This window comes from Amphiprion ocellaris, chromosome 15 (assembly GCF_022539595.1).
Source record: "Amphiprion ocellaris isolate individual 3 ecotype Okinawa chromosome 15, ASM2253959v1, whole genome shotgun sequence".
Taxonomy (NCBI): Eukaryota; Metazoa; Chordata; class Actinopteri; family Pomacentridae; genus Amphiprion; species Amphiprion ocellaris.
This window is the reverse complement of record NC_072780.1, coordinates 16,050,907-16,121,308: the sequence shown is the minus strand read 5'-3', so window position 1 is coordinate 16,121,308 and position 70,402 is coordinate 16,050,907. Positions and strand designations below refer to the sequence as shown.

At 40.7% G+C, this 70,402-nt stretch overlaps 6 protein-coding genes across 7 annotated transcripts; 2 read left to right on the top strand and 4 right to left on the bottom strand.

Moving 5' to 3' along the window:
- Positions 1-9,794: 9,794 nt before the first annotated feature.
- Positions 9,795-11,763, bottom strand: LOC111562448 (uncharacterized). The gene is made up of 5 exons (XM_023260967.3): positions 11,665-11,763; positions 11,506-11,525; positions 11,307-11,421; positions 11,052-11,225; positions 9,795-10,635 (listed from the first exon to the last, which is right to left on the bottom strand). Exons 1-5 carry the CDS (start codon positions 11,746-11,748, stop codon positions 10,018-10,020), a joined length of 1,011 nt encoding a protein of 336 aa, XP_023116735.3. The 5' UTR covers positions 11,749-11,763; the 3' UTR covers positions 9,795-10,017.
- Positions 11,764-12,361: 598 nt separating this feature from the next.
- Positions 12,362-16,918, bottom strand: LOC111562446 (uncharacterized). 2 transcript variants are annotated; one of them, XM_055017563.1, is made up of 6 exons: positions 16,808-16,918; positions 15,260-15,298; positions 14,956-15,008; positions 14,474-14,853; positions 14,258-14,386; positions 12,362-12,779 (listed from the first exon to the last, which is right to left on the bottom strand). In XM_055017563.1, the coding sequence occupies exons 2-5, from the start codon at positions 15,280-15,282 to the stop codon at positions 14,258-14,260; spliced, it is 585 nt and encodes a 194-aa protein (XP_054873538.1). In that variant the 5' UTR covers positions 15,283-15,298; positions 16,808-16,918; the 3' UTR covers positions 12,362-12,779. The 2 variants fall into 2 exon arrangements, with proteins under 2 accessions (XP_054873538.1, XP_054873537.1); XM_055017562.1 differs by lacking the exon at positions 16,808-16,918 and adding an exon at positions 15,958-16,025.
- Positions 16,919-17,452: 534 nt separating this feature from the next.
- LOC111562449 (uncharacterized) lies at positions 17,453-23,093 on the bottom strand. Its single transcript, XM_023260968.3, has 5 exons — positions 22,902-23,093; positions 20,189-20,208; positions 19,985-20,099; positions 19,706-19,906; positions 17,453-19,580 (listed from the first exon to the last, which is right to left on the bottom strand). Exons 1-5 carry the CDS (start codon positions 22,953-22,955, stop codon positions 18,951-18,953), a joined length of 1,020 nt encoding a protein of 339 aa, XP_023116736.2. The 5' UTR covers positions 22,956-23,093; the 3' UTR covers positions 17,453-18,950.
- Positions 23,094-24,168: 1,075 nt separating this feature from the next.
- LOC111562441 (uncharacterized) lies at positions 24,169-36,400 on the bottom strand. Its single transcript, XM_023260954.3, has 6 exons — positions 36,252-36,400; positions 34,727-34,767; positions 25,977-26,032; positions 25,507-25,880; positions 25,276-25,406; positions 24,169-24,902 (listed from the first exon to the last, which is right to left on the bottom strand). The coding sequence occupies exons 2-6, from the start codon at positions 34,753-34,755 to the stop codon at positions 24,818-24,820; spliced, it is 675 nt and encodes a 224-aa protein (XP_023116722.1). The 5' UTR covers positions 34,756-34,767; positions 36,252-36,400; the 3' UTR covers positions 24,169-24,817.
- Positions 36,401-37,813: 1,413 nt separating this feature from the next.
- On the top strand, positions 37,814-42,090 carry rpl14 (ribosomal protein L14). The gene is made up of 6 exons (XM_023260956.3): positions 37,814-37,862; positions 39,042-39,143; positions 39,228-39,322; positions 40,436-40,535; positions 41,339-41,392; positions 41,995-42,090. The coding sequence occupies exons 1-6, from the start codon at positions 37,860-37,862 to the stop codon at positions 42,052-42,054; spliced, it is 414 nt and encodes a 137-aa protein (XP_023116724.1). The 5' UTR covers positions 37,814-37,859; the 3' UTR covers positions 42,055-42,090.
- A 5,185-nt stretch (positions 42,091-47,275) lies between these two features.
- Positions 47,276-69,165, top strand: LOC111562451 (SNF-related serine/threonine-protein kinase-like). The gene is made up of 8 exons (XM_023260970.3): positions 47,276-47,488; positions 51,719-52,014; positions 53,172-53,390; positions 55,409-55,655; positions 62,667-62,808; positions 64,710-64,922; positions 65,265-65,399; positions 66,391-69,165. Exons 2-8 carry the CDS (start codon positions 51,892-51,894, stop codon positions 67,691-67,693), a joined length of 2,382 nt encoding a protein of 793 aa, XP_023116738.1. The 5' UTR covers positions 47,276-47,488; positions 51,719-51,891; the 3' UTR covers positions 67,694-69,165.
- Positions 69,166-70,402: the final 1,237 nt, after the last annotated feature.

Genomic DNA, 70,402 nt, shown 5'->3' with positions numbered 1-70,402 from the left:
CCATGGCATATTTCCTGTCTTGGGGGTCAAAGAAACAGGTCCTGTGGAGATGAAGCTGAAGAAGGTGTGTGAAGAGGAGTAGCAAGTCCACAATATTAAAACTCCAAGTCAAAAGCCCAGTCAAATCCAGGGTATGGTGATAAAATGTAATTTTCTGTTACTGACTAGAAATATGAACAAAACAGTTTGAAAGTTACTGAAATATGATTTGGATCTGGCAGAAGGTTTTAACTAATGTGGTTGTACTGCCATCTTGTGGTGCATCTGTGCTACTGGAAAACCGACCGGAGAAGAGACTCAACTCACCGCAAAACTCCCAAATGCAGATACTATGTAGCATTATATAGTTCATATCTATTTCAATTGTAGAAAACATAAGATAAGACAAGATAACATAAAGCTATTTTATTAATCCCCAGAGGGAAAATTCAGGTGTCCAGCAGCCCACAGTATGCAATATACCTTCAGACTCATTCGTAAACAATAAACAAGATAAATAGTAAAAAAAAGATAAATAACAGGTTAAAAGCTACTATCAATAGTAACAAAGTGCACATTAGCAAGATGAAGCAACCAATATGTAAAGTGTTTTCTGTCTGTCTTAAACCTGCAAAAACACTGTACAATTTTAGTACATTTTTTCCAACTAATGTAAATATGCAGGTTTTATTTATTTCAAATTAATTCTCAATTTTAAGTAAAATTTTCTGACCAGGATGTCTCGTGGTGAGATACTCCAGGCTGATGCGGCTGGGAGGAGACCACAGGCCAGAAGTAGATTACGTTGGATGGATGATATGTCTCCTCTGGCCTGGGAACTAATTAGGATCCTCCAGGAAGAGCAGAAGTACACGTCTAGGGACCAGAGTACTGAAGTTGAGGTCAAAAAGTTGAAATGTCTTCTGTTAAGCACTTTTGTTTTGTTTCGAAAATGGAAGATGTCATGGCTACAAGGAAAGATGTGATCGATAATTCATTAAGACAAAGGACAAGCCAACCACGGTCCACCTGCACTGGGGTTACATAATCATGAGATAACAGATGTTACTGATGTGGCCCTGCTGCCTCGAGGAGCTGTGGGATGTTATTATCTCCTCTGTGTCTTGTAAAGGATGGACCAGTGTGTCCTATGCTAAAGGAGATAAGAAAGAAAGCACTGAAGCATCTTTTATTAGCATTTAGGGAATTTGAGCAGCTTTTATCATGGCTGCCACTTCGATACTTCTAGACAACTTCATTCAGTTAGGATCATGCCTAAGCAAAAAGACTATTTGACTGCAACCAAAGTTTACAGAGATCAGCATGCACCGTTAGGGAGCTAAAACTCTCCAGGGTCCCTCTTGTCTGTGTGAACATACTTTTAGGGTGTTTCTTTTTGTATTATTTATAATTCAACCAAATTGGTTGGCTGAATGTTTGACTTTCTCAGCCTTCAGGTGCCTCCATAAATGTTGGATGGGGTTCAGATCAGGTGACTGTGGAGGAAAATTCATGACAGTCAGCATTCCTTGGTCTTCTTTGGTCTTCAGGTAGTTCTTGCAAAGCTCTGATGTGAGTTTGGGCTCATTATTCTGCTGCAATATGAATCCTTCTCCACAAAGATGCAGACCAGAGGGTATGGCATATCTCTGAAGAATGGAAAGATGCTTCTCTCTGGTCAAACCGTAGTCAATTCGATGCAAGTGTCCAACTCCAGAGTAGGCAAAAGAGTCCCAGAGTTGAATATTCCCCGCAGCATGTTTCACTGCGGGTTTGATACACTGTTGTATCATCCATGTATGTTTCCTCATAGACACTCCTCTGTTCCTGCCACAAATCTCAAACTTGGATTTGTCAGTAAATAGGACTTATTTCCAGTCCTCTACTGTGAAATGCTGGTATCTCTTAGCCCAATTCAAGCGTTTGGCTTTGTTTTCCCTGCTGAGAAGTGGCTTAGAGACAGAGCCTCGTCCTCTCAGACGATTACCACCCAGCCTTCTTTTTACGGTGCTTCTGCTGATTGGAATCTTGCGTTCTTTATTTAACAAGGTCTGTATCTGCGATGATGTAGTTTTTTTATTTCTCTAAGAGCAAAGCTTGATGTATTTATCTTCTGACGGTGTGGTTACTTTTGGTCTGCCTGATCTTGCTCTGGTTACAACCCATCCAGTTTCAGCAAAGCAGTTTCTTGCTTACCACACCAATAAAATATGTCTTATTCTACTAACATGTATCTAATGATTTAAATAAATATGAAATATGTACATATTAAGTGAATTAATAAGTAGGCTTCTTATTAAATATTTTTGAAATCTTTGTTTGAACCTACAAGAAAGAAGAAGGGCAGAAAAATGCAAAACACTTCAATGGTTCACATTTAGGTTGTGTTGTTGTATTTTCATTGTATGGTTATTAAAAGACATTAAGATATTGATGTTAACGTTTCTTCTATAATTTCTCTGATTTAAATAAAACAAAACTATTTTTTTAGGTGTCCCATGTTGCCAGTAGCTTATGTAAACAAGTGTTTTCAGGATATTTTGTGTTTAAGTCACGCGTTCTTTGAATATTTATGAATTTTTTGTCTGTATAATCGTGGTAAGGGTGTTTAGTGATTCCAGAGATGAATCAAGATGAGAGTCGAGGTTGGAATGATTTCCTAAATTGTGACACATTTTCAGACAGTGTCAGATGATAACATTACTCACCTTAGAGGACAGAAAAGTGCTCAGACCGGCCCTGAACGCAACAACCTCCATCTACTCACACAGCATCACTGCACTTCAAGAAGCGGGAAAATTGAATATATTAAACACTGCATGAATAAACAGCATTTGGAAGACGGCATTAATGTACATAATTAAGACAACCACCGATAATAATGAGTATTAAACGTACTGACAGCGTATCTCTGATAACTCCTACAGAGCGGACGGTGAACTAGCTAACCTGCTGAGAAGCTAACAGCTAAACCTCGCACAGCTTTTCAGCCTTTATTGGGCGACAGTTTCTCGAATGAACGTGTCTCTGGTTAATTCAGCTGGAAGACTTCACCTGTTCTAGCCTGTCCGTCTCCTCCCGGTAGTCTTTACGGACTCAACCAGCCCCCGGTCCTGCCGCTCCCTGCTGTGCTGCATTCAAGTGCTCTTCAAACGCCGCCATTCACCCCATTGGAGGCGTCGTTTCTTTTTTTTTCCCCTCTGCTCAACGAGGGAAAAGAATAACAACAAGATCTCACTGACAGCTGTATTGTCAGAGGCTCATCTTGCAAACATATCTGAAAAACGATGAGTTTTTTGCCATGTTGGGAAAATAAAGAAAACCAAACAATCAGGCGACTTTTTGATTCAGTGAACGCAACTGAACAGAGGCGTCGTTTATGGAAGCAAATCAGACTCATCAGATTCTGAATTTTAAAAGCTGCTGAATTTCTTACTTTGAATTTTTTTGCATCAAAATTACGTATGTGAATTTTTTATGCCTGAATTTAGCTCATCAAAATTCTAAAAACCAGTTAAAAATTCAAAGTCTTCCAAATTCGCCATCAAAAAAATTCAATGTCTTCAAAATTCACCATCAAAAAATTCAATGTTCAAAATTCGCCATCAAAAAATTCGCCATCAAAAAATTCAATGTTCAAAATTCGCTGTCAAAAAATTTGCTGTCCACATCCGGGGGACTCAGGCGTAAACAATCGATCCTGGCCAAAATCGAACCAACGCCCAGCCAATCACGTGGCGCTCCTCCGGTCATGTGACGCGGTCAGTTTACCTCACAAGACCGGGGTCAACCACGGCTACCACCATGAATGATGGCGCTTCAGTGAGTGTATTAATCCTTTTTGTCCTGTTGTGGTTTGTTTTTGTGAGTCAGTAAGCTGTAATGCATGCCGTTAGCTGCGCTAGCACAGCGCTAGCCGCGCGAATACAACGCTAGCCGCGCTAATACAGCGCTAGCCGCGCTAGCACAGTAGTAAGGTCACGCAGACAGCACGTTCTGCAGCTGGGTAGTTGAGTAACAATTTTATAAACGCACAAATGGGCGGAAGTGTGATTTATGCGCCCGAAAATGCAGTTAAGTCACAGAGCAGTGTAAAGAAAATGGTCACCTAGCAAACTGAGTTACTCTAGGTAATCCTTTGTTTATTATGTGTGTTTTCTTCTCAAGTTAATGTCCTGGTTTGATTCATTTTAAATTACTCCTGATCTTGAAAGGTTTTAAACTGTGCAGTCAAAGTAGTTACAACTGTGAGCGAATAGCTTGAAATGAACTGCCCTAGACTGCTCTGTTCATAGCCCACCATTCTTTCACAGAATACTATATCAAGAGTTGTGCAATGATAGTGATAAATGCAGCCCATTTTTTCAACTGTTTCCTGTTTAGTATGCGTACCCTAGATTGTTTTTGACAATATGTTGTAGCCAGTTATTTATTCAATTTTAATCCACTCCATAGCAACACCGTCTGAACTGACCAGTCTGGTGAAATTCTGGACTGGATGGGAGACTCTACCAAGAACTCTCTCCACAGAAGTAGTGAATGGCAGATACCTGACAGCCTCCACCTGCTATGAGACCATACACATCCCAGGACATAACAAGGACTACACATCATTTAAGACTGACATCCTGGCCTGTATTTGCACTTGCCAGTCAAGATATGTTAGGTGTTGTTCTCTAGTTAGTTTTACTTGACTGACAAAACTAAGTGCACTTTTGGATTCCCTCCCCTACCTGTTCTCCCAACTCACCTGACAGGTTATCTGGCTCAAGTATGCGTTCTTCTGCCATACATTTAAAGTATCTGAAGTTAAGAATATTTCTGGTGAACAATACATGGAATCACAGCATTAAAGCAGGAGTTAAAAATTAACTGGACTGTACTGACTTTATTTTCCCACTGGTGAATGGGATGAAAATTCATTGCAATATTACAAAACAGCAGCCTACAAATATATATATATATATACACACACACACACACACACACTTTATACTGTATGCCAAATACTGTCAGAGCAAAAAATATTTTTAAATTGCCCATCACTATCAACCTACTTCAACAGGCATCTTTTTTGCACATTGAAATTTGAGGTTGTTTGAATGACACTATCTCAGAACAATGATGAAGAATCTATAATACTGAACAAGTAGATCAAATAATCTCAGATTATGGGTGAGTTGAAATATGAAAAAAATGAAGTGGTCTATGAAAAGTCCAGTCTTTGAAACCTGACATGTTGTTTTGTGTAATTTCTTTGTAAATTAGCCCTGCATCCAGTCATTACCATGACATCGGCATAATGAAACCATGACCACATATATCGTTCTGGAGATAGTGGCATTTTTCCAATGGCAAATTTTCATGCTTTTACAGATACAGTGGTGGAAAAAAGTTTTCAGGCACCCTTAAAATTTTCCACAATCTCAAATATTATCGTGAAATATTTGTTAGAAAGTCTTTTGTGTTTCAGAAGGTGTGACTGCATTAGACAGACACAAATGATGCTTTTTTTTGTTTACTGTTTACATGAATAACAAAACTAAATTCTACCAAAATGACCCAATACTCAAAATTTCTTATTTTTAAGGAACCAATCGATTTAAAGTTTTTATTGGCTTTTTAAGGATTTGTTTCGTATTATGGCTGTGACTGAACTAATAGAAATTGCATTTGAAGACCTCAGAGGGATTCTTAATGCAATATTTCACAAATGTATGAGATGTCCAAAAACTTTTTTCCACCGCTGTATTTAATAGCAATCTGATATGCTTATGTTAGCAAAACAAATAAATGAAGACTTCAGGCTTTTATCTTGAATTTTTCTTGAGATATTATATATATATTATATATAGCCTCAAATTTTAATGTGAGAAAAAAATACTGAAACTAGGTCTACGGTCCACTTAAAAAAATCTAAAAGTACTCGACATACTCAGGTAATAATTCACAGATACCATTATCTGTACATGGGACAGACATATTAAGTTCCAGTAAGTTGTACAGGTGCTCTGGGGATGTGACCATTCTTTGCCGCCCAGCTGCTTCTCTCTGAGTGCACAGTTGCAATGTACTGATTCCTGTTTTCTTTTTCTGAGCTGATAAGATGGTGTAGCAGTGTCAGTGCATTGAAAATAGCTGGGGAAACTTCTACTTGGTTGGAAAAATCATTTAAAAACACAAGTTCTTGTGTGCAAGTGAACTCCAAGAAGTCCAGATCCAGAGGCATGTGTCTGAGAATATGCTCCAAACGAGAACAAAGTCTCACATAAAGATGATTTAACAATAGTTCCTAGAACAGAGAAAAACAAAGTTATATAATGCAAACCACCAATGGGACAAATGACTTAACCTGACTGAAAGACTAGACTGTCCCATTAGACACTTCTTTTAGAACAAATTAAGAGGAGGGTACACATACTAAACAGGAAACAGTTGAAAAAATGGGCTGCATTTATCTATCATTGCACAATAACTCTTGATATAGCTGTGAAAGAATGGTGGGCTATGAACAGAGGAGTCTAGTGCAGTTCATTTCAAGCTATTCGCCGATGTGTAGTCCTTGTTATGTCCTGGGATGTGTATGGTCTCATAGCAGGTGGAGGCTGTCAGGTATCTGCCATTCACTACTTCTGTGGAGAGAGTTCTTGGTAGAGTCTCCCATCCAGTCCAGAATTTCACCAGACTGGTCAGTTCAGACGGTGTTGCTATGGAGTGGATTAAAATTGAATAAATAACTGGCTACAACATATTGTCAAAAACAATCTAGGGTACGCATACTAAACAGGAAACAGTTGAAAAAATGGGCTGCATTTATCACTATCATTGCACAATTCTTGATATAGTATTCTGTGAAAGAATGGTGGGCTATGAACAGAGCAGTCTAGGGCAGTTCATTTCAAGCTATTCGCTCACAGTTGTAACTACTTTGACTGCACAGTTTAAAACCTTTCAAGATCAGGAGTAATTTAAAATGAATCAAACCAGGACATTAACTTGAGAAGAAAACACACATAATAAACAAAGTGTTACCTAGACTAATTCAGTTTGCTAGGTGACCATTTTCTTTACACTGTTCTGTGACTTAACTACATTTTTGGGCGCATAAATCACACTTCCGCCCATTTGTGCGTTTATAAAATTGTTACTCAACTACCCAGCTGCAGAACGTACTGTCTGCGTGACCTTATTACTGTGCTAGCGCGGCTAGCGTTGTATTAGCGCGGCTAACGCTGTATTAGCGTGGCTAGCGCTGTATTAGCGCGGGTAGCGCTGTGCTAGCGTGGCTAACGCTGTATTAGCGCGGCTAGCGCAGCTAACGGCATGCATTACAGCTTACTGACTCACAAAAACAAACCACAACAGGACAAAAAGGATTAACACACTCACTGAAGCGCCATCATTCATGGTGGTAGCCGTGGCTGACCCCGGTCTTGTGAGGTGAACCGTCTGCGTCACATGACCGGAGGAGCGCCACGTGATTGGCTGGGCGTTGGTTCGATTTTGGCCAGGATCGATTGTTTACGCCTGAGTCCCCCCCCCCATGTGAACAGCGAATTTTTTGACAGCGAATTTTGAACATTGAATTTTTTGATGGCGAATTTTGAACATTGAATTTTTTTGATGGCGAATTTGGAAGACATTGAATTTTTAACTGGTTTTTAGAATTTTGATGAGCTAAATTCAGGCATAAAAAATTCACATACGTAATTTTGATGCAAAAAAAATTCAAAGTAACAAATTCAGCAGCTTTTAAAATTCAGAATCTGATGAGTCTGATTTGCTTCCATAGTCGTTGGGATTGTGACACATTTAAAGCCCGAAACCGAAATCTCTAGATTTAGCTTGATAGTTTCATTATTTTCACAATATTTCATTGTAAAGTTATTATAAAATGTGAGACACTTTGTTTCTGTGCTTAACCCAAGTGACGCATTAAAGGTCCCATATATTAAAAATACATTTCTATTGTGTTTTGTAGTTGCTATAAACTTACCATAAAATCAGTGCTGTTAAAAATTCAATACTTCTGCCATTCCTCAAAACCTCCTGGACAACTAGTTAGCCTCCCAGCTTTATAAGTCAGTATAAAATTGACCCAGATGGTGTGATATCTGGGTTCATCTGTCAATCACAGATGGTGTGTTCTTCCTGAAGGAGGCGGGAACAGCAGCAGCTTCAAGGTTTTGTTCAGAATAACCATAAAACCAGAAGTTATACAGTCATAGTGAAATGAACCATATTTGCAGTATTGTCAGCTGAAAAACTGAAGGACACATTGTGGGGACATGTGAGATTAATTTGCTGAAAATGGGAAAAGTGCTGGACCTTTAAAATCAGAATAATGCAGGCTACCAGACCAGTGATTCTCAAACTGTGGTTAGGAATTAATCCCATTTATGATGAGCTACAACATAGTCATAAGTAAAGTTGTGTCTTGTGACAAAAATGTGTGGTGATTTCCATATAAAATCAAACAAAGCTGAAGAAACTTTCCTACTTCCCCCAGTCAGATATCTTTAACCAAGCTGCCGTCTGCCGAACAGATTGTGGAAATCATCCTGTCATGTGTTCATACTGCATAGACCGTCTGATCGGGGCCCACAGTTCATCTCCCAGTTCTGGAAACATTCTGCTCACTGTTGGGGCCCTCAATGAGCCTGTCCTCTGGATATCATGGATATCACCAGGAGTGAGGGAGCGGCCTTCTCAGTGATTCCACCCCATGGAGGAAACAATTCATCTGGGTTGATGTGCCCACAACATGCTGCCTTGCTCCTTCACCAGCCTCCTCCTTCCAGTGCACCTTTGGTTACCAATCATTCCACTGTTCTGCCCTGATTGATAAAGCAGGTTGAGGTTCCATCTGCCTTGGTCATCTGAGAAGCCCAGGCCATCAGGTGCTGACCCTAGGAGGGAGGGTACTTGATGTACAGCTCCAGCTCTTAGGTCTTGTTTTGCTTACTTCCTATTTTAGTTTGACATTCCCTGCTGTGTGCTGTACTCACCCATGTCTCATTGCAGGTGTGCTTACATGCCCTGGTCTGAACACTTGCACCGCTATAATGTGTTCTACCTGGGTGAGATTGTCTTCCCTGCCCCAGTGTTTATATACTCACCCCTTTGCACATGTTCCTCACCGGGGTTGTCTTCTACCTTTGTGCCACCTTCCCAGCCTTTTCCCAGCGATTCTCCCAGTGTCGTCTGTCTGTGCATTTTGCAGAACCTGCACTTTGGGGCCTGAATTTTTTTTAAATTAATACTCTACAGCTTAAAAAAAAACAACCCACAATCATTGTATTCCGATGCAATTGTCAATCATTTAACATTCAGTGGTATTACACAGAGATGTGTTCAGATTGGTTGTGTACTGGAAGGATGTATCAAACACTAAACAATAGCTTCTTTAGATGAAGATACAATCAAAACGACAAATGGATCTGAGATTGCACCACATGAATTTTTGTTTAGAAGTGTTTCCCATGAATGCATTTACATCTCTGTTCTCAGTACGCACACAGATGTATCTCAAGTACTTGAAGCATCAGAAGTTTGTACTTATAAAACCTCATGTACTGAAAGTTCTGATTTTATGAAGTCCACAAAAAGCTTTGCTGCCTGATAATAGTAATGGAGATGTTCTTGCAGATCTTTACTGATAAATAACTATGCTACAACGCGAGAACCAGATGAATGATACCCATAAGATTACAATATCCAATAATTCAATTTTTTGTAGGGTTTAGAAATTACTGTCCTATTCAAATCTGATCATGTGTGACACAGGCACTAAGGCCTCAAAATAAAGCACTGACTTTGATTCAGGTGACACTTTGGTTTTATTGTTAACATGTTTTACACATATTTTACATGTTCTGCATTCAAAATTTTGACAAGCTAGTGATGATTGAGATTAATATATTCTTGACTGTTAGTATGAGGAGATGATAAATCATGCTGTGTTAATTCTATGATTACATGGTGTAACAGTGGACTTTCATGGATGATAACAGATGACATTATCTGCCCTCTTCAAGACTATTCTGCTTGAGGGACATAGAAATGACCATCCCATGTATTGAAGGAGATATTGTGTAAGATATCCTTAAGTTTCTTAAGAACATTTTCTCTGGCTCTCTTTATGTTCTGAGGTGTCCATGTGTCAGATTTTGGTTGTGATTGCTCTTTAACTTCTATTTCATTTTTCAGTAAGTTGCTCAAACTCTCAACTTCAGCACAGTTGCCATAGGGCCACTCCCTTGCCACATCTGTGTTCAAGCCAAACATGTTACCACATGATCTGCAAGGCTTCATTTTTCCTCCATCTTTGAGGCTAAAAGCCTCACACCTGACATCGTCAGGTATTTTGATGGTGAAATCAAAGTATTTCTTATTAGGGTTCTTTACATAGTAGGTCATCACTGCACCAGCTACATACTCATCCCAGGCACTAAGGCATGAGGCACCAATCACTATGCTCCTTGCATCTCGACCAGAAGTGGACATGGACACTCCGTAGTGCCTGACTGAATTGTTGGATTTCTGGGAGACGCAGATGGTGGAGGAGACCAGAAAGTCTGGTTTCAGGGCGGTGATGAAATCTCTCAGACTCTGCATTATTTGGTTTTCATTCTCAGGTTGTTTCTGCATGACAATCTGGAAACAGTTAAACATATCATCAATATGTTACACATATAAACTACATGATCATTACCCTGCTGAATTCGTAGAAAAAAATCCACATGATACATTTGGGGCTTATACAACATATTTAGGTTGTAGATGTAGATTCTCCTGTTATTTGTATATTTATCCAAATTCTAAACAGAAATGTTGTTTGTAAATTCCCTCTAGTGGTAAAAAAAAAACTGAACATCACAATTGCAAGGTGAGACATTAAACCACTGGAGGTCAGCAAAGACAAGTTACTCTTTGAGCTGTTTTTTCATGGTTAGGTTGATTTAAAAATGTATTTCTGAACACATTTTACTGTACATTTGTCATCCCTGTATGAAAACTGCTGTACAAATGAGAAATTCTGATGATTCCACAGTCAGTGTATACAATCTTACCATGTCCATCACACAGGAGAATGGACTCCGCCTGGGAAGCTGTGTCAGATAGAATTCAAAAGGTCTGGGATATTTCTCCCTCAAGCCGCTCAACATCTGCTCATCAGGGATAATTTCTTCTGGGGAAAAGGGCACTTGATTGATTTTTCCCAGAAAGAAGATGCTGTGAAGAATCTGTTGAGTAAAAACATTACTTATAATTTTAGAAATTCTAAATAATATCAGTGGACGTTGTTCAATCTCAGTTTAACCTACCTCATCCACCAAATGCTTGCTTCTTGGTGTAATGTTACACCAGTCCAGCATGGTGTGGATGATCTTGAAGGCATTCTCTTTGAAATCTTGTTGACGTTTCAGAAATTCTTCTCTTCTATAAAGACAATGATCGAGTAGTTAGTCAGCTAAAACCACATTATAGCACTGAAAGCTTTGTCATCTGAATCTGCAGACTCACCTTCTTATCTCTGCTGGATCCTATTTCAATCATTAGAGGGATAAAAAGCACAAGAATTAACACTCTTAACTGACTGAACTGAAAATTAGAGGTGCATCAGGATCTAATGTTGGTTAAATTCTGGCTGAGACGATGAGAGTAAAAAGCAGCTGTACTCACCATTGCTGCACTCTCAGAATGAAACTGAAAGCACCAAGTGGCGTCTGCTTTATGGACAGTCAACGCCTTGTGAGAGTTTGTCATGTGGTTTACAGTAAATCCACATCCACCCTTGAATAGACCGGACTCTGAACTGTTTATTTATTAAGTGAACAAAGTCAACTCATGAAATGACTGATATGTTTGCAGAATGTGCACCACCACTGCACTAGATTAGGATTTACTCTGCTTTACAAAATGTACTGCACCTTTTTGTCTATTGTCATGTACAGCATAAATTCAGTTCTTTATCTGATAAATCCTTGGAGTAAATCACCATGAGACACAACTATGGTAAGATGATGTAGTTAATGAAGTAAACTGTAAACTCTGAGAGGCACAGAGGTAGTTTGGCTTTAAGCTACTTTAACGTTATGCATTACTGCATTATTAATCACTATATGATAGAATCGACCCATTTGATGATGGTGCAGTAATACAAATGTAACCTGGATATGTTTATTCTGCTACAAAATCATCATAAGCTCACTACTATGTACTGTGGGAAGTCTTTGGTGCACTTTTATAACTAATGTCATGAGCATCTATGGTAGTGAGGGAGCAAAAGTCAGACTCTAAACTGCAGAAACAAATTAAAGGTTGTATACACCAGCAAAACATAGGCAGCTTGAAAAAGTAAAAAGCACAACAACACAAGTAAGTCACAACTGTGAACACTTTAATTATGCCAGTGGAAATGAGTGCTATTACACATGAGCAAGAAAGCCAGAAAGTGGTTGAACTGCACTGACAGTAGCTGACAGTAAGAGGTGATGTGTTCTGATGACATCTGGACTGTCTGTCAAACAGGAATTCTTTATTTCATTCAGTTGCATTAATAAAAGCTAAAATGGCATTTCTGTTTGCAGAGCTTCTACTCATTCAAAATCCAACATCGTACTTAAATGGGAACAATATAAGAACCATCATTCTACACATCGAGCCTTGCTGTGATGTTACTATGTGGTCAGAAGAGAAACAAGCTGTAATATTTCATGCTGCAGATGATAATGATTTCTGCTGAGTGTTTTAAAGATGATGAATCCAAGACGTTTCTTTGGGGCCGACACCAGCATCTACAAAGAAGAAGAAAAAGACAAAGAGTATAATAACAGTATAACAGACACTCCAAGATCATTGTAAAACAGAACTGATAATTCCGCATAAAATGCCTTTTTCAGACATGGGATACATAACATTGCTTATTTCATCAGTCTGGTAAAGTGACAGTGTTCTGTCATTCAGACAAAGGTCACTGTTCTGTTAATGTTTTCCTCATGGCTTCACTCAGACAGACTCACTACAATGATGGAGAGCTATGATACCTGTGTTAACTATGTGTCACACACATGAGATTGGACAGCAGATCAAGTGATGTATAATTCATAATAAAACACTAATAAACAAAACACTAAATGAAAACTGATATCAAGCTTGTTTTTGATACCACACATTACTTCTGGTTTCTTTAACACTAAAATTTCTGTTCATGTATGACCATTTGTCGAACTACAGCCACTTATGATACAAAAAAATATGTTTTTAGTGTTGTTAGGCTACCTGTTGCCATATTTTGGTTTTTACTTTAACGATTCATAAATTCTACACGTAGTTACTGGAAGCAACCACACACACAAGAAGTCACTACTGCAAATATCCTGTTGTGAGAAACTGAAAAATCTTTTTAGTAAGTGGATCAGTTTTACAGTAAAATGACATCCTAGTGACTGTGCTGGAGTTCAGGGCTCAATCTGAGGATGGCAGCTTTGTAAGAAATGATTTAACCGGAGCTCATAAACTGTGACAGATCATTTACCGTCAAGCCTAACCCTACCTCCATGTCAGGGATAATTTATAATTAAAGTAATTAAAGAATTGACTGGTGTTCCATGTGTGTAAATGTGTCTGATGCTGCAGGTATTTATTAAACTCAGAATAAAGACTCCAACAAACAGCTGGAGGCAACAAACTAAACTTCAGCTTCTGTTCACCCTCTGTGAAAACCTAGATTACATTTAGATCAGTCTAGATGTAGTTTTTCTGAGCATTATATTCTGTAAAAACAATATACAACAATATAGAGCAAAACAGACAAGGCAGAACTCAGCTAGAAACATGAACAGAGTTTTGTGATTTTGGAGAAGTCTGTGTCTGGCTTCTGTCAAACAAATGCAGCTTCCCAAAATATTTTACACAATACGAAACATTATGAAACCTGGTGAATACCTCAGCCTAAACGTGATCTTGTGACACAGATATTACTAGATCTTATTTAAAAAGATAACTCGCTCATTCAGACATGAATCTGTTCAGGGGTCAGATTAAGAGAAAGGAGTGCAAATCTGAAAGGGGTTCAACCATCATGGTTCTATCTCCCAGCTAACAGCTGCTCTATTTGATTTTGAAACTATTTTTAACATTGAAAGACTTAAGCTGGGTTGTCAAGACCTCCACACAGGCAGAGCATTGAGCTCCTCTATCTTCACCTTGGACCTTTATGAAGAGTCATTTTGGAACTACGATGACATCAGCTGACATGAGGAGAAATACCCACCTAACTGTGTCCTGCTGACTGCAGGCTCTTCATGAATGAGGACTTATTTGCTAACACCAGTTGTTGATGCTCTTGCTCCAACCTCCTCCCCACAGCTCCCATCTTCACTGCTGCCCAGTCCTCCTCCGTCTGCACACAACAAATCACATTAAAACTCTCGATCATCAGGGATCCCTCAGCTCTGTGTCTCCTCACTAAATGACTGTAACTTCTCACCATATCATCGAAGGCCTCCCCGTTGTAGTAGCTCTTGGATGCTGGATATTCTATTTCCTTGTCACCAAGTTGCTCCAGACTTGAAGCCACCAGATGCAGCTCCTCTCCATCGTAGGCGTACAGCTTTTTGTCCTCACATGTCATCAGAACCAGCTGGTCACATGGACATGAGGTTCCCTCCACCACACCTACAACCTGCATGTTCACTATGTCAGGAAGGTAGAACTTTCCCCATCCGTTCACCTCATCATCATTCTCACTGTAAATGGTGTCTTCAAGCCCTGCTATCTTCACCAAGGCACCAGCTGGTTTCTTCAAACTTATCGTCTTGTGTCTGTGGGTGGATACGAAACGTGACACCCACTCCAGGTATTCTGAACCTGGAACACAGTCAGACAAGATGAGAAAATGTGGGTAAACATGTAGAAATGTATGAAAAGCTAAACATTAAAGTGATCGAGGCATGTAGAGGTGTTGTCCACCTTCTGCCTTCCTGCACTGCCCCAAATCTGGCAGAACAAGTGTATCAGCAGCACTAAAAGACAGAAAACAAAGGCGATTAATGAAAAACAAACTGTGGTGACAGTAATCAAGAGAGGCTGAAAATGATCTATTTACAAGCTACAAAATCCTGGCTATGATCAGCTCAAAAATACAGAGTAGTGTCTGTAAGCAACAGCATTATGTTTACTGAGAGTAAATGCACTGCAGTCAACGTTTCTCCACATGTATCTGTTGATACATTCAGTCTCCCTGAAGAAAACAGAAAGTGGCTTCTGTAGATACCTCATGAATGTAGCAGCCGCCATCCTGGCTCTCTGTAACCTAGAAGAAAACAAATGGAAACAATACTTCAATTTTACACTTAATTGTACTTAAATGTAGGATTTGAGAGCAGCGGAATAAAACCGTAGAATCTTTAGTAAAACTAAAACAATCCATCACACAATATATGCATCATATAGGTTATTTGTCTCAAGCTAATCAGCCTTAACTAACTCAAAATACTTTTGGTTGTAAAATAAAATGGCAACCATCATAAAGTCACCTGAACTGAATTAAATACTTAAGGTGCATTAAACTGAACTTTTACAATATTTTACAGCGATAAATAATATTGGTACCATATATTATTATGTCAGTGCACAGTTTCATTTATATGACAGAATTATAAAATTTAGACATGTCCTGATACAATCTCAAAGATTAGGATTGGGGCCAATCAAAGTATTTTTTTTACCGTACTGTTATCAGCACAAACCTAAGCAGCATTCTTTGTTTACATCTGTTGTCACACAGATGAACATGGCAGGACGCTGGGAATAGAAATTTAAATAATTTTCCTCATCGATAATCGGCTGCATCATCAGTGCATCATTAATTAATTGATAAGACAAACTGCGTAGACATTTGTCTCGTGCTGATATTTCTGTTTCAGTCAACAGACACATGATTTAAGCAGCAAATGCAGCTCGGTTACATACATGACCTGGACACAAGAACACTGTCCTTGTTGATCCTGGCTTGTCTTCAACATATGAGCTCCAAAGAACAGCCTGCATAGAGAAATGATGTGCTTTTTTTCTTAATGCATTGCAGAGCTATTCAGTGGTCAAGCATATGGGATTTATATGAATAACTGTGTGTATTATTTAGGGATAATGGTATCAGATTGGGGCTCAGTATCAGCAGATAATAATAATAAATTATTCAGATCTGATTGCTGGCAAAAAATATACACTAAGAAAATTACCACACTTGAGGAAATGTAGTTAGACTTACAAATGCATCTGATTTTGTCAATAAATAATAAATAATTTAATTGATTTATTGAAACTATTGTGAACTGATGAATGACATTTGCATGTAAAACATCCATTATAACGTTAACAGCCAACTCTATTTCCGTTATGTCTTTTTTTTTCAGGAAGTAATTTAGTCTTTTATCGGTTACTTTCAATTAAAACGAGTATTTATAAAAGGGGTTTTCACTGTTTAATTACATTTTAATGTGTTCATCCCAGCCATTAACTGCGTGAGTTTCAGATTTGAAAACGAAACTTGTATGTGAGAAACAAAGCAGGCCTGCTGTTTCCCAGGATAACACGACACGAAGGTAAATAATTCAGACAACGCTGAGCAGAAACGACTCATAAATGCACTGACAGCCCATATTTCACCAACTCTCCGTCTAAACTACACCAGCTAACCTGCTAACAAGCTAACGGCTTCACACAGCAAAGGGTTTGAAAAGCTCTTTATCAAGTCTACAGAAGCTCAGTCATAAAAGACGGTTCATAAAGATGTTAAATAAGTTCAGATAAAAGTATTTACCACTTGGACACACTCACTGCCGCTGTCTGTCCTCTCTGGAACAACTGTGACTCTAAAAACACCACAGTCACATTTAATATAAACGGGCGTCGCTCTTCCACATGCTGCCTTCACGTACTCATCAATTGTTGGAATTTACCACATCGGAAGATCGATTCTATTTTCTCAGACGTTCAAATCAGCAAGAGAGACAGATAATAAGAAGGACTTGTAATGTAGATTGGCAGAGACTTTTCTGTCCCACACGTGTATAATTACGATGATTTATGCCCTCAAGAAAAAATAATTAATATAAATTACAAGGCTATTCTTTGCTTAAGCGAAAGCCTCTGCGCGTTTATCAGACTAAACTATCGATTGTCACTACAGTGTTAAACCTCTCTGTTTCCCCTAATGACATCTCTGGTCAATCATAACTAAAGCCGTTATTTAAGGTTGAAATCGATGAAGGTAGTTCTGATAATTCATCACGTCTCTGAACGCAACACGAAATCATGACGCACAAAAAATTTGTTTTCGGTTCCATAGATTATTTATACAAAAAATAATTCACTGTTGGCTTCCAAACATGAACTCATTTACGCCCTTTTCACTCTTAATTTTGTTCGGACAGAACATGAACACAACAAACAGAGACAGCTGGGATCCAGATGATCGACAGAAGGATTTTTATTTGTGCAGACAGAATTTTTTAAAAAGAAGAAAAGACACCATGAGAAAACAGAACATGCTGAATGTACAGAAACTAGAGCTTTAACATAAAACTGTTTGTTAAAATTTAAAAATCATATTTTTATTTAACTTGTGTCTCTTTGTTAGGGAGATAAATACAGTTTCATAAACTACATAAAGTTTTTCTACATTTTCCATAGACTCATATAAAGTTAAAGTTAGTTTATTTATATAGCACATTTCAACAACAAGGCGATTCAAAGTGCTTCACAAGGACATTAAAACAGCAGATGAAAACACAATTATAAAAAGAAAGAAAACACATTTATAAAATCATTAAAAAGGTCATTAAAATTTAAGGATGCAGAAGAGTAAAAGAATCAAAAACAGAAGTTGGGAAGCAAGGACATTTTAAAAGTTACATTGCAGAGTTTGTCATAAAATAAGATTTAATATGATGCTAATGCAGTCTCAGAGATAAATGTATTAACTGAGATTTTAAAAAAAAAAAAACATTGTAGAAAAAGACATCAGAGCATTCAAAAACAGGAATATTTGTGATTTACAAAAACACACACGTTGCTGACAGAATGGCAGGAATATAAGAAATGTTTGTGGTGGAAACCTGAACTAAAGATCACTTTGGGAAGGCTCACAATAAAGAGTTCTGCTTCAGTCCTTATTTCAGATAAAGATAGTTGTTTTATCTTTTTTATTCTATCATTAATCATGTGATGATTATCTGTTGTCCCTGAATATAAAACTGGAAATAAAGTAGTTCAGACCTGCAGCAGCTGCAAAAGTAACATGCTGCTGAGATGCTGATGCTTCAATATTATTTATTTCATGATGAAATTTTTGATATCAGTAAAATATGTACTGTATATGTCATAGCAGTACTTTAATATTCTAACCACATTTTGCTGCAAATATTTAGGGGCTTTTCCTTCAGTAAGATTGTCCAGGCAGTACTTTTACTTGTAATGAAGTATTTTTACATTGCTATATTGCTATTTTTGCTTAAGTAAATGATCAGAATATTTCTGCCACCCTATAGTTGTGTTCTACTGAGGCATTTAGGATTACCATGATCAGCATCACTGAAAACTTACATTTACAAAAAGGCATCACAAATAGATATGGAAGTTATAGATTCAACTTGAGACTGAAATAGACGAAATGTGGCGATGCAGTGTTGTTGTTTTTTTTTTGTTGTTGTTTTTTACTTCACAGGCACTTTGTGAATGATTCAAAATATAGTTTTGTGATGTTTAAAAAAATGTAAAATATAGTTTCCTTTGATAGATATGGCAGTTAAAAATTCTCAGAGTTAAATGAGTTAACTGTGAACTTTTCAACTGTGTTCTATCATCATAGAAAACCATCTGATTGCGGGAGACTGAATTTTCACACACAGTTATTGTACTATTGTAATAGACTTATCAGATTTCAATATCCAGTAAATCCCTTTTTACACTGTACTGCTTTGTGGGGTGTAGAAATGACCATCCCATTTAAATTTGATCATGCGTAACACAGCCCTAAGTTCCCGAAGAACATCTTCCGCAGTTCTGCTTATGTTCTCAGGTGTCCATGTGTCAGATGTTGGTTGTGATTGCTCTTTAACTTCTATTTCATTTTTCAGTAAGTTACTCAAACTCTCAACTTCAGCACAGTTGCCATAGTCCCACTCCTTTGCCACATCTGTGTTCAAGCCAAACATGTTACCACATGATCTGCAAGGCTTCATTTCTCCTCCCATTCTGAGGTTAAAAGCCTGACACCTGACCCGAGGTATTTTGATGGTTCCATCAAAGTATGACTTCTTGGACTTCTTTGGATAGTAGGTCATCACTGCATTAGCTACATAATCATTCCAGGCACTTAAGCATGAGGCAGCAACCATGATTTTCCCTGCATTACGACCCGAGGTGGACATGGAGACTCCGTAGTGCCTGACTGAATTGCTGGATTTCTGAGAGATGCAGATGGTGGTGGAAATCAAATGCTTTGATGGAGCACCATCCTCCACATCAGTGATGAACTGCTGCAGTCCGTCTCTTATTTCCTCTTCATTCTCTTGTCCAATGAGGTACACTACCTGAAAACAATCACAAATAATGCCAAGCTGTGACTTTGCGTTCACAGTTTACAATGATGTACTCTACAAGTTTATACAACAACAAATGAAGAATTTGATCATCTTCTGATAATCTATGCCCTTACCATGTCAAGCACACATGAAAATGGACTCCTCCTGGGGAGTTGACAGGAATAGAGTTTAAATGGCCGAGGGTAGCAGTCCTTCAAGGCCTTCAATAGGTTTTCATCCTCATCATCTTCATCATCATCGTCATCTCTCAGAATACTTTCTGGGGAAATTGGTGGACAGTGGATCTCTCCCAAAAAGAAGATGCTGTGAAGAATCTGTACACACACACACGAATATCACCATCTATGTTGTATCACATGTCCCATGTCAAATTATGACCCCATCCAACGTACCTCATCCACTAACGCTGAAGTATCTTCTCGAGTCTGGTTACTCAGATTAATCATTTCAGCAATAATTACTCGAGCATTCCTTCTGAATGATTCTTCACTTTTCAGAAGTTCCTCCCTGAAATAACAAACATCAGTTAAATTAACAAGACTAAATAGCACAATGCAGTGATGAATGTTTGTGTTTTAGAAAACTAGTTGACTTACTTTCTGTTCTGTCTAGTAGCCTGGTAAAATTACAAATAACACAAAACGTTATCAAATTACACAATTCTCTGACAATCAAAAAATCAATTAGCAATGTATCATCACAATATCTCTATCTACGGAGCCCAGGAAGGGACACGGAGAAAAAAAAAAAAACAGGAAGAATTTCTCGGGATCTCGCAAAATTTTCTCGGGATCTCGCAATATCTTTAGCGAGATCTCGCAAAAGTTGCACTTCGGTAAAGTTGGAAAGATATTCACAGATTCCGACTTCCGGCATCAATAACTCATGAGATATACGTTGTCAAAACATAAACGATGCCTCTTTCAAATCGTTGTAAGCTAGACAATGTGCTACGAGGCCAGTTTTATCAAAAGTCGCTGTCTTTCAAGCTGCAGAAATAACATTGATGTCTATGAGCAGCTGGCTGTGCGACGAGTGAACAGGGACCGTCTGCAAATAGCAAAACCGCTGCAACAGCGAAGAGACACAAATATTCAACAACTGCACTCTTAGACACTGTAGTGTCACCAAGTGTACTGTAGCCATTAATTGTCTCCTGTTGGTCATACTACAACTCTTGGTTTGATATTAAATACGTTTTTTCATAATTTTAAGGAATTTTTAAAAAATATTTTATTATTATTCTGTTAGTAATAAAATTCAATAATTTCACTCGTGTGCTGTAGTGTCACCAAAATCTCTGGGGCGATCAGTTGGTTCCTGTTGATCACACTACAACTCCTGGTTTGATATTAAACACAAAATCAGAATTTTAAGGATTTTTTTCTTATTTTATTATTATTCTATTAGTAATAAAATTCAGTAATTTCCCTCTTATGTATTGCAGTGTCACCAAAATCACTGGAGCCATCAATTGGCTCCTGCTGGTCATACTCCAACTCTTGGTTTGATATTAAATAAAAAATTTGAATTTTAAGGAATTTTTATTAGTAATAAAATTCATTAACTTCACTCTTAAACACTGTAGTGTCACCAAATTCACTGCAGCCATTAATTGTCTCCTTTTGGTCATACTACAACACTTGGTTTGATATAAAAACATTTTTAAATCATTTTAATAATTTATTATTGTAATAAAATTCAATAACTTCACTCTTATGTACTGTAGAAATAATTAAACACTCTCTAACCATCAGTTGTCTCCTACCAGTCATATTACAACTCTTGGTTTGATATTAAATATTTTTTTCATAATTTTAAGGACTTTTTATTTGTAATAAAATTCAATCACTTCACTCTTATGCACTGTAGTGTCACCAAAATCACTGCAGCCATCAATTGTCTCCTGTTGGTCACACTACAACTCTTGGTTTGGTACTAAATAAAAAAATCTGAATTTTAAGGAATTTTTATACTAAATAAAATTCAATCACTTCACTCTTATACACTGTAGAAAAAATAAACTCCATCCAACCATCAAAGGGGTCCTACTGATCATACCTTCAGGTTTTTTCTTCCAAGTATTGTCCGTACAGTCCTTAACTTGGAAAATATTATTAGCTGTTTAACATTATGGTTTAAATGACTCAGTTAACGCTGCAGCCTTGTAAGAAGGCATCTTATTGTCTTTCTTCCCAATCGTCAGTACTTGAGGAGACAGTCTAAACAGTTTAGTTTGCTATATTGGTGTTATCTGATCCTCTCTTTGGTGAGGATTCCAGGTTCCATTACTATTCAGTATCATGTATTTGGACAAACAGGTGCACTGTGGATCTAAAAATATAGCACCACATACATCAAGAGAAGAGTCATCAAAGCTAATTTACTCATAATCCTTAAACTTCACACACAAGCACACACACTGAATAGTGTGCACATCTTCACATGGCAATAAACAACCCAAATAAAATAAAATTCAGTTACTTTCAGTTATTTATGTTCCACAATCTACCAAAAAAAAAAAAAAATGGATGAGGACTTTTATCCGTTAAAAAAATATTTGAGATATGGAACAACAATTTCATTACTAATAAAAAATCCTTAAAATCATGAAAAATAAATATCAAATCAAGAGCTGTAGCATGATCAACAGGAACCAATTGATTGTTAGACAGAGTGTAATCTTTCTGCAGTACATAAGAGGGAAATTATTGAATTTTATTATTAATAAAATAATAAAAAAAATCTTTAAAATTATGGAAAACATATTTAATGTCAAACCACGAGTTTTAGTCTGACCAACAGGAGCCAATCGATGGCTGCAGTGATTTTGGTGACACTACAGTGTCTGAGTGCAGTTACTGAATATTTGTGTAGTGTCTCTCTTCGCTGTTGCAGCGGTTTTGCAATTTGCAGACGGTCCCTGTTCACTTATCGCACAGCCGGCTGCTCATAGACATTAATGTAATTTCTGCAGCTTGAAAGACAGCTACTTTTGATAAAACTGGCCTTGTAGCACATTGTCTAGCTTACAACGATTTGAAAGAGGCATCGTTTATGTTTTGATAACGTATATCTCATGAGTTATTGATGCCGGAATTTCGAATCTATGAATATTTTTCCAACTCTACCTAAGTGCAACTTTTGTTGCTTTCTCGGGATTCTTCCTGTTTTTTTCTCCATGTCCCTTCCGGGGCTCCGTATCTATCTATACACACACACACACATATATATATATATATATATATATATATATGTATGTATAAATAAAACACTGACAAAAGAAACCATTGGATAGCAGCAACTCACCATTGTACGTTCCGTGGAAATGAAACTGATACAAATGCCGTCCTTCCTCTTCATTCACTCTATGACTCCTACCACAGCTGGTTTCCTTGAAATGATGCAACTTGAACTGTATTGTATGTTTTCTGGAGGTGTGGCAAATTTACAGCCATGCAGGAAAACACCAACTTGTACAAATTAAATAAGCTCATACAACTTCTGAATCAGTCGGTTCTTCTCTTAGACTGTTTTTTTCTCAAAAATCTCAAAAGTGAGTAAGTTGTGACTGAGCCACTTGGTAAGCTGATGTCGAAAAGACATCAATTCATGGTGTTCAAATTAGCGCATAAAAATTCAGGAGCAGAATTTTAAAAAGTTGGACATTCAAAATTCCTGGGCGACTCATCACTTAACATGTCCCAATAAACGTTGAAAAGAAACCTACGTTCATGACTGTGATACATACTTTATAATCTATGCCTCACCTCACCCATCCCACTCACGCTCAATTCAATCCACAAATAAGATTGTGAGAAATGGACTGCATTAGTGGAATGTCATATCACCAATTTGCTCAACACTGGGAAGAGTAGGAAGCCTCTGGCTAGTGTTGGACAACACTGACAGGAAATCATAGAAACACATGGAGACCGCACAGATCTATCAGTTTCTCTGTTAAAAGAAAATGTGTTTCCACCAAGAACGCATTAACTGCTGGAGAAAGTACAATAGTGATGAACATTAACATGAACATAAATGCACATTATACCAGGTATGCTCCTGTGTGAAAGAGGGTTTGTGTAGCAGGGTGTGGTAGCAGTGATGCAAATAAACAACAGATCTGAGATAACAGCTTATTGCTTTAGCATCCATGGCTACTAAGAAGGAAACGTGACTTGTGCTGTCTGTGGTGAATGATTAGAATGCAGATTTATTATTCAGCATGGTGGCTGATGTTAAAACGTGTCCAAACAATAGACCTTGTTCACAGTGAAAGCTATATTTTATTTTGGGGAAATTCTGCCTCTGATCACACAGGTTTGGCAATTCCTCATGTATGAACCTCATTATGACCAAGCTCATTAGGGGTAAAGGGTGTTGTACAAGTTACACAGAAGGCATTATAGACAAAAACTTGCCATAAAACTACAATTATTTTCCACTTTCACCAAGTTGTATGTTTGAACCAACATTAGCCCTGTTCATTGCTGCCAAATATTCTTCGGATTCATCACAATTTTAACCCTTTAAATGCCAGTTTATTTACAAAACATTACTCTAAACACAAATGCTCTTTTATGCTCAAATTTATTTATGATCATCACAGTATGGTATGCTAATGAAACACAATGTGAGAACCACTTCCTCGAAGCTCATATGGCTATCTGACAACATTCACCTACATGTGGGCAAAACAGTGTGAGTGGATGGATGGCGTGTGATGTGCAGTACACTTTTAATTTTAAACTCTCTAAACATACACCTAGACACAAACACACACTTCGATGTAGTCACGCCACACTCAGACATCTCCGATAAACCATTTTAGTTACATGTAGTTACAGAAAGCACAACAATTTTTAATAATAATGAATTTTAATAATGAAAATACATTCCTTCATATTTACATATGTAGTTTAAAAAATCATACAAGTAAATGTAGTGCAACATCTTTATTATTAATAAAGATTATTAATAAAGATGTTGCAGTATATTTACTTATATGAATAAGTTGTATCACAGCTCCTGGGTTCGAACTGGAGTCTGGAATCTTTCTGTGGAGTCTGCATGTTCTCCGTGTGCAGTGTGGGTTTTCACCGGGTGCTCCTGCTTCCTCACGCAGTCCCAAAGAAACACTGTTAACTTTGTGCCCCGCGATTACCTGGCGACCTGCCCAGGGCCTTTCACCTTATCCAGCTGTGATAAGACAGCTGCTCAGTTCAGACTGTATAAGCAGACTGGTGTGTACTTAGTGTCCTCAGCATGTTGTCATCAAGGGGGCCACCTCCAAGCTGCTGATGACACCTGGAGACAAGAGAGTGTGATTACAACCCTTGCAGATATTCAGCAGTCTAGTATGAAACACAAAACTGAATCTTCCATCCATCCATCCATCCATCCATCCATCCATCCGTCCATCCATCCATCCATCCATCTATCGTCTATACACTGCTTAATCCTCATTTGGGTCACAGAGGGGGCTAAAGTCAATCCCAGTTGACTTAGGGTGAAGACAGGGGACACCTCTGACAGGTCACCAGTCTATCACAGGGCTACACAGAGACAAACAAGCACACTCACATTCACACCTATGGAGAATTTAGAGTCAAAACCGAAAATTGGCTTCACAAAGGTTTACTCAAAGCTTTAACTCCTCACCAAACATAAAAATACCCACCTCTGTTTGTCTCTGCCGAGTCGGAGGTTCTTCAGGATTCTGGACTTATTTGCTTTCACCCATTTCTGATGGTCTTTGTCCAACTTCCTGCCCACAGGGCCTTTCCTCACCTCAGCCCAGTCCTCCTTAGTCTACACATAATATCAGAAAAATGTTGTCAAGGACCATTTGTCAGGGTAATCAGTCATAACCACCCTGTTGCTTGTTACCAGTAAATGACTAATTTCTCACCATATCTTTGAAGGCCTCTCCCTTGTAAAAGGTTTTGGAGGCTGGAAACTCTATTCCATCAGAAAATAGCTCGTCAAGGCTTGAAGCCACCAGATGCAGCTCCTCTCCATTGTAGGCGTAAATGTTTTTGTCCTCACATGTCATCAGAACAAGCTGGTCACATGGACATAAGGTTCCCTCCACCACACCTACAACCCGCATATTTACTGTCTGGGGGAGGTAGAACTTTCCCCACCCGTTCACCTCATCATCACTGTAAATTGTGTCCTCCAGGGGACCTACTATCAGTGTGGCACCAACTGGATTCTCTAAGACAAACCTCTCATGTTTGAATGTGGTCACCAAGTTTGACACCGATGTCAGGTATGCTGCACCTACAACATATTTTGGACATGAGGAATTTGATGAAAGATGGAAATGACATCAACAGCTCTTTTTTAAAATGTCAGGAAAAGATGTGTCAAGTCTACCTGTTTTTCTGTTGTATGATGGTAAATCAGACCCACCTAAAGGGTGACCTGTGGAACTGAAAGACAGAAAAGGCAATCTTAATAGACTTTACTAAAACAGATTTCACTTCCTGTTCCAGAGCGGGTCAGAGGCTCAAATGCTGGACAGAAAACACAGCTAACCAATACATTAAAGACAATAATAATTTATTTACAGTATTATATTTACACTGGTACACAAGGAAATGATTGAAGGTCAATGGGAAATAACAATCCCTAAGGGGTAGCAAATAGGTAGCCAATACTTGAAGGCAACAACTACTAGATAGAACTGGAGGTGGAGGGTGTAACTGTCCAAAAGACAGAAAAGGGATGCATTCAATGAGGACATGCGAATGCGTAGTCACGGGAAACTGTCATGTAGCCATCAGCTGTTTCATCTTGACCCAGTAGTGCAAGATGCTGTCCTTAGGGTGGGTGGGCGATTAAAGGTCTCCTTACGTCAGGACTTGAAACATCCAATAGGCTTGCCAAGACACAACGTGGTCACTCATCTGATCTTAGACTACTGCCATGACAAAATTCAACACCAAGGCAGAGGACAGACTCTCAGTGAGCTGAGAGCAAATAGCTACTGGCTAGTTAGTGGTAGTAAAGTTGTAGCGAACTACATCAAACAATGTATCACATGTAGGAGAGCTTGCAGACCAACAGAAACACCAACAATGGCAGACCTACCTGCTGATTGTGTGGATCCCTCACCACCATTCTCCTTCTGTGGGATGGATTGTTTTGGACCTTTTATTACCAAGCAAGGTCATAAAGAGAATAAGAGGTATGGTCTGATATTCACCTGTCTGTCCTCCAGGGCAATCTATATTGAAATGTTGGAAGACTTACTTACCTGTCAAAGCACTTAAAGAGAAGGTTTATATTCGACAACAACTTGTGTTTTGGCTGTGTTAGGAGAGGACACAATTCAAAGAACTGCAAGAATAAAGCTACTTGTGGCATTTGCAAGAAATCTCATCTAACACCACTTCTCGAGGACCATCCTTCTGCTACAGACACTTCACACTTCTAACAAGCAGAAGAAAACTCATCCTAATTTTCCTGCTACATGGTCAAAGGCAAGATGGTGGGAGCACATCCATTATAGCGCCTGTATGGATTTTTTTAGCCACCACCCCTGAAACAGAGATCTTAGTGTATGCACTGTTAGATACGCAGAGTAGCAACACCTTTGTAGATAAACGGATATGTGAAAGGATGTGAGCAGGTTTAGAGCCAGTTAAGTTGAAGGTTACCACTATGATGGGAAGACATTCTATTGTTCAGAGTGAAAGAGTTAGTGGGCTTAGAGTTAGAGGGTTTTCCTCACAAAGCTTGGTCAACTTGCCACCTGCTTATAATAATAATAATAATAATAAATTTCATTTATAAAGCGCTTTTCCAAAAACTCAAAGACGCTGTACAGAAAATACAATAAGATAAAACAAAACTGTTAATTAAAATCAGTAGGTAGTAAAACAAGTTCAAGATAAAATACAGAATCACTTAAGGAAAGCAGATCTAAAAAGGTGAGTCTTTAAAAGGGATTTAAATGTGGTGAGGTTGGTGCAGTCACGGAGGGCATGGGGGAGTGAGTTCCAGAGTGCGGGGGCGGCGATGGCGAAGGCTCTGTCCCCCCAGTGTCGCCGGCTGGTCCTGTGCGGGATGGAAAGGAGGCTTGTGTGGGAGGAACGGAGATTCCTGGGGGGGGTGTAGGGGAGGAGCAAATCGGTAAGGTAAGAGGGGGCAAGATTATGGATGGACTTGAAGGTGAGGAGAAGCAGTTTGTACTGGATGCGGTGTGAAATGGGGAGCCAATGGAGGTTCTGCAGGACGGGGGTGATATGGTCGTGAGAACAGGTTCGGGTGAGGAGTCGGGCAGCAGAGTTTTGAATGAGTTGAAGTTTATTGAGAACTTTGGAGGTGGAGCCGAAGAGAATGCTATTGCAGTAGTCAAGGCGGGAAGTGACGAAGGCATGAATGAGGGTTTCAGCGGCTGAGAAGGAGAGGAAGGGGCGGAGACGGGCGATGTTGCGGAGATGGAAATAGGCAGTTTTGGTGATCTGATTAATGTGGGGTTCAAAAGTGAGGTTGCTGTCAAATATCACACCGAGGTTGCGGATGTGAGCAGAAGGAGATAGGGTGGTGTTATCAATGGTAATGGGGGAGTGGGGAAAATGGTGTGAGTGATTTAGGTCCAATAAAGATGAGATCAGTCTTGTCGCAGTTTAGCAGGAGAAAATTTTTCCTCATCCAGGATTTAATGTCGGCCAGGCAGCTGGAGAGAGAGGGGAGGGTGGTGGTGGCGGTGGTGTTGGTGGAGATGTAGAGTTGGATATCGTCGGCATAGCAATGGAAGTGTAGGTTGTGGCGGCGGATGATGTTGCCGAGGGGGAGGAGGTACAGGATAAAGAGGAGGGGGCCAAGTACTGATCCTTGAGGGACACCATGGGACAGGGGGGCGGTGGCGGATGTGCAGTTGTTGACCTTGATGAATTGTTGTCGATTTGTGAGATATGATGTGAACCAGGTGAGGGCGGTGCCGGTGATGTTAATGGAGGATTGAAGGCGGGACAGGAGGATGGAGTGATTGATTGTGTCAAATGCTGCAGAGAGGTCGAGAAGAATGAGGATGGTGACTTGTCCGGAGTCTGAGGAGAGGAGGAGATCGTTGGTGACCTTGAGGAGAGCGGTTTCAGTGCTGTGATGAGAGCGGAATCCAGATTGAAAGGTTTCATACAGGTTGTTGGAGGTGAGATGAGTTTTCAACTGGGCAGCGACGACACGTTCTAATGTTTTGGATAAGAAGGGGAGGTTGGAGATGGGCCGGAAGTTGTGAGGGGAGGTTGGATCCAAACCAGGTTTTTTGAGGATTGGGGAGACAGAGGCGAGCTTGAGGGGTGAGGGGACACAGCCAGTACTGAGGGAAGTGTTGATGATGTTAGAGATGAGGGAGGAGATAACAGGGAGGCAGTTTTTGAGGAGGTCAGTGGGGATGGGGTCCAGGCAGGATGTGGAGTTTTTAGTTCCAGTGATGAATTTGGGCAGGTCCAGGGGGGAAACGGGCGAGAAGTGGGCCAGGGGGGGAAAGTTCAGAGGGTTTGGTGGAGGAGAGGGGGGATCAAGTGAGGTGGGGGAGGTGACAAGGCTGCTGTGGATGGAGATGATTTTGTTATGGAAAAAAGAGAGGAATAGGTTGCACTTGTCGGTGGTGAACGAGTTTGAGACGGTGTCCGGGGGGGCAAGGAGTTTATTGACAGTTGAGAAGAGGGACTTGGGGTTGTTGGAGCTGGTATTGATCAGGTCAGAGTAGAAAGTGGACCGTGCGGATTTCAGGGCGTCTTTGTATTGTTGGAGGAAGTCGGAGTAGGCTTGGCGGTGAACTGTCAGGTTTGTTTTCTTGACAAGACGTTCCAGCTGTCGTTTATGGGCTTTCATGAGGTGGAGTTCGGGGGTGTACCATGGAGCAGAGTGGGAGAAAGTGACTAATTTGGATTTGAGGGGAGCAAGCTGATCAAGACAGGAAGAGAGAGTATGATTGTAGTGGTTGATGAGGTCAGTGGGGTTATTGATTGATGGGGGAGGGGAGATGGACAATGCAGTGGTCAGTGAGGCGGAGAATACAGAGGGGGAGAGTGATCTGGTGTTTCTAAAAAAGATTGTCCGTTTTTCCTTGGGCAGGGGGGTGGGGAGGCTGATGTCCATAGTTATTGCTAGGTGGTCAGAGATGGAGAGATGACAGCTGGAGATATTTAGGACTGTAAGACCAGAGGAGCAAACCAGATCGAGGATGTGTCCATGGTTGTGGGTGGGGAAATTGACATGCTGGGTGAGGTTGAGTGATTGTAGGAGGTCTAGGAAGTCAGAGGCAGATTTACTGTGAAGGTTGTCGATGTGAAAGTTGAAGTCACCAAGGATGAGGACTGACGGAGATGTAGCTAATAGCTGGGTGGCAAAGTGGGAAAAGTCAGGGAGAAATGAGGGGTTTGGTTTAGGTGGGCGGTAAATGATAGCAGTGACCATTGGGGTGTGACCGGGTAATTTAAAAACAAGGTGTTCAAAGGAGGGGGAGGCAGGGATGGAAAGTGGGATGGTTGTGAAGAGCTGTTTGTGGATGACTGCGATGCCGCCTCCTCGACCTTCTGGGCGGGGTGAGTTGAGGTACGTGTATCCGGAGGGAGTGGCTTGGTTGAGTGGGTAGAAGTCCAGTGGTTTGTGCCATGTTTCGGTTAGACAGAGGAAGTCCAGTTTATTGTCCAGGATGAATAGTTGTAGAATGGGGCCTTTGCTGGTGACGGAGCGGGTGTTGAAGAGGGCAAAGTTCAGGTGAAGTGTGGATGTGTGATTAGGGGAGGGCTTCTGGGGACAAGGCTGTGAGGTCCGTGGAAGTGGGCGAAGGTTAGCAAAATGGCAGTTTCTGAGGGAGGGCTGCCGAGGTTGTCTGAAGCTGATGATGGTGGGGATTTGGCAGCTTGTTGAATTCTGGTAGAGCGGGGGTGACGGGCAGGGGGAGCCAGAGGGGGGAGGCAGTGGGTGTGCTGGAGGGGAAGATGGGGGGAGTTCCAGGTAGGGACAGAGGGGGGCGCTGTAGCTGGGAGGCGGTTCAGTGGAGCGTGAAGAAGAGATGGATGTAAACACTGGCACTAGTCAGTCTGAAGTGTGGACGGTGTATTGGATATTTGAGACTAAAAGTGATCTGCCGGACCTGTTTGGATGAATGCCATCACTGTTAAAATATTCTGGCCTGTTCCAGAAACAGTTAAAATTGTCAATAAAGTTAATTCTGCTGGCACGGCAGAACGAGCTAATCCAGGTGTTCAGGCTGAGCAGTCTGCTGAAGCGCTCAGAATTGTTGTTCACCATTGGTAGGGGCCCGCTAATAAAAATAGACTTTCCGCAGTCTTTCAGTAAGTCCGTCAGATTTTGAAAATCACGTTTTGTCTGCTCAGACTGGGGGCGCGCTGTGTCGTTGCAGCCGACGTGAAGGATAATGCGGTGTACAGAGGAGGGGAGTGAGCGGAGAACGGAAGGAATTTTAACAGCGATATCTGCAGCTGTAGCACCGGGGAATGACAGTGTGATAGCGTTAAAGAACCTGATGCCTCTCATGATACTGTCGCCAATGATGAGCGTAGTGGGGGCGAAGAGTGAGGCAAGTGGTGGACGGGAGGGTGTGAACTTACGGGAGAGGTGGCGTGGAGGGCTTCCAGCTGGGGTTGCGTCGGGGCTGGTGTGCAGAGGAGCCGCCGCGGGTGCCAGCTGTCCCTGTGGCTCGGTGTCGGTAAGGGGGGAGGTGATGGTGGAGCGATGGAAACGCAGCGATGAGGAGTCTACAAACTCGCGTTGTAGACAGCTGCTATGATGGTCCAAATCTTTGCCGACGGACCCGGCGGAGTGGCGGCGAACCGCGTCCCGCAGCAGACGTCGTCGGGAGGTTGCGGAGGATATCCGGGTTTGGGACCGCTGGGTTTGTTGCTCTCCGGAGGAGGACCGAGTGCTGCCGGTCGCCCGCGGAGGGGAGACCCTGCAGGTGGAGCCAGGCTGAGCCAGGGGGCCACCGCACGTTTGCGCGGAGGTGGTCTTTGCGCCGGCGTCCAGCGGCGACCGGGAGGTAGCCGCCCCCGATGAGGAGGCCGGCCGATCCGCAGCGTTGGACGTCGGGGGGTCCAGAGCCTTTGGCGGTCCGTCGGCTGTTCGGATGGGAGCCGTAGAGGCTCCGGCAGCTGGCAGGTTGGAGGAAGAGGAGGCGTCGCCGCCGATCAGCGTCGCCGCCGGGTTGGCGGGCCGGGGCTTGGCCGGTAGGGACAGAGCCGGAAAGCTGATGAGATTTGGTCGGGCCGGGGAGACGGTGTGGTCGTTGCAGCTGCTTCTGCCACGAATGACAACCTCGGACCAGGATGGATGTCGGTTTGGAGTTGAGCAGGACGAGGGCCGAGGGCTGACGGGGACCCACGGGAGGGTGTCGTGGAGGGAGGACTGGACTGAAGCGAGGTAGCGGGACTGCTTGCAGGCGACGTTCATGTAGGAGGTGAGTATATCTGATTTGATTTTTAGCTCCTCAGTTAGACGACGGATGTCTGCCTTCAGGCGGATGATGGTTGTGTTGGCTGCATCTAGTTCAGAGGTGTGGGGGGCGGACAAGGAAGTGGTGTCCGGTGGAGAGTCCCTGGCTGTGTCCGCCATGTCCCTGGCTTCCGAAAGAACTAAACAGTGAACTAGGTTTGTTACTGTGGTGCTATAGAGCCCTAATCTGCTGCTGTTAGCATCCAAACACTGTAACACACCGACGTGATTGAGCCACCGCAGCTAGCTAGCCGCTGCTGATAGCCACTGTCCGTTAGCAGTTAGCTGCGGTTAGCCTCTGACCGGCGGCTCCGTCCAAGTCTGAATGTTCTTTACAAGGTGGTTTATGCTCAAAGTCTTTTCATCAGAAGGTGTAGCTTTGTACAAAAATAAAAATCTGTCAAAAGTCTGTCACGGCAGGACAAGGAGTTTGTCTCGCTGCGACTAATAATAATGTGGGAGCGGGAGCCCGACAAAACACGTCCTTCAGTCAGCCGACGAATACCAGAGACTTCATCCCACTTGAACGTTCTCACATTCCTACCCCGGAAACTGCTAACAGGTGGAAACATCTCAATCGAATGGCACAGGAAGTACCAGAGCTGATGGGGAGTGAAGTTGGACTTCTGATCGGTTATGACTGCCCAAGAGGATTGGCTCCACGACAAGTCATAACAGGAGGTGACGATGAGCTGTATGGCATCAAGGCCGATCTTGGTTGGAGCATTGTTGGCAACTCAGCATGTGTCGCAAGGTCAACTGAAGTGACAGGTCTGTGCCATCAATTTCCTTCATTGACATCAGCTACTGTTATCAGAGCCCTTGAAGCTGATTTCAAGGACACCAACTTTGGAGACAAGAGCATCTCACAAGGTGACATACATTTCATACGGTTACATTTTTAAATGAAAGGATGCATCCGAATGCTGATGGGCACGTAGTAATGCCCCTCCCCTTTAAAGCACGTCCACAACAGAAAACAAGCGACTGGCTCTGGTGAGGTTGAAGAAACTCCAAAGAGAATTTGAGAGAAATCGTAAATTCAAGGATCACTACATTAAGTTCATGGAAGGAGTCTTTAAAGACGAAGATGCATAGAGGGCTGACAATCAACCCAAGCCAGGAAACGTGTGGTATATACCTCACCAAGGGGTTTATCACCCTTGAAAGCCAGAGAATATCAGGGTCGTATTTGATTGCTCTGCCAAATACGAGGGCACTGCTCTAAATGATCACTAGCTTGCTGGACCTGATCTCACAAATGGACTAACAGGAGTGCTCTGCAGGTTCCGCAATCACCCAATTGCAGTGATATGTGATGTAAAGAAAATGCTTCACAGGTTTCATGCAAACCCAGAGGATGGACACTATTTACGGTTCCTGTGGTGGGAAAATGGTGATACAACATCAGAGCCAATAGAGTATCGTATGCGGGTCCATTTTTGTTGGAGCAGCGTCTTCTCCTGGCTGCGCAAATTATGGAATGAAGTACCTTGCAAGCCAGAATGAAAAAGACTATCCTGCAGCAGCTAACTTTAACAGAAAGAATTTCTTTGTTGATGATGGCCTTATCAGTGTAGAGTCTGTAGACACAGCCATCAAATTGGTCAGAGAAGCACAACATCTGTGTGCAAAGGGGAGATTATACTTGCACAAGTTCATCTCAAACAACAGAGAAGTCTTGGAGTCTGTTCCTGACAGCGAACGTGCTAGAGAAGTTCATGACGTGGATCTCAGACATGATGAACTTCCAGTCCAGACTGTGTTGGGAGTAAAATGGAGCGTGAATAGTGACACTTTCTCCTTTAAAATCAACCTGAACGAGAAGCCTGCAACACGGCGGGGAATTCTCTCCACAGTCGCCTCGGTGTTTGATCCACTAGACTTTCTGGCTCCCTTCCTTTTACTAGGAAAGAAAATACTGCAAGAAAAGTTCCAAAAGGGCATAGGATGGGATGAACAACTACTCTCAGAATTAAAACCATGATGGCAGAGCTGGTTAAGCAATCTAGAAAGTCTGTGGAAAACTCCAGATCCCAATATGGTTCGCTCCTGAAAACCTTGGGAAGGTACAGACGATTGAACTACATCACTTTTCCGATGCCAGTAGTCACAGATATGGTCAGTGTTCCCTCTATCAGAGTGGTGGCAGAAGACAAAGTGCGTTGCTCCTTAGTCATGGGTAAGGTGAGGGTTGTGCCTACCAACACTGTCTCTATACCTAGGCTAGAGTTGACAGCTGCAGTGGTCTCCTCAGCAGTCAGCAGTGTGTTAAATGTGGAGTTGGAGCTCAAAATTGACCAAGAATACTTTGGGATAGATTCTCATGTGGTTTTGGGCTACATTCACGTTTAATGGATTGAGGGCATCACATTTCTTTATCTATGTTTATGTATTTCACCCTCTGATCAGTCTGTCTCAAAGTACTGGGCTCAGTATCTCAGTCCTCAAAAAATTTCCACACTTTAAGCCGTGCAACAAAATTCCATCCCCTTACATTGTACTGGGTGGGGCAACATGTTCAGTCTAGTGGAGACGTCTCAAAACTTTGTAACACAATGAAACTATTTACATGACTCACGCCAGCGAAGTGAGTGCTGTTATATGCGATGACTCATTTAAACTAGTCTGAGTAAAACAAAAAAACAGGTTCTTACAGCTTGCGCTTCAATGGACTCGTCTCCATTCTGGCTGCCACCTATAAAACAACATGACATTAGTATTGTTAAAAACTGTGGAGGAAAAACATTCAGACACTTTACTTAAGTACAGACTGCACCGATACTACAATGACTTTTTAAACACAATACACTGCATTAACAGCAACTAACCTGACAAATTATAATAGCATGATCCATCAAGAGTTTCCTGGTGGATTATGGGTAAAATGTAGGCTACAGAGTTGTAGTTCAGTTCGAACACCAGCAAACATTAATCACTCGTCATATCCATCTTTTTTCCATTATTGTTTGTTTCTATTTTGTGTAAACAATGACAAAAATAAAATGTTATAAAATCCATCTTTGAACCTCAGTGCATAAATATGATGCATTTCATAAAATCTATCAAGTCTACTAAAGTGGAACGGCGAATTGATCCCTTAAACTGGAATTTTAATGTTGCAATAAAAACATCTGGATGAAAAAAATTACAATTAGATTCACTGTTGATTTCATTGTCAGCATTTAACTGACATTACTTAATTGTGAACCTTTCTTACACTGAAATTAAAACACGATGACATGGATTAGTTCTTTTTTTGTTTGTTCAGACTTGCTTTAATCTTTAACTTGGTTGTTACACAAACACACTATCAATTCACACACAGGAGAAAAGAAAAAGTCAGTTTTAAGGTTGAGAGATTAAGTCAGATTAGCAACAGAACAACAAAAGAATTTAGGAATCAGATTACTTTTTTACTAAGTATAATAATGCAACATGTAAGACATTTTTAGATTAATTCTGATAATCACAGTACACTACAATATGCTTACACACATAATGACTTGCATACAAAACTTATCCTAATTATTGTTTGCCATTATTTATTATCAAACTTTTTTCATGGAAATATTTTCAAATAGCATCATTTCAATACTACCTAAGTTTCTAGAAGAAGAAATATGTTTAAATGTCAACTTTAAATCGAGAATTAATTTAGACGCAACACTGCAGTTGGATGTTTGTCTCACATGAGAGACTTCAGTGGCAGCTGGAAATTTGGCTTAAGGCCCCCAAATATGTTTAACTTCAACTTCAGCTTTATTGTCATTCAGCAATGTACGTAGTGAAAACAAAACAAAAAAAACACACAGCATACAGCACTGCTACTATGGAGAGGAGAGGCCGCTGCGTCCGGGAGCGCCGCCATGATGTCGTATAAACTTACAATATTATTTTTAATATTGTTAAGAAAATTTCAGCGAGGATGTGTAAACTTAAAGTTAACGACATCTAAATCCGTTCGAAACTTGATTTTAAGTGAATTTCTACGCTATCATCTGTGGACATAGAAACCTTCACGAAACCTTTTGTTTGCTGAGCTTTCGTTTCCTCGAAAACCAAAGTAACTCGTTTTCAACTGACGTCTTTAGTGTTACTAAATAGTTTTGATACAAACAGCCTCATTCATTTTTTTAAATACATAATTCGAAAGTTTGAATAAAATCCGTCAATACTTACGTTTATTAAGCAAACTGAAATAAAAGTGCGTAGCTTCCTCAGCAGGAGAACGATCGCCTGTGTTGCCTTCAAAGACAATTTCCGCGTTCTGGGTGATTTTCCACCAGAGACACTCCCAGTGACGGTGCTCAGCAGCGTGGAAAAACCCAGTAAAGTATGAATTTACAGCGTCGGGTCTTCAGACGTAATTCATGATGAGGTATATTTCAAACAGGCGCTGTACTGCCTTGCTAGTATTTTTTGTCTCCTGTTTTACTGTATGGTTTAACCACAATACCTACTATGAAAAGATTACAATGTTTGTATGAACTTTAGTTGGTTTGCCCATGAAACTGATGCAACGACTAGTTAAAGTATAAATGTAACGATATAATTTTTTTGAAAACATTCATTTCAGCATATACTATGAACATTTTCGACGTCTTTTAGGTGGTTTTAAGTCCTTCCTTGCAGATAGCCTAGCCATTAAAACTAAACAAGACTTAAGTAATTAAACATCTGCACATTTGCAAGCTTCTAGGTTCCACATAAGTTCTAATAATTTATATTAAAAAAATCTAACAATCCTTATAGTTAAGTCAACAATTTAAAATAAAGTACATATATTGCTGTTAATCCATCAGTAAAGGTTTTGAAATATGTATTTACCACTGTTTAAACAAGATAAATGTAGTTTTGTATGTGGCAAAGAAACACGAGTATCTACCTTACAACTTGTCAGAACAAGTTTCCAGTTTTCTGTTTTGTTCACCTATCATTACTGCTGTGAGTCATGCAAATGGTTTAATCATGTGACAAGTTTTCGAAACAGCGCACTCTGAACACATAGCACCACCCCAGTGCAGTGAAGGAGAGTGGAAATGTTTTGCAAATGTCGAAGCACAGAAGTTTTTGGAAAATTGTTTATTACTATTCAGGATTTGTGTCAGAGGGCTTTGAAAGTTGACCATAATAATATCCATAAAGTTAATTGTACCTGTAGTTGTCTATGCACATCATATGATTGGTAAAAATTAACTAAAAAATACCAAACTGAAGCATATCAGCGTACAATTTCTTTACTCTAATATGGACATTGTTTTCAAATGTCCTCGACTAATAAATTTTTGGCTTTTTGTTTATCTGTACCACAACAGGATTTTCAGTGGCCCCGTCTTGTCCTCTCTATGAAACTTTTCTGTGGGCGCCCTGCTGCAAACATGAGATTTAGTAGGATTGATTTATGCACCTGAAGGACAGCAGACCAACACTGGGGCCGTGTAACAGAGCTCAAACAATACCGATGGTGTTTACCACCACCACGTTGTATTGTTGCGGTTGATTCTTATTTAATTCCGACGTTTCACAGAGTCTGTGAAGGCAACAGTGTGACGCAGGAATTCCTGTTTTGGCTGCCCAGTGTATATTTGACGGATTTTTCTCATTTTATTAAGCGTACTGTGTCAGTAGTCTCCAAATATTAGATAATATACACACAAAGAGGTTTTATTAAGAAGTTTAGTCAATAACATAAAACAAATACGTATTGCGCATGCGCACCGCATAAGCGGAAGCCGTATGTGCGCCTGGCGGAAGCTCTAACGTCCTTTCTGCTCCCGGATCGCCATCATGGTGAGTTCTTCTTTAGGTTGAGCGATTTCAAGTCGAATTTTTATGTTCATATGTCATCGTTATGGGGTAAGAGTAGTCATATGTGTCTGTAAAGCACTCATAAGCATAACAGTGACACGTTTGACAAAGTCGCGTCTCGTACTTTGATGGTTTAACGTTAAATGTGTAAGATGTCGGCTGTAGCCGCACTACAACGTGGTCTGTCGGCCTGAGAGGGCCCAGAGCTGCTCGCTGTAGCAAACCCACATCATCTGGTTTTCCCAGCCCAACATTTCTTTAAACCATATACTCAACATGCCGTGCCATCTAAGTACCTTTAATACTCATTGTCCAATGTAGTTCCGTTGTGTGTACGGTACAGGAACACAAGCTAGCTGTTGCTAAGTAAGCAGCGCAATGCAGGTAGCCAGTGTTACGCTAAAAAGTGATCGTCTACCAAGAACTGCGTAATTATCCTCATGTTTTTGCATTACTTTACCTACTTAGTGCTTTAGATTAAAACCAGCCTAGTTGCTTTGACCGGTCGAATTGGTGTTTAAAGGTCAATTTAAGTCACAAAATGCAGCGTTCGTCTTGCCAACAGAACTACTAGTAACGCAGAAAAATTACTTGATTTCATTGAGGAATATATTTTAAACATTATAGTACATAGGATAGTTGCAAAAAAATTAATGTAAAACATTCATTTGTAAATCACCTTGAATACAGGTTAAAATGTTTATGAAACATACCAAATACATTCAGTCTAAACGCTTTGTAAAAATACCACAGTAGTGCCTATAATTGTCATAAACGTCATACATGATTACGGTGTAAACTGCCAACATTTCTGTAGTCACCATTTATTGTGTTTCAAGAAATGTTAAAGTTTCACAGAGACACTTCTGCTGTTACCACTCACACAATGTTCTGCGTGTTTCCAATCTGACTGTTGATGCAGATAACAGCAGCTGTACTTGTATGTATACTGGGTGATACAGCTCATCACACAACGGCTAACCTACAAATTGCGTAGATCTTCAGCCTCCAAACCTTTTGGTTGTCTTGTGTGGAGAAGACCTCACACATTGAGTCTACATTTAGATTAAGCAAGTCAAAATACTAGTGTAACCAGCTATTCAAACACAACACATTTCAGATTGTATGTTTTCTAATGTGCATTTATTTTACATCTTCCAGGTGTTCAAGCGATTCGTTGAGATCGGCCGCGTTGCCTACGTCTCTTTTGGACCCCATGCCGGCAAGCTGGTGGCCATCGTAGATGTCATTGACCAAAACAGGGTGAGTGCTCTGGAATACAGCAGATTAATCAGTGTTGTCCTTGCAATTGACTTTGTGATGTGAATTGTTTCTTGTGCATTCCAGGCTCTTGTTGATGGTCCCTGCACAGGAGTGAAGAGGCAAGCCATGCCCTTCAAGTGCATGCAGCTCACAGACTATGTCATCAAAGTACCTCACAGGTGAGTGGCTGTACTCCCTGATATCAAAATGTCTTTTTTTTCTAATCCAGAAAAACACTCAGAAGAAACACACATACAAGTGTAAAGTCCCGACAGACTTAGTAAAGATGACACACTAACGTCACAGCATTTCACATGGTGGTGTGTCATTTATTCAAGGCTGTAGTCTCCAGTATGATTGGTTAGTCGATTATCCGCTCATTTGACAAAATCTTCATTGGTTGGACAATCTTGAAGTGAAAAATGCTTCACCAGTAGCTTTCTGGAAATAATAGTAATTTTGGTGGCAGGAGAACATACTATCTGTGAACGCCACATCCTTTTCAGAACTTTGAACTGTCAGAATATAATGGAGACCGTTGGGTCCAACTTGTTTAATGTTCACTCAGTTGTCTTCAGAGTAATTGACACCATTTCCAAAAAAAATCATTGGTGTAGCTGTATGCTGGGTGGCCAAACAGTTGAGTGTAACACTACAGATGTCACAGCTCAGCAACCAACATGACAGATCATCTAAAAACAGCTTGTCTGTGTTGTATTTGTCTAATGTTTGTGCTGGGATCACCAGTTGATTTAGTTCTATTTTCAGAAATCATGGACAGCTACACACTTGTCTGCTCTGAGTCTGTTATCATTTCAGTGTAACATAAGCATGTTAAATTGATTTATTAGGCTGCAAATACCACCTTTGTATGTTTTATTTATGGTTTATTTTTGAGTAATATTAAGACTGTTAAGTAGAGGGCGCTGAGTGCCTTATGGCTGATTTAGTTTATGCAAAGATAGCAACTCGACCAATCAAATGAAGGTACAATTTGAGCCAAACAAGATTGACTACAGCCCTACTGTCATTGTCGATTTGTGTCCATGTTGGACTTCAGATATGTCTTTAAGGGCATCTAATGTGACCATCCTGCAGTACTACTTGTATGAAGAACTGTCCAGCTGACCAGTGATCACAGCGCCTAATGTAGAGGCCAGCGTTAACATGAGTTTGGTGGCCTTGTGCTGCTGTTACAGGAATTTTTTTACCACTGAGTTTTTTTTTTACTTTTGATGAAACATTAACGGACATCCTTAGTATCAGTGCTTATTGTATGTGTTGGTTCACAGTGCTCGCCAGAAGTTTGTGAGGAGAGCCTGGGAGAAGGCCCAAGTCAACGAGAAGTGGTCAGAGAGCAGCTGGGCCAAGAAGATCGAGGCAAGACAAAAGGTAAGGCCTCCTGTGTTCAGTTTTTTCTCAACAAATTTGAAGTTTTATCCTTTTGCTAGTGAGTCTCTTGGATTACAGATCAAAGAATGTTGCATTAATTCAGAAAGAGCTAGAGTTGATCTTGGACATGTCTTTAATTTGACTTTAGAATTAAAAATGGGTATGAGCTACACATTGCAATGGATTTTAATTTCTGTATGTGGAAGTATTTCACATATCGCCAATGAGTCTTATGTAATTATTAGAGCCAAAAGTAGCTGTGGTGACAAAGTTGTAGTTATGGGCTCCCCTCTCATTTGAGCAAGTAAACGGTGGAGTTGAGTGTCTTCAGAAAACTAGTTTGCTGCTTGACTATGGAAACGAGACCTGGTGCAGTGATGCTGATAACTGAACGTTTTCATAGTACTTTCCATGTCAAGCCAGCATATAGTTTGGTACTTGATTCTGTGTCAAGACATAATGTGACATTTCCTAACATGACAGTAAATAGACTGCATTTTTTCCTCCATGAAACCTGAAACTGCAAAGTAATTTTCATTGGAAAATTACTATAAATGTGTGCAGCTAATTGCACCCTGTCAGTCTGGGGCTGAACCCTGAGCATCAGATTTGATGGCATCTTGTCTTTTATGATTTGACACTTTTTGGTTTGCACAGTAATGCAGTACACTGGCACAGCCAAACGGATTCCAGCCACCATTCATTACTTCTATTACAAAATGTATCCAGAACTTAAAATGGGTTTTAAAAAAGGCAGTTGGATAATTCCATATCACTGACCTTTTTCTTCACTATTTTTGCAGAGGGCCAAGATGTCAGACTTTGACCGCTACAAGGTGATGAAGGCCAAGAGGATGGTAAGTTGAAGAGAAAACACACCTCACCTTATTTAGGCAGGTTTAATTAATGCAAGATCAGTTGGCTGGCAAAGTACATGAATATTAATTCTGCCTGTTGTGCAACAAACAAGGAACTCCCAATGTAGCGAGGCCGTCTCTTACATACCCTGACTGGTCCTGGTTATACTGATATTAAGTTGTTGATGGATCAGTTTGATCTATTCACATTTACAATTTTGTGTTAAGTATTTCCATTTTGTCCTACTTTATAATTCTCCACTACAGTTCAGAGGCAAACATTGCACCTTTTACCCCACTACATTTATCTGACAGCTAAAGTTACTGGTGCCTTTGTGTATTTAGTTCAATAATAGAGAATCTAACCAACAGCTAAATTTTGACTTACATTACTTAGATGTTCATGCTAATACTTCTGTCCTCAGTCATATATTACTACTTGTATCAGCACATTTCTACACTGTGGTATCAGTAAACTGATGTCTGTGTGCTTCTTCCACCTGCGATCAGTTAAAATGTATTGTCTGCAGGTAAACTGTGGTGATCCTATAGCAGCCATTGAGTATTTTTTAAATTAATGTGCTTGTTTTTTGTTTGTGCAGAGGAACAAGATCATCAAGCATGAGGTGAAGAAGCTCCAGAAGGAGGCAGCAAAGAAGTGAACAGTTTCCACTCAATAAATGTCCTGTTCAATTGTTCTTCTGCGTCTGCTCTTCTTTTCCTTCTACATTTGGTTGAACTTGCTGTATCCATGATGAGGATTTTTCCTGATCTGGTGTCGTTGGTTATGATTAAACTTGACTGACTTGCAAACTGTTAGATTTATTATTTTTTAAAACATAACAGAACTTGTCTGTTAAATGTTACTGGAGTTATAGTCTGGAACTAAACTCACACGTGACACTAAGGATTTCTTTTGCATCACGGGTCGTTGTATTGTGTGACACACCTTTCTAAGCTAACATTAGTAGTAGGAGCTTAATGAGGTGTAATAAACAGCGTCCATGACTTGATCTTGAGTGCTAATTGGCTGCACTTACACCATTTTGGACTTAGTGTTGACAGTTGACTGGACTAACTGAATGTTGTATGTGTGTCATCTAGGAGTGAAGCTTTTAATCCGCTGTTGTTTCGTCACATCTTTGCTGAGCAACTTGTTTCACATGCAGTAAGTGATACTGTTGCTCAAGTTTAAGAATCTCAATGCCCAGAGATGTAGTATTCAAGTTTGATACAGTCTTATACTGAACTGGTCAAGAAGAGAAAAAGTGATTTAAAAAAGAGGGTTGTAAAGATATATTCTGGCCGTGAAAGGATCCAGTGTGTATTTATGTGTATATGCATACATACATGTATATGTACATAGGTTACCGTTCAAAAGTTTAGGATCACTTAGAAATGTCCTTATTTTTGATAGAAAAGCATTTTTTGAATGAAGATAACATTAAATGAATGATAAATCCAGTGTAGACATTGTTAATGTGGTAAATGACTATTCTAGCTGGAAACGGCTGATTTTTAATGGAATATCTCCATAGAGGTACAGAGGAACACTTCCAGCAACCATCACACCTGTATACTAATGCTAAATTGTGTTAGCTAATGGTGTCGAAAGGCTAATTGATGATTAGAAAACCTTTGTGCAATCATGTTAGCACATGAATAAAAGTGTGAGTTTTAATGGAAAACATGAAATTGTCTGGGTGACCCCAAACTTTTTTGAACGGTAGTGCATATATATTTACATGATTTATAGATTTAAAGCTGCAGAATTTACAGGTATTCTCATATTAAGCATTTATCTAACAGTCATCTAACCAAATTTTCTTTTGTGGACCTTAAAGGTGTCACATGAGCTTAAATATTAACATATTTTCCTACTTGACCCCTGGCCTATGAGTTCATCTGACCATCTGAAGCAAATGTGAGTAGTTTGAAATGACATGATGGAAAATTCCAATATAAAGCACAAGCTTGGATGAAATCTGTGTTTTATGGCTAGAACATTTACATCCACTAGATGGCAATATCACCTCATAGTGGAGCCTGAACCCTTTGTCTGTATTTCTACTTAAACTATGCTAAATGAAAGGGGGAGAATTGGCTTTTCAGATACATGCAAACGTGAGCCTCCTGAATATAAAGCTTCTCTACAGAGCAAATATCACAGGAAGCTGTTTGTCGTCAGGTTGAGCTGATGGGAAGGAAATTAATATTTAAGCTGGTGTCACTTAAACAGATCACCACAAAGTGCTGCTTGCCACCAATTCATTTGACACAGGTGATCATCAAAGGAGCCTTTTTAAAGAGCGCATGCATCCTCCAGCCCAGTCCTGGCTGGAAGTCAGCCTCCATGGTGGGAGATCCTGTCAGCAGCCAAACAGGTTCCACTTCACATCGCAGAGCAGAGCAGAGCAGAGCAGAGCAGAGCAGGGCTTGTAAATATTACATAACGACACACTTGAACATTGCCCAGCTGGTTCAGTGCAGAGAACAGGGATGTACAGTTAATGCCAACACACCTCCTCTCTCACCACCTCCATCCACCAGAGGTTGGATTCCTCTTTGGGTATGGAAAACAAAAAGTGCCATAATTACCCTTAATTTGCATGAGGTTCTAAATGTTGCTTTATACACAGCTCCAATTACAGCGCCACTTTTTACAGTGCTCTTATTACAATTCTGCTCCGGTAAGATGCATTAAGGTGTAATTTAACTGTTTATTATGTTGATTTTTATGGCATTTTCTGTATAGTAAATTATGTTTCTGGAGGAGTCGGGGAACTGTTGTGATGGTGAACACAGGTTTCAAACTTTCACCTCAGACCACAAGACTATCATATGTGCTGTGTAAATATTTTAGAGGACAGACCAGCGCAGTGACATCCACAACAAATAAGTAGATAAAAGATTAACAGAGATGCTTTTAAAAGTCGTGATCAATGTCTTTGTAAACTCTACAATTCATAATCAACCTACAACAAATAAAGCCATCTATTACGTAGGTGCCCATGCAATCCGGCTGTATTCACACAGCAGTGATAAATACTGGTCTTTAAAAAAAAAAAAAAGAATAGGCAAGTCTAATAATTAATCCTCTAAATCCAGTACAGCTGTACAACTCACAAAGACATCACAACTCTGCAGCTTAACAAGGGTGGGAACCTTTCATCGATGCATTGCTTTAGTCTGACTTTGCTCTTCACTGACTGGCTACAGAAACTTTAAAAAATGGTGTAGAAACAACGTAACTAACAGGGTTACCATGGTGTAAAAAGCGACATCTAAATACATATCATTAGCATCACATTGCACAGCTAGCGACTGTTAAACAGGGTTGTAATTAGCGCACTGTGAAAAGAAGCACCTCTTTGGCTTTTTAAAATTATTATTATTTGATTCAAGTACAATCAAAGGTGAATTGTGGCACTTTTTGCTTTCCATTAATGTCAAAAATGTGACTGAGGATGGGTGAGGAGAGAAGGAGGCCCCAAAGACTGCTCTCCTGGTTGTCCATAAAGGAAGCACAAACACTGACAATGAGCCATTGTTCTTCTGTAGCCAGAGCCAGAAAACAAACAGCAGTTTAAATGTTTCAGCTCCTCTCTGCTTCTGCCTCAAACATCAGCCCCAGATGTGGACGGAGCTCCGGCAAAGACAATAAGATCAGATACATGCAGTGTTATCATCACAGGCCTGATAAACACGCTTTTCACTCAGCGTAGCTCTGACGTCAGAGATGAATGGGGCCGATGCGCAGTGATGATGACGTTGTCATTAGCTGCAGCAACACTGAATACTGTGATAAACAATCCTTCAAAATAAGAGCACAGTGTCCCTTCTTGAAGACGTTTCGGCACCATACAATGCCAATTTCATATTGATGTTTTTTGATGTAATCATTTACATAGTTTTGTCTCTTTGGTCTTCTTGTCTGAAAAAAAACAACAACAGCAACAAAAAATATACTTTCAAGTTCCAGTCTTGTTTTTCTAAGTTAATTGTTCATGCATCACTTGGAATTGCCAAAAAGAAGAAAGAAAAACATCCAGAAGCAATCGTATTTCCCTGTGTGTGAATTGTTGGAGGATTTTTTTTTTTTAAAAATGTGTAGTAATTTCAGTATATTTAATGAAGCCATGCAAAATTTTACCTTGATACTAGCAATATTTTAGTTAGTTAAAGGCCCATGAAATACAGGGGTGGGTTGAAGTTGCAGTTTGGAGCACTCATAACTTCATAAATACAGGAGAGAGGCAAATGGAATGCTTGCTGCTGGAAAAACACATTTGAGCTCAGTTAAAACAACCAAATCCTTTTTACATCCACAATCCAAAGCCAAAAGATACTGCACCAGTTTAATATGTATGATGCAGACTCATACAAACAAGAATTGCTACCCTGTCTGTTTTTTCTGTTTTCTGATCATTTACCAGAAAAAAACTTTAGACAGTGCATTGGGATAAACTTTTAAGGGTCATTTCACTATGTGGGATATGTGGTTGGTCAGAAGACATCATAGCAAATGGAAGGAGTCATTTTACCCACAATTTGACAAAAGGCTCATCTTCCAGCCACGATTCCTTCAGTCAAAGCAAGTTTCTTATATAATCATATGAAGAGTTTGGAAGCAGAGTGGTCTAACTCACTTTCTTAAATGGGTTCAAAGTTTTGTGTTTTCAAGAATGGTCTAACATTGTCAGCGTCATGGTAATGCTCTATTTGGGTTGTGGGTTTGACCACTAAAATGTAGACCTTAAAATACTACAGAAATGATAGAAAACTCAGTTTGGATTTTTTTGTTTTTGCTTCTAACCCTCTCATATTTTAACACTTGTGAATGTAGCGTATGGCTGTGAAACGGAGCATTCAGTGCTTGTTTGAATGTCTTTCAAATCCAGTTCTGTCAGTTTATACTGTCAGCCTCAACATTAAAATGGATTTAATTCCTTGAGCTTATCCCAGCTGACTTAGGGTGAAGACAGGTCCCAGTCCATCGTCAACATATTCCATATTTTAAAGTCATGTAGACGCTGAAAGATGAACCTAGGTAGAAATCAGACCTTTCATATACTGTAGTTGGACCACATGGTAGTATGGCCCTTAAAAGCACTTTTTAAAGTTTTCTCTGGTGAATTATCAGAAATGGGATCCAGGGTAATAGAAGCAACCCTTGTTTATATTGTTCTGTGTCATAAACATGAAACCAGTGCAGTTTTGCTATTGGACCTAAAAAAATATGAAGCCTCAAAAATGCCATATAAATAGTGTCAGGGTATAATTTTACATTGATTCATTAAATATATGTATATATACAAAAACAGTCATGTGATTCTGAGGGGGTTAAGTAGGAGCTTTCTTCAGGTTTGGTTGATTTTATATACAGAGGTGGAAGAAAGTTATTGGACACCCCATGGATTTGCAAAATATTGCATTAAGAATCACTCTTAGGTCTTCAAGTGCATTTTCTTTTAGTACAATCACAGACATAATACATAATACTAAACAAATTCTTTTAAAGGCATTAAAAATTTAAAACTGATGGGCTCCATAAAAATAATATATTTGAGTATTGGGTAATTTTGGTAGAATTTAGTTTTGTTTGTTTTTCTTGTAAACAATAAACAAAAAAATATCATTTGTATTTGTTTGTCTGTCTAATGCAGCCATACCTTTGAAACACAAAAAGATTTAATGATAATATTTGAAATGGTGTAAAATTTTAAGGGTGTCCGAAAACTTTTTTTTCCATCACTGTAGAGTGACCTTTTTACTCTCCACAGCTGTTAAAGCACAGATGCGGTAACTATTCTGTGGTTTTATTGTGAAGGCGGGCGCCCTGCGTTGCTGGGTAACTTCCGCTGACTTGACGCAGCTCGGAGCGCAGCAGCGAGAGGGAAAGACGGGCTGAGTTGACAGTGTGACAGATTGACACAGGGACTGGTTGGGGATAATCTGCGGCCGGTTAGTCGAGTGTTTGAGCGAACGGCGGCGGGTTTGAGGCTCGTTAAACCCGCAGACCAGCGTCCGGAGCCCCGCAGCTTTATTTTTTTATGTAGAGCAAACGGAGAGGACGCTGCTTCAGACCCCTCAGTGGTGAGTAGCTACTGTATGCGTGCATCCTGATGGTGAGGGCCCCTCTACCAGTATGTGTGTCAAGTTGGATTCCAGCGTTCGCTTCTCCTCCGTCCTCCGGTGCTGCTCTGTTTGCGTTGCTGTCCGTGTGTTTGGCGCAGGATGGTCTCCTCTCTGCGCTGTCATGTTATTGTGGATGCAGCCAGCAGGCATGCTGACAGAGGAGGAGGAGGAGGAGGAGGAAGGGGGTGGGGGTCCCATATGGGCTGGGGACGATCATTTAACAGCTTGAACACTAAAACCCCCTTGCTATCTCAGTTTAGCTGACAGTGTATTGAATTCTACATCCATCACACGTGATGCTGTGTGAGATCCAGCTGGAGACTCAAGGTGCTCCAGACTGATGCAACTTTATGGTGTGTTGGAGTGCATGTTACAGTGCTGCTGTGTTATTGTGTGTGCGTATGGAACACATGAAGTGCACATAGCACATGAAGTGTCTGCACTGGAAAAATGCCCCTTTCAAAACAAGAAAAAAAAAAACTTATTTCAAGGAACTTTTACATTGAAATAAGTGAAAAAATCTGCCAATAGAACAAGTGAAAAATGGCTTGGTGAGATTTTTTAAAATACGATATGATATTTAGAATATTGAGATCTTAAAATTAGCTGGGAAAACTTATTTTAAGCTATATTTTACCAGGATTGTCAAGCTTAGGTGTCCTAAAATAAGCCAGACATGCTAAAAAAAAAACAAAAAACATTTTTTTACTCAAAAATCCATTTCTGCTTTCATGTAGCCTCCTAATTTCAGATGTATTAACCCTCCTGCTGTCTTCATTTACGGACACCAAAAAATATTGTTTCCTTCTCTGAAAAAAATCCAAAAAATCAGCAAAAAAATTCCCCAAGTTTCTGAGATTAGAAAATTTGCAAAACCTTCAGGAAGAAAATTCCAATAATTCCTTAAAAGTTTCCCTTAAAAGTTTTATTTTTAAAAAAATCCCCCAAATTTGGTGGCAAGAAAATTCTTGTAAAATGAGTAAAAACCTTCCAAAAAAATCCTAAAAATATCTAAAGTGATTACATTATATTATGATATTTTCTTTAAGAACATTCACATAAAAATCAACCAAAACATTTTTAGCATTTCTTTTTTTCCACCAAAAAATGTTCAAAGATTTCCCAAAAATGTTGAAAATCTGGACATCAAATGTTTGACTGTGAAAATATATTTTGTTCCCACATTTTCAAACTTTAAAATGGGTCAATTTTGACCCGCAGCACAACAAGAGGGTTAAACTTATTTTGAGTTTTCTCGTAAACTTCAACTCAAAATTAGATAATTTCAAGATAGTTTGACTTAACAAGATATTTAAGATGCGTTGTCTTAAAACAAGTCCCTCCATCTTGCTGAAATGTCACTTGTTAAGAAAATTTATCTTAAATCAAGTGGGATGAGACATTTTGACTAAAAACAAGACAAATAGACTTTTAGGTAAGATTTTGAGTTTTTGCAGCGTGTTCTCTTTGTACCTGGTGCATTAGATTTCCAGTAATCCTACCATCTGCAAGGCGGGAGAACAAAGTTGTTCATCTTTTACACATTGATGTCAAATGGACCAGGAAACTGATTTTCCAGTGAGCCAGAGATTTGTCAACCACCTCCTTCCCCCCTTCTTATCTTGAATCTCACAGCTATTAGAGTGGATCGGCTATTAGAACAGATCCTTGACCTCATGCGTGTGTCATTGTGCTTATGTGCGCTGCTACCATGTAAATCAATACACCTCCACCACCTCCAGCTGGTTACGCAACTGACCTAGCAGGCTCATGGCTGCTACATGTATGTACACATGATCCCAGAGGCTGGAGGCTTATCTGGCTCTCTAATTTACTTGCACTTTAAGCTTGTTCTTTTCAGGTAAATAAGAGGCGCAGATTTAGACCTGCGAGTGAGCCATTCACGGATGGTTTGACTGAGGCCAGCTCATCATCTCAGCTGACCTGCCCTCTCATCAGACCAGTGTGTCAGAGCTCTGCCTGTGTGTGTGTGTGTGTGTGTGTGTTTGTGCGTCTCCTGTCGCGGCTTCAGCTCTTGAAACAGCGCCTACATGTTGTCAGTGTCAAAGAGGCGACGGGTTCAGCACAGTCGACGTTCCTCGTGTGTGAGAGCGAGACGAAGCGAGAGACAGACAGAGATGTCAGCCTCCTATTATAGCAGAATGACTCACTCTTTTCTCACAGGTACAGTCCTCCAAGAGAGGATCACACAGAAGAACACCAAAGAGCTTTTTAGGCTTTCATAGTTCCATTTAGGCAACCACAGACTGCTGCTGGGTTGGAGATGCTTTTATTTCTCCCATCTTCCTGTATCTGGTTGTGTTCGTAGGTGTGTTCCCCCGGCAACAGCTATTTGGTTTTGTGTTGTCTTTGGGAATTCAGGTGAATGGGACACACCTAAGGGAGGATCACTTCCCTGGAATGTTCTTTTCCTGTGCGTTGTGTGTTTTCTGCCGTTGCTGTGTGCTTGGCACGCAGGTAGATTCCTGGAATTGGAATGGCATGCCTCCCCTGCAGGCGCTGTTTCGTAATCAGGCCTGTGAAGCAACGTACTGTATGACGAGAGCAGCTGCTGGTGAGCAGAGCGGAGGGTCAGACGTGGCGACATTTGAAAGAATTAGTGTGGAATAGTTGAGCTCATTGATCCCCGAGGGGCAGAAAGTGTCAAGCAGCATAATGTGATTAATGAAAATTCAAATTTTATGTAGCAGTGAGTCACTGTAGAAACTAACGGAAGGGAAAATTATAGAATAAATTGACTGGAGCTGAAAAAATAGTTACCAGAAAATTACTTGGCAAAAGTTTTAATAATCAATGAATCATTTGAGCAATTTAATCTAGAAAATTGCAGAAAATTTGGTTTTCTATTGTTAGTTGTTAAAATGAATATCTGGTTTTAAACCACTTTTAAACATTTTATGTTCAAATAATCAACAGATTAAGTGATATTATAAATTATGGATATTTGGAGCCCTAATAGTAACACTAGACTTAACACAACCTTAAACTTAAGTCTGTAAAATAAAATAAATAATGTCTCCTTTACTCTTAAGTGTGGTCATGTTTGGTTAGCTCACCTCTGATTGGCTGAGAGTCAGTGAGAGAGAGCTGGGAACAGTGGCTAATTCTGGAGCTAAGTTATCAGGTTTTTGTAGTTATTCTGCGTTGGCTACGGCCCGCAGTAGCCTGTGTGAAGGTTTAATAAACGACCAGAGAACCAGATAAAGTCTTACTCATTCATCAGAGAGGGTAGCTACAATATGTTGCACTGTTTTTCCAATTTGACCGATGTTCATCTGTGTTTCGCCCCGTTTCGGGTGTTCTATTATATCTAATTTCACTCCCATGGAGATGGCTTTCCTTTTCTTTGAAGCATCAGAAGACTCTGACTTACGCTTGGGAGCCATAATGAAGGGCAAAAAGTTAGCGAATGTAGCACAACCTGAGGATGTAAACAAAGCCGTCTTATAACACCGTGTGACGACGTATTTGTCCGCTCTGCTTGTCAACTAGTTCTATGTAACCAGTTCTGACGTAATGACGAAACGCCGTAGGTCGAGGACGTTGTAAACCGAGGACCCTCTGTATGTGGAAAAGTTCTCTTAATAGTAAACTTGTATATAATATAAATGGGCTTTTCGACAAGTTTTGTGTTGGAATTTGTTTTACTGTTACTTCTGACATCAAGACTTTTTATTTTTCAGAAAATACATGAGTTTCAGGTACTGATTATTGATCTCATGGTTTACTAATAATCAGTATTGGTATGGGCCTTGAAAAAAACCACATCAGTCACCAATAATGTTGACCATGGAGAACTGTATCCCTGCTAAACACCAACATGTAAAACCACACAAAGCAACTCACCTGGTTGTGGACGCTTCCTTTCCAGTTTTAGCAGCAAGTAAATTGGAACTAATTACTAAAAAAGGACCCAGATGATGTTTTTGCTGGCTGTCTGTGTTTACACGGTGGCCTGAACATTTGACCTTCCTCCAGCTGGTGCCCGAGATGAACAGTAATAGAGAGACGATGTGGTTTTGAGGTTCATTAGAAAAGTTCACGCTGCAGCAGCATTACTTCCAAAGCAGTGGTTCAGTTTATTGCACAGATTCGCTGGAGTGTTACATTCTCAGCATGAATGGATGAATTTTCATTCCCTGTGTTTTTACCCTTTCTCACCCTCAGATCGCTACAAGATGGGGCTGAACTGAGCCGAGCGCTGGCTGCACAAATCTCAGCTGATCTAGAATCAGACACAAACCACTAGCTCCAGCCGACTCGGGGGGAGATGGAGAACTGACGGCTGAAGACCGGCAGGCGACAGAAAGCAGCTCCTCCCTCCCCGTCCGCCAGCAGCCATGGCAGGGCTCAAACGTCACCATGATGGGAAGATCGCTGGGCTGTACGACCTGGACAAGACGCTGGGCCGCGGACACTTTGCCGTGGTCAAACTGGCCCGCCACGTATTCACTGGGGAAAAGGTACTGCTCATATCTAAACAACCACACTGGAAAAAATGCCTCTCTCAAAACAAGAAGCAAAAACTTATTTCAATGAACTTTTACCTTGAAATAAGTGAAAAAATCTGCCAATGGAACAAGTGGAAAAAATGACTTGGTAAGATTTCTTGAAATACAATATGATATTTAGAATATTGAGAGCTTAAAATTAACTGGGAAAACTTATTTTAAGCTATATTTTACTGAAATTGTCAAGCTAAGGTGACTTAAAATAAGCCGGACATGCTAAAAAAAATTCGCAGTTTTTCACTCAAAAATCGATTTTTGCTTTCATGTAGCCTCCTAATTTGAGATGCATTAAACTTATTTTGAGTTTTCTTGTAAAATACAACTCAAAGCAAGATAATTTCAAGATTGTTTGACTTAACAAGATATTTAAGATGCATTGTCTCAAAACAAGTCCCTCCATCTTGCTGTAATGTCCCTTGTTAAGTGAATTTATCTAAAATCAAGTGGGATGAGACATTTTGACTAAAAACAAGACAAATAGAGTTGGTAAGATTTTGAGTTTTTGCAGTGCACTTTCACCACACTGCTGAAGACTTCTTCCTCACCTTTAGAAGCACACATGCCAAAGAAGGGCGACCGCAAACATGCATGTGACTAATGTCTCTAAGGTCTGAGTGGGTTGATTTGGCAACATGTTGTGATGATGTTTTATGAATGAATGCGAATGGCATCTTTGCATTGTTTCTCGAGGTGTTTCCAGCATGGCAAGATTAACTGCTAAATACCTGTGATGTTTTTGCTTGATAAACATCAAAAGAACTTTATTATCTGCACCACACAAACGTGAATGGCATCTACGGTCCAAATGTAGCCACAACCTCAACAGCAGGTTGGTTATCCTCAATGATAACCAGGATATTAAAGAATGAAACAGTTTGTATACAGACTCTCTCCACCTCCTGACCCTCATATTTAGAGTGTAACTTACGAAAAGAGGCACAAAACTCACAATAAACAACGCTTAAAATGAATTTGGCTGAGAACATTATTATTTTACTTCTCAATTTTTCTATAAATATCACAATCACATGCTTATTGTGAATTCCTTTGGCGACCATAACCATGTAGCGAACTGCATTTCCGCTCCTCTAACGCTGCCTCTCTTCCAGGTCGCTGTAAAAGTGATAGACAAGACCAAGCTGGACCCGGTGGCGCGAGGTCACCTTTTCCAGGAGGTGCGATGCATGAAGATGGTGCAGCACCCCAACGTGGTGCGACTCTACGAGGTCATCGACACGGCCACCAAGCTCTACCTCATCCTGGAGCTGGGCGACGGAGGAGACATGTACGACTGCATCATGAAGCATGACGGAGGCCTCAGCGAAGAGGTGAGCAGGCACAGACCTTTCAGGAGGCAGATGATGGCGCATTTTACCTGCAGAAGTCTCCTTGACGTCGTAAAGCTATCCTCAGAGTTACTCTTTTATAGCTGCCCCTGACCTTGGACTCCTGATAAGGAGATCAATACAAGTGTTATGTCATTATTAATTCTCCTGGGATGGAGGAGAGTCCAGGGAACAGAATATAGGTGCATTTCTTCTGTTCCTTTCTGGAGAAGACGAAGTAAGTTGTGTGGGAATGCAGTGAAGGACGGTTCAAAGGTAGTTAGAAGCTCACCAATGCATTGCGTATACAGATTCTTTAAAGTTAATGGATTCCAGACACCAGGAGGCAACTGTGTGACATTGAAAGTTGTAACATTACAAGTTAAACTCAAACTCTGCAGTGGTTCTGAGCTTTTTATTGAATTTTAAATTCACTTACCAGCACACAGTGAGGCTGAAGTTCTTCTTTATAAATACACTGGATTGGTTTATGTTTTATTGTCACTGAGCAATAACAGATTTTCTGGCCACTTGTAACTAAGTACTCAATTAGTGCACCTAAGTACAATTTTAGGTGCTTAGTTTCATTTCGTGCGATTATATACTTACATTTTACCACATTTCAGAGGGAAATATGGTACTTTCTACTCTACTACATTATCTGACCGATAATCTGACATAATGAATAATAGAACAAGCTTTTAAGATACAACACATTGTTATTTCGCCAAGGAACGCGGCGGAGTTATGTGACAATCGGCGTGCGTTTGTCCGTCTGTTACTCTGTCTGTTAGCAACATTACTCAAAAACAGAAAAACAGATTTGGATGAAATTTTCAGGGAAGGTCAGAAATGACACAAGAACCAAGTGATTAGATTTTGGCAGTGATGCGGCTTATAGTCTGGATCCACGGATTTGTTAAAGATTTCTGTATCATTGAGCGATAACGGCACAGCGTCACTCTAACTATGACTACAAATAAATGCTACGTCAGCTGGCTGCTGACAATCACATGATCGCGATCCTACTACAAATCCACTGCTGCGGACTTATCGGGACTTATCCGTCCAAAATCATACAGCGAGTAGCCTTGGTAGAGTACTGTGCCCTCTGAGTGCTTTTCTTGTTAAGGACGAAACCAGTGGTTCCCAACCTTTTTGGGTCTTTGTAAGAATCGGTGTGTAGTCAGGTCACAGATGTGTGTGAATTGTTAGCAGCTCTGCCAACTAGTGATTTTTCCCGCTAAAATTCTCACATGGTTTCATTTAACAAATGTTTTAATGATCCAATATCTCAGCAAAAATGAAAGATTAGAGAAAAATCCTGAAACTGAAAGATTTCTATAACAGAACTTCATTTTTTCTTCTTTGCTTTTCCATTAATTGTGTGAAAAGGCTTAATATTTACCTGCTGTTTCTTTTTGTGGATAGGAATTAGTTCAAACCTGCAGCAGCTACAGCAGTAACATACTGCTGACACACTGATGTTAAATATAATAATACATCAATCGGAGGCACCAAACAGTACTTTTACTTGAATACTTTAACTTCATTTATCTACTTCTACTCGAGTAGAATTTTTCATGCAGGATTTTAACTTGTAATGGACTAGTTTTACTTTGCACTGTTGACACTTTTGCTTTAGTAAAAGATCTAAAAAACTTCTTCCACCTCTGCACTTGAACAAGCAGACACAAGTAGTAACATGTCCCATTTTAAGCTGTTTGAATATCCCACACTTATCGGACCGCTTTCACTTTTGAAGTCCAGTGCTCACTTTTAGTTCTGTTTTCAGTTTCTACCTCCTCTGGAAAGATGTGGCTTTTTTTGTTTGTTTGCACAGTACTTGAAACCTCATTTCACCAGAAAACTGTTCCTAACTGTGTGTGTTTGCTGTTTATATGCTGAGTAGGTAGTAGAGTAGTGAAAAGTGGGAACATTTCCATGAAACCCTTGAGAGTGAAGCAGAGCACTGAACTGACACAATCCTTTACCACCACTTCTGTCTCTCCTCTCCAAAGGTGGCCAAGTGCTACTTTGCCCAGATAGTCCACGCCATCTCCTACTGCCACCGGCTGCATGTGGTGCACAGGGACCTGAAGCCGGAAAACGTGGTTTTCTTCGAGAAGCAGGGTGTCGTCAAGCTCACCGACTTCGGCTTCAGCAACCGGTTTCAGCCTGGGAAAAAACTGAACACCTCCTGCGGCTCGCTGGCCTACTCTGCTCCCGAGATACTGCTGGGGGACGAGTATGACGCTCCTGCTGTGGGTAAGTCTGAAGGTTCAGAGTTCAGGGTTGTGCAGTGCTTGGTTTAAGTCTGGCACAGTTTTTACTTTTACTGGAGTTGGACTGTGTGTCAGGTCACAGTCCAGTGTGTTCCCAGCAGCAGGTTGTGGGACATACTGTCCTCTATCAGCCGGTTAACTCATGCTTTCACCTTCACACACTCTGTCGCCTGATATCACAGAGTATGATAGCTCTGACCGTACAGTAGAGCCTACAGTACTGTGGATGGACTCTGCAGACGACCTGGCACACTGGCAGCATTATCAGGCAGCTGATAGACGGAGGAGAGCTGCTCAAAGTTCACAACATGCTGAAAATAGATGATCAGCCTCACGCCTGCAGTGTATTTTTGCCTGCAGTTGACTTTCATTCACAGTCGTGGCCTCTCAGCGTATATTAAAATCTGATATAAGATCCGACTGAAATTGGTTCTTTCTGTGGTGAAGCATCCAAGCACCTGAAGCAGCGTCACCGTCACACTTCTCCTCATCCATAGCAGCGCCAATCCTCGCTGAGCCACAGCTTAGATATTAAATTAAATTGTAATGGAAAAGAAATCAAACAGAAGCATGCAGACTGAGGTGGGGAAAAAAGATAGGAAGAGAAGCACAGAGAAAAAAAAGAGATCTGAGAGAAACAAGAAGAGGACAGACAGAGCAAGAAAAAGGCAACAGCAGTCCCTCTTATTTACCCAGAGGCCACTGCGTCAGAGCCAAAGCGGGAAAAAAAAATGCAGGAGCAAGAGAGAAGCATTTTCTGTTTTTCTGACTGAATGCATGTGCAGTGGTTATTTCCTTCTGTCTGCCTTCACTCCTGCTCTGCCAAGCAGCTTCCATATTTTCAAAGTGGAGTAATAAGAGCGACTGTGTGCTGTTTGCTCCATTGTGCAGTCAGGCTTCCAGCCGAAGGCCTGTGCACATGTGTGTTCTGCTCTCTGGAGTGTTAGTTCCACCTGTGCGTTATTGTTCAGTCAGCTGAGATGATGATGTTTTGATTGCGGGGATTATCCACCCAGCCGGGATGTAATATCAGCGCTGCAGTCTGATGTGGAACGGGGCTAAATGGAGGCCGGCAGCCCTGATGTTCGGGGCTTTGAGGTAACCTGGTCTGGCGTTGCATCGCTGCCAAGGTACCCGCTGACAGTCTGCAGGGCGCTGAGTTCTTCTGGTGACGTGCCAGGTGGCGGCCGGCCCAGTTTGTTGCGGAGATAAAGAGGCTGTCCTCACCCGGCTCCCTCTCCTGTTTGGAGTTCGGTGCTCTTTTGAGGAAGCGCTGCAATAAATTTGAGATTAAATGCGAGTCAGTTTTTCAGATTGTGCAGAAAGAGCCAATTAGCAGGAGCTGACTCTCCAAACTTCAGAAATAGAAACGGAAAAAAGCTGCTTTCATTTACTAATGGTGTCATGTTCTCTTTCCTGCAGACAAATACGACTTCTTCATCTTTCTTCTCTCAGACTTGTATATAGACTAACAAGTAGTTTCATTAGTGATTAATCTGGACTTTAATTTCTTGACTAATCATTAAAAAAATGTCAAAAAAAGAGTCAACATGCCAATTTAAATTTCCCCAGTTCCAAACAGAAGTAGAAATATTGAATTGGTTTTGACAAAGGAGTATTAAAATGAGCAAATATTTACATTTGAAAAGTGAGAACTATTGAATTTTGGGACTTCTTTCTTTTTACTCTCGGCTCAGGCTTAGAATTTCTGCAGCTAATTGCCAGATTTTTCCAGGTTTAGCAGCCTGTCTGTGAAACTAAACCAAGCTATATACCCTATTTGTATTGGCTCAGGGATTATTGGCCAACCTCTAGAATATCTTCAAAAAGTGCAAGAACATGCTCAGAATTGTATTTTCTCTTCTGATCTCTAGTACTTGTTAAATAGAGAGCAACACCTTTTACCCCTAAACAGACAATTTAAAGCTTTTAAGATCCCTTCTGTTGAAAATCAAGTTTTTTTTTTTACCTTGTTATCGTGTCCATGTGGTGCTTTTTACATGCTGGAATACATATATGCTGAGTATTTCCACCTTGATACTACAATGTGTCAATGACAGTCTCGAAATCCAAGGAACTAATCCTGTCAACAAGCAGGGTGGGACTTCCTGTACTTTTCTGAATCCGTTAGAACGTGTTTAGCTGAATTACTCCAATGTTGCAACCTGCCATTGTGCAACTTAGTTTTACAATGTTTGAGCAGTTGAAGGTGAGCTGGTGTGCTCGAGCTGCAGCGAGTGGGGAGGGGTGGCTGGAGAGAGAAGCAGGAATTTCATAGATCTGCACTTTCTAAAGGAGGCAACAGAGCAATTTTACGGCACAGAAGGATTATTCTCATATTTCATGAAGTTAAAAACATGTAAAATGGATACACAGAGGTGACTTTTTGGGATTCAAATCAGTGACCAAAGAGGGAGTTTAAATGTATTAGGCTGAAGAACTCTAATACATCAATCTGTTCTGCTACTTAACCAGGATCAAATGAGATTTTTGTGTTGTAGAACTATCGTTTGCATGATTGTTGAGAATGAACGCGTTCAGGTAAAGGGTCAAAAGTGTTGACAAGTTGGCCTTTAGGGTACAAAATGAATTTCAGTGTAGTGTTGACAATGAAGTTGTATCTTATTGAAATAATGAATCAATTATCCAAATAGCTGCAAATTCAGTCGTTTAATCAATTAATCATTTTTAATCAAGACCAGAGATGAACAGTTGAGTGAAACATTATTGCAATATGGACAAGTGCAGTATCCAAATTTCAAGAGCTGTGATTTTTTTTGATAAAGATAATTTGTGTCACAACAGTTTTTACTTGGAGTATTATAATGAGATCTTCTGGCCTGCAAATCATGTTGTCCAGACATTAAGGAATATGCTTGTTTTGTACAGAGTGCAGCAAAAGTCCATCCATTTTCTATACACCACTTAATCCTCATTAGGGTCACTAGGGAGTTAGAATCCATCCCAGCTGACTTAGGGTGAAGGCAGGGGACACCCTGGACAGGTCACCAGTCTGTCACAAGACTGCATATAGAGACAAACAAAACAATCACACTCACATTCATACGTACGGAAAATTTAGAGTTACCAGTTCACCTGAGCATGTTTTTGGACTGTGGGAGGAAGCCGGAGTACCTGGAGAAAACCCACACATGCACAGGGAGAACATGCAAACTCCATGCAGAAAGATTCCAGGAAGGCCGGGATGCAAACCGGGGATCTTCTAGCTGAAAGGCAACGGTGCTAACCACCAAGCCACTGTGCAGCCCACAGCAAAAAGCACTTTGTCATTTTTGAAAAATTGTTTCAATGGAAAAATGAATACAAAAAATATCATTCTCACTGAAATTGAGACTAATATCCCAATATCATTCATAAACAATTGCATAATTCTTTTTTCATTTTGTTCAGCCCCAATCAGGACCACCTAGAAGTTCACTAAACACTTCTGTGGGATGTTTAGGGTAAATGTCATTCACAGGTGCTGATTCCAGCCTCTGACCGATTTAAAGCAAACTCTGTGTGAAATTAAAGGCATTTAGAGAACAAAGACCAAAGTATGTGAAACAACTTATATGAAACCACAGACGTGTATTTTCCTGAACAGTTGATGATCAGCTAATAAGTGCTGTCTTTTCTTACTGATGTTCTCCAGTGTGCAGGCTCCCTCCTCTAAGTCTTCAGTAAATGGAAAGTTAAATTTAGATTTCCTCTTCTAGAAGCACAAGATGCACTTAAAAAAATAACCTACCTAATAGCAATTACAAAGAACATATCCTGGGCACATGCATAATTCAGAGCATATGTGTGCATAATGAACAGGGCCAAATGGAAAGATTCTTTTCAGAAAGACACGTTGTGTAATGATGAGCAGGACAGGATGCTGAACTCGGAGTCCACTCAGCCTCAGGGTTCACAGTGTCAGTGCACGAGGGACTGGTTACTGGTTATCTTACGGAAACGACTGTGTTAAAATGCAATGCAGGGCAGCAGAAAGGGATGTTTACACTTCCAGCTGTCAGCACTAAGTAGCCAGCGTCGTTAGCGCAAATGATGCTAATGTGCGGTGACGTGAACGGTGTTTATCCAGAGACGTGTAAGCCATCTGGTTTATAAATAAAGTTATTGAGGAAGGAAGTTTGGCGGACCGCTGACGCAAGTGAAGAGGGAGCAGGGTCGCGGTTGCTAGGATACGTTGGCTAGGGGTAAGATGGTGGTGGTGGTGGTGGTGGGGACTGCAGCAGCAGTTGTTGCCTCCATCAGCGGTATGAAACACTCCTTCACAGCCTCAGAGCAATAAATACTCGCCACCCACAGTAAAGTGGAACATTTACCAGATTGAAATCTACAGCGCATCCTGGCACACTGAATTGAGAGGGAGAATTACGAAGAAGACAAACCCACTTAGACTCTGTTTACCTCCTTTTTTCCCCCTGCATTTTACATCTCAAACTGATCCAAGTTGCAAGAGCACATGGTTTTGTTTGGGTAATAATTGGTACATCTGCTGCTCTGTCTTTCCGTTTTTGATATTTCGAGGTACAGATGGGTGTTTGGCCCTTGCAGCCTCCGGCGCTACAGGAGAACACGCATCATTATTTGCAGAGCTAAAAGGAAGAAGACATTGTTATTTGGTGTGATCAAACAGTGGAGTGTAGTGTAAAAGAGCAGCAGTTAGAAACACACAGAACTAAAAACAAATCTGCCTAAAAATATAGAAGAAAAAAATGAAAAATTAGCGCTTTAAAGTTGCACCAACCAGGATTTTTACTTTAACACTGAGTCAAGTGACTGTGTGCTGCATAAAAGGTGTCTTTCACAGTGACAAACTCACTAAGAATTCTCATCTCACTCATCAGTTTCCTGCCTGTGGAGGAATGCTGTATCTTTTCTTAGCATCGCTCACCTCATTGTATTTGTTTTATGGCTCACAGCTGTTTTGATTGTTTCTCACCGCTCTCGTTGACCTCCAGCTGCAGGCAGTCATTGTTAGCAAAGTCCTGATAAACGGCTCATAGACTCACTAACACACAAACTTAACGTGCTCTAGTACATTTAGAAAAATAAAGGCGCTGTCTAGAGCAAAAAATGATTCTTTGCAGTGATGCCATAGACTTGTAGTTCCGCAAAGCAAAGAAGTTCTTCGAAGAGCAATTTCAGCAAACAGTTCTTTAAAACAGAACTAAGGTGTCTCAAAGAACCGTCCAATCCCACAATCAAACATTTTGGCACTATAAATGTCGCTCCAAAGAACTTTAGAATAAAATAAGTCATTTGAGGAGCCATTTTCATGATAGTTCTTTGTGGAACCATTTGGTTTGGTAAAGAAACATTGGTCAAAGTATTGTTTGGTCATATATGAAAAGGTTAATTTAGCACCTCAAATCAAATCACTGACAGACAAGTACGGCATTAAATGTAAGTCCAATAGACTTAGTGGCCAAACACAAAACTATTCTCTGTAAAGGGGAATAAAGACCTTTGTGTTCCAAAGTAAAAAGTATTAAACAGCTATAGAGACAATAATTTGGGGTACTTTAATGTAACTCTAAATGTAAGAATTTGAAACATTTCTGGGTTTTTCATTATACTGAATTTGATATTTTGTACTAATATTTTGTTGCTGGCTTGAGACAATTGTAATGGGAATTTCTGACAGTTTTCTAATTAAAGTACGTTAGGAACCATCCCCTAAATAAAAAGATTCTTTGAAGAATCAGAGGTTTCTGAGAAACCATTTACGAACCATTAGAGCATTCAGTGAGCACAGTGGATCACTTAGCTGACAAGGAGCCAGATTTGTAGTAATAAAGGCCTTAAAACAGAACTAAAGAGAGCGTGACTATTGGGCATCAACTGTATTCCATCAATAATGCATCAATAATGTGTTTACAACATCTTCTGTTATTGCTAACGACCTAAAAATCCATCACTGCAGCTTCAAAATCACAGTCAGCTGGTAGGTAGTGTGTCATTAGTTTCTGTAATGTGAGGTGTATTGGAGTAAAATGGAATATGTGGGTGGGTTTAATTACAAGAGGCCCCCGCTCATCATCCTCCTCAGTAGCATTGTTGGATCAAGATGTGGAAGATAAATGAGACATGGATGAATGAAATCTTGGTCACTTTCTGTGAAAATGTGAACAGTTTTACTAACTTAAATACATTCCCTGCTGTGATGTTCTGTTACGTAGTCGCCCCAAATCACGTTTGACTAGTTAATTTAAAGAGGTAACTGAAGAATTACCACAGGGACTCAAAATTAGAACTTACTGATGCATTTTTTTTTTTTTTTTTAATTTTACTGTATCTTTAAAATAGAAAAGCCACACTGTGAATCAGCTGACTTTTGCTAAAAACGAGGTCAAAACACTGACTGAGACACTGGTTGTGTGCGTCTGTGCTACTGTGGTGGTGAGTACATGGCTGCTGAATGTGTGTCAGTGGACCATCCTGCTGACCAGAGCAGCTGTGAAAGCCTCGAGCACAAAGTTGCTCTTTTAAAATGGCTAATGGGACCCGGAGAACTGTTCCATAAAATTAGCATTTGTGCGGAGCTGTGACGGATGAACACGTTAACCCACTTTTCTGCGTGGGCCGTGTGTGTGGGAGTGCATGCAGGCGTGTTCATGTGTGAGCATGATGCTGGCGGCGGGCTGCAGTGCGGAGTCTCATCCTCAGTTAGACAGATGTGTCCTAAGTTAGTACATATTTATGGAAATGGCTCTGATCGAATATGATTCATGCTTCATTTGAACTGTGGGGAGGACAGCTCTTGTTTTGTGTGTGTATATATATATATATATATATATATATATATACATATATATAGGTCACTAAGCAGAAAGGACATACTTGCTTGCTTCACTTTGTTGAACAGTCATCTTTATTTTTTTTCCTTTCTGTGGCCATCTTCCTTTAAAAAATCACACTTTGTTGTCATTTTTTTAATGAACTCAAGGATTTTTTTTGTATTTTCTCTGTTTCTCTGCAGATATCTGGAGTCTGGGGGTGATCCTGTTCATGCTGGTCTGCGGTCAGCCTCCCTTTCAGGAGGCTAACGACAGTGAGACGCTCACCATGATCATGGACTGCAAATACACAGTGCCTCCACACATCTCCCATGCATGCAGAGAGTGAGTAACATGCACAGACCCACGCAGATGGACCGAGTACTCTGCAGGTGCTGCATATTTCATGTTTATAGATGTGTGAAGAAAAGAGCAGAGAGAGAGAGAGAGAGCTGAGCGGTCTGTCTTCTGCTGCTCTTCGTTGTCCTGCTTTCACTCAGTGCTGCAGTCAGCTGCTCCACCAGAGATGCAGTGCTGCGTTGAGTGTATCTAATGCACCCTTTAAAATTGGCCTTCTATTTTTACCGTCGTGAGGGTTTAACAATGCGTCAAAGCAGAGCGGGGCCAAAATAGTTGCTGAATACATTTCGAATGGTCGTAAAGCACGTATTGTCTTCGGACACGGCTTCATTTGGCTATGTTGACTTTGAGACTTCAAATATTGGCACATTTCCTGGCTCGTGGCTTGTTTATTTGAACCCTCATACCAATCTATTGCCCATGTGGCCTTAGGGAATCAGTAGTTCTTCCTATTTGTGTGAATGATTTAGTCGGTGACGTTAGTAGGGCCTGGGTGGGTATTGTTTTTGGATGTGTGCTACTGAGAGCTGAAAAAAAGAGGTGAGCACAACCTCTCAATGAGTCTCAAGTATGAATACATCTCAGGTACATCAGCTTTAAGTAATAGCATTTTTTTTTCTAAATTGATAATCTGAATATTTCCCATTATGAACAATCAAAGACTAAAACTTCACAAAGACTGTATTGAAAACAGAGGCACCAATGTAGAAACTCAATGCTAAAGTGAATAAACCTGCGATGATTAAAACCAACCTGAATACACCTGTGATATCCAATCAGCCTAAATGCATAAACATTTTTTAGAAAATGACTTGTGAACACCAGAACTTCCTCAGTTTTGGACCTATGAGCCGTGTCTGTATGATAGACTAGAAGAATTACCAGAAAAATGTGATTGTGAGACTTCTTAAAGATGGTAAAAGGATACAAGAAGATCTGTGACCATTTAAAAATCTAGAAATCTGTACCTTACTATGCAAAGCGCTGAGTTGACATGTTGTGGATCTGCATTATATAAATAAAATTCAATTGATTTTAACTTAATGAACAAAAACGGAAAGCTGATGTAGACTAGGCACTAAATACTACCTGATTTCAAAGAAAATGGTAAAAAAAATTGCAACTTTGATCTTGGTTATATGGTTTTTGGCCGTCTTTTATTGAGGCAGAACAGTGGCGATTAGCATCAGGTAATGCCTGATAATCGCTGAGTCATTCATTAGCTGCATGGCTACCAGCTGGCATGCTCAGTCTTATTCATGTAGGTGTAAAGCACATCCATTATAATAATTCTGTTTTGCTGCAGCTGTCTTTTCCTTTTCATTTTGTAGCCATTATTTCTGTCTGTAACAGTATTCTTGTACACAATAAGAGCCACCTTATTTTGAGATAAATCCAAAAGTACCTTGAATTGTAAATTACAGCGCCTCATTTCACAGGAAAACTGTATACTGGCAACAATGGGAAGCATATTAGGCCAAGGTGAACCGAGATTGTCGACAACTGGCTAATAATTTGACTTTTCAACTCTGTTTTCTCTTATAAATATAAATTAAATATAAATTTTTCTAATGTAGAATTTTGCTTGAGCCAGTTTTTAGCAATGTTGCCATGTTCAGAAAGCCAGAAATTAGGTTCATGATTACAACTTTATTGTTACAGATAAGGAAGATGACCAAAACTGCAAAAACGTCTCACGCTGTAGTATACTGGAATTATCCTGTAGTAGAACACCTTGGTTATGACTTTGCCAGTGCCATAAGCATATTATTCATTACCGCAAATGCTAAAAGAACTGATTGTGTTTCTGAATATGCTTACAGCAATGACCAGATGTTTTTTTCCAGCTGGTTCATAATACTAATCTCCGCTGTGACTCCCTCCAGTCTTATAGGCCACATGCTGCAGAGGGACCCCAAGAAACGAGCGACCCTAGAGCAGATCGAGGGCCACCAGTGGCTTCAAGGTGTGGACCCCTCCCCGGCCACCAAGCTGTCCACTCCTCTGGTGTCCCATCGCAGCTTGTCGGAGGAGGAGCATGGCTCTATTATTCAACGCATGGTGCTGGGGGGCATCGCAGACAGAGACACCATAACTGAGTACGTGTCCCTCTGGCACACATGAACACACACTTACACACATACGCTTCCATAAATTAACATCCGGTTATTCTCTCCTGTGTAATCTCCAAAAATTCGTCATGGTTCATTCGTCCTGCTGAAGCTTAATTGAGTGTCGTCAACACTTTAATTGCCATTAACAGCCAGCTGGCAATCAATCTGAGCTGTTGCCATGTCAAATTAAATCTCCACTGCCGTCACTTACTTTTGAGTCACGTTCGCGATGTGTTGCCGATCTACGTGATGATAGAAGTGTTTGTGTGTGTGCATACTTTTGTGTGTTTTGGAATTCAAACTGATGTATCTCTTTTATCATTTCAGGGCTCTAGAGTCCAACCAGTACAACCACATTACAGCTACCTACTTCCTGCTGGCTGAGAGAATGCTGAGGGAGAGACAAGAGAAGGAGCAACACAGCCAGACTCGATCTCCCAGCCCCAGCAAGGCCCAGTTCAGGTGCACACACATGCCAACACGCACACAAACATTTCTTTGAGACAGACAGAGTGCTGCCTCTGCAGTGTTGCGTACTGTCAGTCTCCAAAAAACAAGTTTGACAGCAGATGGACGGACGGAGCCCTTTTTTTTTCCAGCAGGGAATGAAGGACAGACTGAGAATAGAAGAGAGGCTGCAGATCAGCAACACTGTCAGGGATGTACTACCAAAAATATCTTGAAAAAAAGTAACAAACGACTGGCTGTATATTTTCTCTCCTGAGAGAGTGAGAGTGAGGAAAAATGAGGAGATGTGAGAATATTTATAAAGCAGGCTGACTAAAAATATATGAAGTTATGTCACTGCAGCGGCAGGTTAATTTACTTTTACAGAGAATAAAAGAGGATTTCACTCAAGGTTTTGTTTTCATATACACTGATATTCGACACAAACAAGTAACGGCCTCCAAATATAGGCTGGGAACAAACAGGGGTAGTTAAACTCCTGGTGCTTATCATATAATGTGCAGAATTTTAACGGCCTTGCAATACTTCAATCTACTGTTATACATACTGTTTGTCCAGAATATTTCCAGTAAATACAACCAGTATGTATGACAGGATTGAAAGTGGCTTAATATTTTTGTTTTACTCATTCTGTTCCACTTTATTGCCACCTGGCCCTTCGGTTTCTGTCAACTGAAACACTACTGGGTTTCAAGTTTTAAGCAGTCAGAAGAAGTTTGTTTTAACAGCATAATGCAGTGACATGCTAATCTGGCTCAACTTTGTGGTTTTAAGTAGAGTTAGCTATAATTTTCAGCTGTGTACAGAGACATTCTAGCTGTTTCTTCCTGCTTTTAGTCTTAATGCTAAGCTAACTAGCGTCTGAATGCAGCTTTGTATTTTTGTAATTTCATGAACATGTAGCATGTAAAAACACATACACAGTACGTATACCATTTTGCTAATTCAGTTCAAACCACTAAACCCTGTGTTTAACCCTTCACAGGCAGTCTTGGCCCACCAGAGTGGATGTTCACCAAGATGTTAGTGATGGGTTGGGAGGTCCAGCTATCTCCCACCCTGGGGGGCCCCAGTCCCCTGCTCGAAGTGCTGAGAGTCTCCACAAAGGCCCAAGGCCCAAAACCGCTCTGTTGGACCTCACCCAGCGGCAGGAGAACCACACTCCAGCATCCAGCCAGCAGCAGCCTGGCAGACAGAACCAGGAGAGGCTCAGGTCTCTGCCAAAGCCCCTCTCCAACCCCCTCAGGCTGAGCTCTCTGGCCTCACTGGGCCCTTGCAAACCTCGCAGCCCCAGTCTTTTCAGTGTGGAAGAGGATGAGGAAGAGGAGGGGGCAGAAGACAAATGTTTCTCCTCCTCCACACTGCCTGCTCAGGTGGTGCTTCGTTCCAAAACCTCCTCCTCATCGTCATCCACATCTTCTTCCGGGAATCGGCTGACATCGCGTATGAGTGCTCCGGTTCTCAACCAGATCCACGAGGAGGAGAAAGAGGAGGAGGAAGAGGAGGAGAGGAGGGAGCTGTATGGACTCGGTCCGCCCAAACCGAGCCTCAGCCTCAATCTGAACTCTAGGATACCATCACCTTCAACGCTCATTTCATCACCCAATACCGTTGGTGTAACGGCTCCGGTTGCCACTTTCACTCCGAGCTCAGAGACCAGTGATGATGACACAGAAAGTCACTTTAAACCAGATACTGTAACTGTAGATGGACAAGGGGATGAAAGAGAAGGGAGGAAAGAGGACAGAGAGAAGAAGGGGGCAGGACAGGGCAGTCCCTCCAACTGTGCCAGTCCTGGATCAGGGTCAGGCCAAGGTAAGGGCACAGCCAAAGCTGCCAGCGGTCTGGTGGAAAGCCTAAAGCTGATGAGCTTGTGTCTGAGCTCTCAGTTCCACAACCTGACAGGAGGAGGAGGCGGAGGTGGTGGCGGCGGCAGCGGCGGCGTCGGGGGGGACTCCCAGGACCGCCCCATGTGGAGGATGTGCATGGGAGGCTCCACCGGCAGCTTGGATAAGGTCTCACTCCTGGGTGGCCCTTCACCCAGAGGGAACCTTTACCAGCAGCCCCCGCTGGGAGATGCTCTGGCAGACCCCCTGCTGGAGGGGCCCTGCTCAGGCACCCTGAGGCTGGGAGAGCTGGACCTGGCCAGGGAAAACCACAGGAACATAAAGAACCGCGTGCTGCAGATGCCTCTGAGCGACAAAACTCTGTCAGTCAACATTCACCGGAGCCCCAAAGAGGGTCTGCTCTGCACCCCCACCCCACACAGCTGCTGCCAGGTCATTTAAAGGGGAGGCAGCAGCTCCATCGGCTGCTGCTCCTTCACAATCCTCCACTCACATTCATACATCCCTTATTATCCGGCTTTCATTTCAGTTATGTCACCACTGGCTCATGAATTCTTTTTTTTATTTTTTTTTTGTATTTTTTGCAGTTTTCTTTTGTTTAATGCTTAACAGTGGATAACTGGGAGAAGGCCAAATGCCAAAATTGCACATTTAGAGACACAAAAAAATCTCCATAGAGGAGATTGGGTGCAATGCCAAGTCTGTGAAGCACTTTCAGCAGATCAAACAGAACACTGAGGGGACATTTTAGCCTGCTGGTGTATTTGAATAAGAGACATTAACGATGGAAACGGATACAGGCAGTGCTCACAACCCTGCTTTTACACAGTTATATACAGTATACTGTATGTACACAATTCTCACTCCTACGTCACTTTGAGAAGCTGATAGAAGGGAAAGTTGAGTTTTTAATATCATGTTACATATTTTTTGTTGTACTTTGATGACGTTTTTAATATAATTTTTAAATTATTATTTTTTAAATAATCATTTTATCTTTTTTTAAATTCCGACTGAAAGAGTTAAATTGTGACTGTGTTTTCATTCAAATGAGGACAAGTACAGGGTGACAAAGGACAGCAGCACTTAAGTATGATGGTGGCACACAATATTTTATAGTCTATCACTGTTTTATTTTTCTATCTTGAACATGCTCTGCAGAAAGAAAACGCACACTCACTTGTCAAGCCTCTGCAGCTGAACGGCAGAATGTGTACATATGTGAATATCCTAGCAGTACTCTGTACCCGTAGTATTAAAGGTAAAGTTGTATTGCAGTAGAAACCTGAATACTAGATCCTTATCCACCATTATTCTTCATTTCTACTGGATATTCAAGGTTTTGGTTAAACCCAGGGCTGGAATATCTTTGGTGGTTGAAAAAGAATTAAAATCTGACACAAAATAACTATTAAACATGCAGTTTAAAAAAAAAAAAATCAAATTGGCCCTCAATTCATGTTGACTGGAAGAAAAATTGAGTGCTGGGTGGAACCCAAGCCATGTATATCCAGTAGCTTTCCAGGATCACAGTAGCCACTGTTGTAGCGTATTCCAAGACAACAACAACAACAACAACAACAAGGGGTTTGAACAGAACATAACAACACCGCCCCTTCAAGTGTCGGTCTGTGTAACTGGATGTGTGACCCACCCCTAGTGGAATATATAACTTGACAGTGCATGTGTTTTGCTGTAGCAACCTTACTCCTAACCCACCGAGGTCAAGCCACCTGTTGTATCTACCTACGTAAGAAATTCAAAAGGTCACTTTACTGTAACCTCACAGCAATACCAGCGACTGCAAAATGTACAACAACAATGGATGTGCCATAAAATCTGTCTTGAGCATATTGTACTGTATGTATATGATAGAGATCTATTAAAATCAAATGATGTGAATGAAACTGGAAGTGTGTTTGTTGGCTTTGGTTGAGTACAAGATGATGTGCACCTCCACAGTTTATACACTGCCCGTCCAAAAAAAAAGTTGCACACTCTAGTATTTCACTGGACTGCCTTTAGCTCTGAGAATGACACACGTTCACCTTAGCATCATTTCGATAAGCTTCTGCAATGTCACAGCATTTATTTCTGTCCAGAGATGCATTAATTTTCTACCAAGATCTTATATTGATGATGGGAGAGTCGGACTGCTGTGCAAAGTCTTCTCACATCCCAAAGATTCTCAATGGGGCTGAAGTCTCCTGCTCCCTGATCCACTCATTCACAATGTGAGCCCCATGAATCCTGGCATCGTCATCATGGAACATGCTCGTGGCATCAGGGAAGAAAAACTCCATTGATGGAAAAACCTGGTCATTCAGTATATTCAGGTAGTCAGCTGACCTTATTCTTTGGGAACATAACGTTGCTGAACCTGACCAACCCCAGATCATAACCCTAACCTCCACAGGCTGGTAGACACTAGACATGATGAGTGCATCACTTCATCTGTCTCTCTTCTTACCCTGATGCACCCATCACTCTGGACCAGGGTAAATCTGGACTCATCATATCACATGACCTTCTTTCATTGCTCCAGAGTCCAATCTTTATGCTCTATAGCAAACTGAACCTTTTTTCTGATTAGCCTCAGTGATCAGTGGTTTTCTTAGAGCTACACGGCGGTTTAGTCCCAATCCTTTGAGTTCCCTTCACATTGCATGTGTGGAAATGCTCTTACTTTCACTATTCAACAGCCATGAGTTCTACTGTTGATTTCCTACGGTCATCTAAGAGTTTGTTCCGACCACATTTGTTCCATTTGTTACCACTATCCTTAAGGTTTTAATAATGCGTTGGAAGGTTCTTAACCTGATTTTAGTAGTTTCAGAAATCTCCTTAGTTGTTTTCTTTGCTTGATGCAGGCCAATAATTTGATCCTTCTGAGACAGATCAACATCCTTTCTTTGACCACAGGATATGTCTTCCAACATGGTTGTTTAAGACATGAGAAGCTCCTCACTGCATCAGCTAGGGTAAAATAAGTTGTTACCAGCTGAAACATATTCATCACTGCAGTAATTATCCAATGGAAGGCTCCTACCTATTTGCTCAGTTAAAGCCAGGTGGTGACTTTTTATTTGGACAGGCAGTGTATAATACCTTTTATAGATCTGTAGCCAGGTTTAGAGACTGTAGAGTGAA

Excerpts from the sequence above, each read along its gene's own strand:
- LOC111562451 (XM_023260970.3), top strand. The coding sequence starts at position 51,892 with ATGGCAGGGCTCAAACGTCACCATGATGGGAAGATCGCTGGGCTGTAC. Across the intron at positions 55,656-62,666 it reads GTATGACGCTCCTGCTGTGG|ATATCTGGAGTCTGGGGGTG; the intron begins GTAAGTCTGAAG and ends GTTTCTCTGCAG. Across the intron at positions 62,809-64,709 it reads ATCTCCCATGCATGCAGAGA|TCTTATAGGCCACATGCTGC; the intron begins GTGAGTAACATG and ends GACTCCCTCCAG.
- LOC111562441 (XM_023260954.3), bottom strand. The coding sequence starts at position 34,755 with ATGGAGACGAGTCCATTGAAGCGCAAGCT. Across the intron at positions 25,881-25,976 it reads ATCATACAACAGAAAAACAG|GTGCAGCATACCTGACATCG; the intron begins GTAGACTTGACA and ends AATATGTTGTAG. Across the intron at positions 25,407-25,506 it reads GAGAGGCCTTCAAAGATATG|ACTAAGGAGGACTGGGCTGA; the intron begins GTGAGAAATTAG and ends TATTATGTGTAG.
- LOC111562449 (XM_023260968.3), bottom strand. The coding sequence starts at position 22,955 with ATGAAGAGGAAGGACGGCATTTGTATCAGTTTCATTTCCACGGAACGT. Across the intron at positions 20,100-20,188 it reads GCTACTAGACAGAACAGAAA|GGAGGAACTTCTGAAAAGTG; the intron begins GTAAGTCAACTA and ends TTGTTATTTCAG. Across the intron at positions 19,907-19,984 it reads CTTCAGCGTTAGTGGATGAG|ATTCTTCACAGCATCTTCTT; the intron begins GTACGTTGGATG and ends GTGTGTGTACAG.
- rpl14 (XM_023260956.3), top strand. Across the intron at positions 39,323-40,435 it reads GTCATCAAAGTACCTCACAG|TGCTCGCCAGAAGTTTGTGA; the intron begins GTGAGTGGCTGT and ends GTTGGTTCACAG. Across the intron at positions 40,536-41,338 it reads AGATCGAGGCAAGACAAAAG|AGGGCCAAGATGTCAGACTT; the intron begins GTAAGGCCTCCT and ends CTATTTTTGCAG.
- LOC111562448 (XM_023260967.3), bottom strand. The coding sequence starts at position 11,748 with ATGACAAACTCTCACAAGGCGTTGACTGTCCATAAAGCAGACGCCACT. Across the intron at positions 11,422-11,505 it reads GATCCAGCAGAGATAAGAAG|AAGAGAAGAATTTCTGAAAC; the intron begins GTGAGTCTGCAG and ends TTGTCTTTATAG. Across the intron at positions 10,636-11,051 it reads TCTCCTGTGTGATGGACATG|ATTGTCATGCAGAAACAACC; the intron begins GTAAGATTGTAT and ends AACTGTTTCCAG.
- LOC111562446 (XM_055017562.1), bottom strand. The coding sequence starts at position 16,010 with ATGTTGAAGACAAGCCAGGATCAACAAGGACAGTGTTCTTGTGTCCAG. Across the intron at positions 15,299-15,957 it reads TGTTCTTGTGTCCAGGTCAT|GTTACAGAGAGCCAGGATGG; the intron begins GTATGTAACCGA and ends GTTTTCTTCTAG. Across the intron at positions 15,009-15,259 it reads GCGGCTGCTACATTCATGAG|TGCTGCTGATACACTTGTTC; the intron begins GTATCTACAGAA and ends TCTGTCTTTTAG.